The sequence below is a fragment of the Adelges cooleyi genome, unplaced genomic scaffold (genome assembly GCF_023614345.1).
Source record: "Adelges cooleyi isolate 19-005CV unplaced genomic scaffold, UGA_ACOO_1.1 ACOO_flye_CR_arks_rails_tigmint_CR_PRNA_672, whole genome shotgun sequence".
Classification (NCBI taxonomy): Eukaryota; Metazoa; Arthropoda; class Insecta; order Hemiptera; family Adelgidae; genus Adelges; species Adelges cooleyi.
This window is the reverse complement of record NW_026096374.1, coordinates 8,459-80,547: the sequence shown is the minus strand read 5'-3', so window position 1 is coordinate 80,547 and position 72,089 is coordinate 8,459. Positions and strand designations below refer to the sequence as shown.

Here is a 72,089-nt window from a genome sequence, read left to right as displayed (position 1 = left end):
CATCAAAAATCCACACATCCATCTTCACAAATTTCCTTTAAATGAGGAATTGAGAAAAAAATGGGAATTGAGAATTCAGTCATAAACCTATTAATGTAGATAAAGGTAACAAATATTAAATATTTAGTTTTTCTCGAGATAAAAGGAGTTGGTGTTGTTGTAGCTTTTGTATGTTCATTACATTTCAATGCTAATGACATTGTTCAGAAACCCCCCCCCCCTCTGCTTGTTAATATACTATATCATTATCTATAATTCCACAACTACTCTAAATTTATTCGGTATTTCAACGAGACATGAAAATGCTCTTTCGTGGTTGCAGACTCAGCTGAAAAACTTTTCGGTTATTTATATTGTTTTTGTACAATGTGAATTCAATTGTTCACATTTTTGTTTTTACCCCTCACATTTAAAGAGGTAGTCTTATATTTATATTATAACTCTAATATGGGTTAGACCGTTGGACACATTAAAACGATTTTTTCTTAAACAAGTGTTTTGCGCTATAATTATATATTATTTATAAAAGTTCACACTGTATGCATTGGTGTTTGTTGTTTTATTGTTCTGAATCACACAAAAACATGTTAATGCAAAGTTACTGTTTTTGCAAAAACATACGTTCCTATTTAAAAACCCAAATGCGATACTTGTTTTTCATATAAGGGTTGAAGATAAAAAATATTCTAAATATTGAAAAATATAGAAAAATATGTACCTACAAGTATAAGAAAAAAAATAATTTTTTTAAGTATCTGAAAGTGTTAATTAAAAATAAATTTCAAATATAACGCAAATCCTAATCCTAATAATACCGGATAAAATTAATGCAATCAATTGTCTGACTTAAAATTATTTTAATTGATGAGCAACCCTTTGAATAGCGTAAATCAATTATAACATATTGGAATTTGTGTGCTGTCTGGGTAATTATGAGTTAAATTCACAGATACAAAGTAAATTTAATTTTAGGCAAATTTTTTTTTTGCTCTTAACTGAACGTAGTCGTAATTTTACATAAAAAAAAAATGTTTTGTAGTTTCTTACTGCTTTGCTTATGTAAATATGTTCATCCATACCACATATACTCTAAATAAACATTGTACTGGTGATCCATCTTATGTAAGACACTCTGTTTCTCAAAATATAATGAATATTTTGAAAATTATTTTTTTCTTCACTTCTAGGTGCTTATATATTTGTCTATTGTTTAAACACTGAGAGAAATTTTACTTATATCACTTATACGTATAAGAAGTATGGACGTTTTTTCCGAATGAGAACTTATGGTTTTTATTCAATAGTAGACAAAAAATGTAAAAATATTTCAGCGTTTTAATTTTTAACTTCCATCTTATTGTTAATTTCCTGTTCTTTGAAGTCATATTTCACTTAGCAAAGATATTACATTACTCCTTATAACTGTCATATGTCTTCAGTTTTCCAAAATCCAGTAGACCATCAACCTCATGGTTGTGTATGCATTGTCTCATAGACGAGAAAAACGGGTAATCAGGCACAATGAAATGTTTTGAAATAGTTATGAAAGTTACTGTTTTTTTTTAATATAATAGGAAATGTAATATATTTACAAAGTCATAGTAAATGAACAGGTTGATAAAAAAAATGATTATGCTAACATTTGTGTACATTTTTTGTCTACATAAACTAACAACATAATAATATGTTCCTATTTGGAAAAAAAAGTCCAGACTTGTTTTACGTATAAGGTATAACGGTAAAAGAGTCCATGCATTGGAAAATATACTGAAATATTATGTACATGCACGTATGAGAAAAATATAATTTTCAATATTTTTTTATTTTCCAAGAAAATGAGTGTTTGAAACCATATGGATTGACCTGTAACATATTATAATACAGTAGATTAATAGTAAGTCTAATAAGCGGATCCTAATGATGTACTACTAGTGGACTAAAACCAAAACCGCTTTACTGCGTTCGCATATTCGGTACTTGAAATGATAATCTTGATTTGACCTACATTTGATAAATTTGTACAGAATCTATTATTATACTACTATTATTTTTACAGTATTTACTATTATCATTGATTCTTAAAACTTTAAGCTTTTTGTAATTTACATATTTTGTTATTTTAAAATTTGGACCAAAAAGAACCTATAGTCCAACGTGAGAAAATAAATATATCCTACTAAAAAGTAACCTAAATATCAAGGTGATTCATACCTAATACTCACCGTGCCTAATATGCCCTCCCCCGCCTTTACTCTGGCGTTTGTTTTGTGGTTTTAAAGATCAAAACACATGGTTTTTGTAAAATCAATAACAGGTTAGTAAAACGTTTAAACTCTGCTTAGGAATAATGTAAATATGTTAGTCAAAACGAAAATGACTATATTGCTTATGTTAATAAATTAGCAAATACAAATTTGAAAAACATATTTACATTGCATTGTTTCGGTCGACAAAACAGATTTTGTTCGACAAGTTGTAAGAAAACCATTGAAACAGTCGGTTCAACTATCATTGCAGTTGTTTAAGTAAGTAATACTACAAAAACTTCAAAAGTTGTAAGTACCTTTCAAAAGAGATGGATGCATTTTAAAGATATTTTAAAACTAAACACCATTTTCTAAAAATCAAATCCTTCGAGGGAGTGCAGAATTCTTAAAATTTGGATTATTTTTTTATGTATAGGGGCATGCTTGATAAACATTTTCTTACAATTTTGACTCAATTCGACAGTTTTCCGCTATGTTATAGAAAGTTAACGTTGAAAGTTGAAAAACTGACAATTTTTTTGTAGGTTATTTCGGTTCTGGGGTTCACAAAGTTGACTTTTTCTACTTTTGACCCACCAAAGTAACTCATTCTTGTACAAAATTTCGGATACCTAAAGTAAATCGAATCGTAGGAAAATATTATAACGTGTTTGCAGTTACAACAAAAAAAACAGACATCATCGGAACACTTATACCTTTTCATCTCCGCATTAATGTTAAAAAACAGTTATGAAAATAAATTAACAACGTTGCGCTGCAAAATGCGTTTTTGTTCTATGGTTTTCCGGAATATAGCTCATAGAAAATACATAAATAAACCCATTCAAAACACGTCGGTTGACATTTTTTAATAGAATTAATAATTGCCACAAAAAATTTTGAGTACGATGGTAATCAAAAATTAGATAAATATAAACCTAATGCACCTTAATTTTAAATACGTGTTCATGGTGCCTAATTTAAATTTTTGATTTGGTGTTTTTTAAACACATTTTTAGTTCAAGTTTTTTTGTATCTCGCATTTTTACTTTATGAAATAAAAAATATTCGTATGGCGTATTGACAGTGATTAGGCCCTATAGCTTTACTTTATTAAATATAAATAACATTTTTGAAAAATTATCGGTTATATGCAGAAGTTTATATGCATTATATGCAAGGTATATACATTTTTTCGAAACAAATTTAGACTAAATATAAAAATGTAAGCATATGCCAATGTTGATTTTTTTTTTTAGTTTCAATTATTTTTTATTTATAAAACATAAGTCTAAAAAAAACTTATCAAAATTGACCATGTATCGAAGAAAAACAATACCGGTTTACGCTCTTACGCAGCTATATTAAAAAGCTAAAAGCTATCGTGTGAACAAATTTAAACAGACATTATTATATTTTAGACCAAGCTATATTTTTTTTAGACAAACACAGCGTGCATTAACAATATTTTTGAGCAAAACTGATACTTAAATATTTTTTAATAAATTTTGCTACGAGTATTACAATATATACTTAGCCCAAGATGAGGGTTTTATAGCAAAATAATCTTTTATATAATCAAAACACGACTTTATGTTTTACAATTTATTTACTCGATTTATCCCTCGAAAAATATGGCAGGTCTACTTGATATACGACAGTTATGTCTAGTCGAAAAACATAAAATAAAATGTAAAACCAAAACCTCCTCATCTCGACCACTCCGGAGGCGGCTGAGCATCTTATAAATTGCATTTATGTTTATTAAATTTTCCAGATAAAAATGAAAATTTCCTGTATTTTATTATCATTAATCTGCGTAAATGTTTTGGCAGATATAAGTATAAGTATATATTTTCATACTTCCACACAACGTAGTTAAAAATCTAAAATAAAATAATATTTAACTTTTTTTACAGCAGAATATATAAAGACCGTTGAAAATACAAGTAAGTAATATTTTTTAAAATCATCCAGACTAACCTATTTTTTTCATTTTACTATACTTATATATACCTATTTTTTAAAAATATTTTCTACAGACTTGCAAATACAGGAAGCTTCTGACTATAACGATGATTCTATAGGAAGTAAGATAATAATTTATATTATACTAACATATAATTATTGTTGTTCAGTGTTTGCCAAATTGTCAAACTATTTTTAAATCAAAATTTAATTTATTTTTATATCTAAGAGAACGCCGCACATGTAATTCAACAGTATAAAAACACGATTTAACTTTCTTGATATAGCGGCTATAAAAGTTGTCTAACAGGAAAGTTACCTATATCACCTGAAAATTAAGAACTTTATCTGTGTCTTTAAGTTAAAATTTTGTAAACATTTTAAACCCCAACTTTTAATAAATGGTATCCTCTTAAAGTGGTAGTTTTGACATGGATATGTCTTATGACTGGGGGTCATTTTGAAAATAAAGTTAAGAGTATCCTCACTTCATGCAGATACATCAAGTTTAAGGATGTATAAAGATATAAAAATATATAACGATAGTCAAATAAACTTGTTAGGTAGGCACTTATTTACTGGCGAATCATAGAAATTGGTTTATGAGAAATGAGTATTATTAAATGTTGACAGTAAATCGATTAAGACCACATAGTAAAAAACTACTAAAAAACATATGACCAGAACATATAATTAAGACTATCATCATAAATCGCAAGGAGATTATAGATGGGAAATAATCATATAATTATCAGGACATATCCATGTTTTGATGTATCTGCATGAAGTGTAGATAATCTTACCTGTATTATATATTCGATTGGATATTATGCATTATAGCACATATGCCCGAGGCGTCATTGAAAATTACTATAGTTTACTATGAGCACATTTGACTCTAGGAATCGACTACTTACCACCCCCTCTCCACGACAGGGGAGTTGCTTGATGTATGGTGTATTTTTTTCTAATGATTTTCATGTTAATTTTGATTTTATTTGGAACTTTTCTAAAGGCCAAACCTTTATTTGTTTATTCTAGATGGATTGGAGCATTTAATTACAGTCATGATACATGAAGATCGCTATAATATAAGTAATAATAATTATGTGATAACAAAAAAAAAAAAAAGTAATGTATGGACATTTTTCCGCATTGACAAGATTCCGCAAATTTTTTCCGAAAAAAAAAAAACAAGAAATTCTATTCTGATATCACTTATAAATTATTTTGTATTTTTGTACAATGTAATTTACAGTAATAAGTAGATATTATGAACCAAGTTTCTCAAATATTAGACTTGTGTGCCCCCCTTAAGCATGTTCCTCATATGATTCAACGATTCGCCGTAGTCGACGACCAACCACTTCTGTTGAAGTGCAGCTTTCGCCTATTAGTTTCCATTCTTAGTTTAACACATGTTAAATTCACATTAGTTTTAGATAAAAATTCGGCAATAACGCTCTCTGATAAGCCTGCTCTTTCTGCAACTCTGTCAATAATGAATACAAGTCCGGATGTGCTTTTCCGACGACAATATTGAACCCATTATGCCATCCCTCGCTTAGATTTTTGGTTTTGTGATCTCCAATTAGCGCGTCGTCGTACTAATTCTACAGTACTGGTAAATAGTGATTCTGCCTCTCGTGGTTCGACCGAAACGTAAGTTTCACCAAAATATTGAAGAATTGGCAGCAAATCATCGTCAACTTCATCTTCTAGAATGCGGAAAACCCCAGAAACTTGCTCCACTGGAATAAAAGCCAATGCTGCTATCATATGTGTCTGCAGACGATTGGTTTCAACATTAGCGTCGTTATATTGAATTTGAAGGCCCTTTTCCTTAATTTTTCGGTAAAGTGATTGCTTCAGGTGGAAGAAATAGCAAGTCATCTGAACACCAGGAAAACCCGCTTCACAAGCATTCAATATGGCTAACTCAAAATCGGATATAATTTTCGAGGCCCGAAATTGTTAATTCCATATTCTTTGATCGGCTTCACACTCATTGTAATTTGGTAGATGTTCATGCGGAGACTTATCGACACCTTTAAAAAATTATTATTTCGGCACCTGGAATTGATCGTTGCACTCCTTCGAACGCACTCTTCGACACCAGCAATCACGCAGCACCATAATATCGCGAGTGATTGTAAACGTATCCATCAAGAAATTGGGTTTTCGGAAAAATGTCCAGCGGAAAAATGTACCCCAATTCTTATTTTATCTTATTCTACTCCCCCATATGATTCAATACAGCCCATGTCATTTCATAAGGTTTCAAACTTATTTAATATAATAGAGCTAGCCATTTTTTATTTCGAATTTCTAACACACAAATATATTTTTTTTAACGTTTCTACTCTAGACTATACTAATAAGCTAGAAACTAGAAAATTAAATTCAATATCATTAATTTATGTATTTCTAATTCCAGAAGATATGAATCTCATGTTCACTGTACCGGGTAATAATTATAATCGCATTTTTTGGAAATATTTCCACAGTCGTTTGATAATCAATAAGTATACATACAAAGTTTTTGCTTTAATTTCAGAACTTGCAGAAACTCATAACTTTGACTATCTACATGGTAATCAATTCTCATTTTTATATAATTCAAATTTTATATTTATACTGATTCACACAGAATTATATGTATAATATTGGTTTCTATTACAAGAAAATATTTACATACAAGTTTATTTTATTTTAAAATTTAGATTCCATAACGACACAAACATGTATTTTGCAACGGACAATATTTCTGACAATAGGTGAATACAATTTTTTTATTATTTTAGTACACAATTTTTAAAGGTCAATAAGCACCATGAAACGTGAGTATGAACAAACTACAAAAATATCAGGTAATTACATTTATTAGGTATTTCAAACAAATGTTTAAACAATTTCAAACAATACGGAATATAATTAGGTTCATCAAGGAATAATAGCTTACAAGAACTTTTGTGGAATACAAAGGACAATATAAATTAACATAAAGAATTAGATTATTTTAAAATTTAGTGTGAAGAAAGATTTCATTTAAAGTCTGCATTGATTAGTCGGTCAAAGAAATCTGATTTTTCGAGTGACTGTTATGGATAATTATAATAACTGGGTTTAAAAAACTATTTAATCGTTTTATATTTATGTTACAGGTATTCCTATGCCTGCTGATACAACCAAAAGTAATTACAAAGTTAGAAGTATATTTAACTCATGTCTTGTTTGAAAGATATAGTTTGCTTTATGTATTCTTTTGTTCATTTAATAATTACAGTAAAGTAAACTTTTAGTTGAGGAGACATAATAACTTATCTTCGTATTTAGTAATCAAAACCCTAAGATTGGTTTTACAGCATTCTTTCATACTCATACCTCATTGCATCGTTCTTTCGAACATATATCTTTCGCAGCTGTTGCTGCCCTTACAAAGTTATTCGTTAGTTATAAATAGAGCTTATAGCTTGATTGAACAATACAATTTTCTTTATATATTATTTTGTTTACACAATATTAACAATAAAGTAAAATTTTAAAACACTTAAATGTGATAGCCAATTAAATACAAAAAACAAAATAAATAAACATAAAAAATTAGATTATTATAAAATTCAGTGTAATGAAGGTATTAATTCAAACATTGATAGAGAATAATGTTATGTTAATAATAAATTTAGCTTCGATTAGTTAGTCAAAGTAATCAAGTGACTGTTATGGATAAATACAACAACTGGGTTCAAATAACTGAAAGATAGATTTGAAAGATACAATTTGCTTTATATATTCTTTTTTTCACACAATTATTATAATAAAGTAAACTTTTAGTTTGGGAGATATTATAATACATAACGACTTTTATACTTACGGTAATATTTTGAACAGCGTTTTTTAACAATACATTATTCTCATGAATTGCTTTCTGATTCTTTCTACTTACTGAACCTAATTTTTTTCTTTATTTGGCTCATCTCTATGGTCTATCACTGTATGTAGAAAAATGTCAATTTTTTTATATTTTCTAGAGACCATAATCCGCTCTTGCCCGATTACGTTCTTCGTGGTATTCCACTCCATCGAATTTATATTACTAAAGATGACTTAAATACAGTAGCTTACAGGGCCTGTATGTTAATACTTGATTTTGCATTAACTTACTTGTCAAATTAATCTAATTTTTAAAGTTATTTTTATGGATAAATATAACATTCGGGTTTGATTAACTTTGTGTGTATAATTGTTTTTATATTTTTGTTACAGGTATTCCAGCGCATGATGATAGATATAAACAAATTTACAGAGCTACTCGTTAGTAGTAAATAGAACTTATGGCTTGTTTAAAGATACGATTTGCTTTGTATATTTTTTATTGTCCACCCAACAATTGAGTTGGGGGAGATTTCTTTTAAGGGTTCTAGAATCGAGTAGTCATTTAGCTCCCTTACCAAACAATGGACTACATAATAATTGAACGAATACATAATATATTTTGAGCCTATGCACTTTTGACTAAAATCTGATCTCTGTTTTATTTGTTCACCCCTTCTGTGCTCCTTATATAATAATTACCATAACTTTTTGTGTTCCTTTCCACTCTGTTTGTACTTATTACGGTGTTTAATTTAAAAATATCGAAATACATACGTGTATATTAATAAATATCATATTTTCAAACCAGCTCTTTGTACACTTATGCAGGTACTGAAACTTTAAAATTGACCGAACTTGGAAAGGCGAGAAGACTTCTTACTGGAAATGCTATAATAAAAGTACTAACTCAAAAATTAGGTGATTATAAATAGATTTAATGTTATTTATTTTTTAATACTATCTATTTTTTATAGCATGATTTATTATAAATAACACGATCAATTTATTTTTAACGAATTTTAATTTGTAGTTTTTATTTTTCGAAACACGTTGGTTTAAAATTTAACCAACATACATATTATATAAAATTGTATTATTTGTTTTATTTACGTTTAAAAATTGTGCACAAAAAAAAAATAGCGACTAATAAGCTAAATTTATCAAATTATAACAACTATTTTTTTTTTTTTTTAGCTGAAATCGTCCCGGTTGACAAATACATCTTGTCTTTTTCTAGAATTTGTAGTTTGATAGCAATGTGGATGAGTTTAAAAACTTCTTCAAAAACGTATTATAGTATACATCAGTTTGTTTGTGTAGTTTATGATAAAGCCCTTAATGCTGTAAAATACGTAGAATTTGAGAGCAAGTATTGGCAAGTGAATGTCAATAAAATTAGTAGTAAAATAAAAGAATTAAATGTACAGCTACTCGACGATTCCCTAATTCCACGATTTGAGAAATTCAAAGATTGACATTTTAGGCTAGTAATCAAATGTATATTTCTTGAAAATTATAAACAAATAAATAAATCATTTTTGCCTATTGCACTAACATCTGGATTGTCAATTAATAATATAATGTTTTTTCTTAAATAAACAGTTTTTATTATAATCGTTATATACACATATTTTGATGCTTAAAAATTATTATTATTATTGCGTACCTATGGTTTTATTTTGACCGGATTAGGTTTTATGGCTTGAATTATCAACAGACCAATATTCAATTTTATAAGAACCTTAAAAAACAAATAGAAACATGGTTTTAGCCATGTTCGACAAAAAAATATTTTCAATTTCAATCTAAGAAAATGAGTGTCCTACACCAGATGGATCACACTGTAAAAAATATTATAATACAGTATATTAACCGTGAATCCAAAAAGCAGATTCCACTGTGCTAAATGTTGTTGGCCTAATACAAGTGGTGTGTGACAATTATCATATTTTAATATATTTAGCTTCTAATTGAATTGATTGTAGTAAATGAGTTGTGTTACTTGTATTGGCGCCGTCTTAGAATATTCATTTTAACTCTAACAAGGTTAGCAGTTCATCGCGGTCATCGTCGCGTACACTACCTTTCTCAATTCTCGCGACGGATTTTATTCTAGTTCTTCTAGTTATTTTAGTTCTTGGAAATGCATTCACGCTTTTGTGTAAAGTTTTCATTTCAATCATACGAAAGTTACTATCTTAAAACTGCTAAAAATTGTCAAAATAAATTGGTTCACACAATTATCAAGTGTTCGGCTCCAGGCACTGCACGACCTTTGTGACCTCTGGAACGGTAGACTAGATAAAGCCGCAATGCCACCTAAGAATAAACCTCTTATCGACAATCAGTCCTCCACACACAACATAATACAAAAATCGCCATAACGAAAAACACGCAGAACACAACTGACGAAACTAGATGGATAATCAAAACCGGATCTAGATTTAAAGAAAATAAAAAAGACAAAACCAATTTCTCATTTACCACTCCCAACCGTTATGACTCACTCAACACATCCGTCTGATGTAAGACACTATTTTACTTTCCTATTTACTTTACTATAATCCCTTATACGCAAAGGAAGTATTGACATATTTTTTTTATATGGAAACATAAATTCCATAAAATATATGTAGACAAACATTTTTAAAAAGTGTTAGCGTTTTAATTTCCATCGATCTGTTCATTTACAATAATTTTTCAAATAAATTACATTTCCAACTTATTAAGTTCCATTTCGCAAACATGAAGTCCAAACTTATTTAACGTACAAAAGATGAAATTTAAAACTGTCCTAATATTGAAAAATATATTAAACGGGTCATAATCTATTTTTTTTTCGTAATAAATCAACTAATTAAAAAAAAAGTCCAATACCTTCATGGGATTATCCACTTAAAACATTTTACTTAAATGATTTTATATTTATGCAGCAAGTCGCTTATTTGATCAAAAGTGGTATTCGTCTTGGTAATCGCTTATTGTCCATTCTTTGGAGTATGATTTTTGTCATTATTTTACACGCCAGCGATAATAGCCTAATCGTTTTGTTCCCTTTGTATACATACATCGAAGTATAATTGAAAGAGTTCAATACATTTCAAATATATTGCAAATCTAAATCGAGAATAAAATAATACCGGATAAAATTAATGCAAAACAATTGTCAGACTTCAGATTAATTTAATTGCTGAATAACACTTTGAAAAGCGTAAATCAGTGATGGTTTATTGAAAAGTTTTAATTTTTGTGCTTTCTGGGTAATTTATTATGAGTTAAATTTTCAGATAGAAGTTATTCAGTTTTTTTTTGTTTTAGCTGTGGACTGAACGTAGTCGTTTTTTACAAAAATATTCGTAGTTTATTGCTGCTTTATTTATAAGTCCATACTTATTTGAGGTATAAGGGATAAAGAAAAAAAATAGTCAATGTATTGAAAAATATAGTAAAATATGTACATGCAAGTATGAGAAAAAATAATTTTTAAAAATTTAATATTTTTCAAGAAAATAAGTGTTTAAACGAGATGGATCAACCTGTAAATATTATTATAATACTGTAGATTAACGGTGAGTCCAAAAAGCGGAGTCTACTGTGCTAAATGTTTATGTATATTTAAATATATTCAGCTTCGGTTTGAATTGATTTTTAGCATTGTAGTGTATAACTTGTAGCACTTGTTGTGGCGTAGTCTTAGAATATACATATATTTTAACTCTAACATGGTTGGAACACTGAACACATAATATATGTTAATGCAAAGTTCCCTAATATATACAGGGTATAATATAAAGTTCTACCGAGCTTGAAATGAGACATTGAGTACAATAAATGGTAGTCATTTTTTTTTTATTTAAAAATTAATTAAAATAGAACTCGCATCTCATTAAAAAAATAGTCATACGAAAAAAATTTTTTCGGATTTTATTATTTTGGTACCTGGCCACATTTGCGTCCACCGAGTGGCCACTGAGTGGCCACTGAGTGGCCGGCATGTGACCGAAACCAACATATGGCAAGTGACACATCATTATCAGTTTGAATTTTATTCTCAATTCAGAGGCTTCCTTAGAATTATTTTATATTAAATTATCTGCCGCATGTGCCATATGTTGGTTTACGTCACATGGCGGCCACTCAGTGGCCACCCTGTGGACGTATGTGTGGCCAGATACCAAAAAGTCACGTTACATATTAATTCAACAAGATTTTTGCTACCGATTTCAAACCTAAAATAATTTTTTTGTAAGACAATTTTTTAATGAGATACGAGTTTTATTTTAAACATTTAATTTTAAAATACAAAAAAAATGAATACCATTTATTGTACCATAGAGCATCCTGAATGTCTCATTTGAAGCTCGGTAGAACTTTACATTACACCCTGTATATATATTTTATATACATATTTCCAATAGATAGCGATGAACAATATACGTATGTATATAAATATATATATATATATGTATAGTATTGTTTTTTACCCGAGAAACCTATAAATCAAATAACACGTTTATAAAAAATATGTACTGAAAATAAAGTGATTCATATATTCTAATACTCACCGTGTGTAATATGCCTCATCGCCTCTACGATTGCTGTTGTTTTTGTAAATTCAATAGCAGGCTAGTAAAAATTTAAACTCCTCTAAATAATGTAAATATGTTAGTTATCAAAATAAGAATATGCTGCTTATGTTAATAAATTCGCATAAACAGTTTTGAAAAACATATTTACATTGCACTGTATTGCTCGACATAACAGATTCTATTCGAAAAGTCGTTACCAAAACCTTAAAGCAGTCGGGTTTAACTATCGTTGATATTGTTTAAGTAAGGAATATTCTCAAAACTTCAAAAGTAGTAAAATTGTACACTTTCAAAATATTTTTCTAATTTTCTAATTTTTTACGCATATAGACATTCAATTACATATAATCCACTTGTCCTATTTCATTATACATCAAGATCATAAGTAAGTAATACTATCAGACTTCAAAAGTTGTAAGTACGCTTTTAAACAAATATGGGTGAACTTTAAATACGTTTATCTAAGAATAATTTAAAAACAATATTCTATATTTAGTATACTAAACATTTGCATCCATGTTTCTTTATAATGTTTTCATCAATTTAAAACCAAATACCATTTTTTTAAATTTAATCCTTCGGAAAGTGAAAAATAATTGAAATTTGGATTTGAGGATATTTGTGAGTACAAGCATGCCAGAAAAACATTATATTACAATTTTGACTCAATTCGATAGCTTTTCGCTATGTTATAGAAAGTTAAAAATTGACTGACAATATATTTTTTAGGGATTTTGTGGTTCTGGGGGTGAAGATGTTGACTTTTTCAACTTTTGACCCACTAAAGTCACCGAATCACATTCGATTTCTATCCATCTAAGAATATCTAAAGTAAACCAGGTCATAGTCAAACATGGTACCGTGTTTGCAGATACAAAAAAAAACACACACCATAGGAATACTAGCTCGGCATCGATGCTAAAAACAGATTTGTATATAAACTAACAAGTTTATTTTTCTGTATTGCCGAAATATGGACAAACATAATGTTTTTGAAATTTAAATGACTATTTATGATGAAACATTTTTTTTAATTGTATCTTTAAAATACACCTCAAGTTTAAGCTATTTTTCATCTTGTACTTTTACTAATTTAAAATATAAATTTTCTAATAACGTTTCATCCAAATCATTATTCTTTTTCGATTATATCATAAAAATGTTTGCTATAAAAGCCACATGGACTGAGAGTAACAAGCATTTTGCTTTGTCATGTTTTGCAATGGGAAATTTAGTGTAAAACGTAGTCTTAAAAGATAACTATAAAAAAAAAAAACAACACATCTAAAACAATTTTAAAACCAAAACATTCTCATCTCGACCACTCCGAAAGACCCGATTTTTATATACACAATACATCTTACAAATGAAATGTTTGCAATTTGCAAGGCTCTATTAAAGGTTTTCACATAGGTATTACATATCATATTTTAACAGTTTGCCAAATTGCCCCAACACCACGGGACACATTTTTAATTCTCGTTCCGCGTACGCCTTGATATCACTTGAAATTGTTTTCGTTGCTAACCCAAAATAAACACTTAGTTTTTAACAATGATAGCCACGGTACTCGAAAGGTAGCTGATGATTATTTTATGTTGTAGCCAAAGGTTTTTTAGTCGTTTTTTAGTGATTGGCCTTAATCGATTTATTGGCAAAACATTCACTTGGTTATTTTGAATCAATTTAACCATTCATTCAAGCTTGTTCGTTGTGAAAACAATACATAATTTAAAAAAATGAACATCCCCGCCACCATTCCCAGCCCCATCCCTATCCTCATCCCTATCCCCACCCTCATAAGAAGGATATATAAGGTTATAGAAGGATATATCTGTAACAACTGTGAATAAGTGTGCAAGTCGATTTCAGTGATTTTAAAAGGAAGCAATTTTAAACTTTGACCAGCTGCCATAAATTGCTACTTAACCAATAACTCACATCTCTCTCAAGGTTTATTTGATGGTCCATCGAATTAGACATTTATTCAAGGTGTGCTAACGCCTCGGACTACATCCTAATGTACATAGTAAATTTTGACCAACATTCAACTTACACATTTATTCACAGTCGTTACAGATATATAAAGATACATTTTCGATGTCGGTGTCGATTTTTCCGGTTAGTTGTGTTCCAAAGTAAAAATAAATACTATACATTACAATACGGGACAGTCAATAATAAGAAATCGCGACAAAAGTATGCCCCCTTAAATCATAGTGGTTGCCTATACATCTTAGACCGGGCGCTAACAAAATAGTAAATATTATGATAACACATTTTGATAATTATCAAATACAATTATACAAATTACAAACGTATTACTAAATATTATGTCGATGATCAAATATTATACATTACACGTTATAAGTTATATTAGTTTCTATGATTTTGTGTTTTTAAATTATTTTATAGTGTGTTTCAGAAATACATTTGTAAATTAATAACTGTATATAAACTTTATTATAAACTCATTATTTTTTTTAACTTTTTGTTTTTTACAGTCTTAAATCGTAGATGATTATTCCATTTTTTTATTAAAGAATTTATAGTGATATTTAATTTCTTATCTATAAATAAGAATTTACAATTTATACAAATATTAGGAATTATAAGTATGTAACGATTAAGTAACTCAATCATTTTAGTTTTAATGTTACATTTATTTTCTAATAATAAATTCTACCTTTAGAGTCCTTTGTAAAAAAAAAATTTTAAAACCAAAACTTTCTCATCTCGACTACTACGGAAGACCCGAGCCTTATATAAATTGCATTTAAATTTATTAATTTTTCTAGATAAAAATGAAAATTTCCTATGTTTTAATATCATTAATCTGCGTAAATGTTTTGGCAGATATAAGTATAAGTAAGTATTTTATTTATACTTAAGCACACAATGTAGATGAAAATCTAAAAAAAATGAATATTTAACTATTCTTTACAGTGAACTTTATAGAGATGGTTGAAATTTCAAGTGAGTTATATTTTATAATCATATAGACTAACTTTAAGAGTTTTTAAATTTCACTAATTTTATACATACCTATTTTTTTAAAACATTTACTACAGACATACAAATCAAGAAAGCTTCTGAATATAAAGATGATCATATAGAAAGTAAGATAATAATCAATGTACTAATATATAATTGTATTACAATGATTGCCTAGGTGTCAAATTACTTGTAAAAAAAATATAAATTAATTTTTATATTTAAGAGGATGCCGCCCATGCAAATTTATGTTATAATAATACGAGTTTGGCTTTCACGATACAGCGCCTCCAAATATTGTCTTACAAATGAGTTACCTTTATTACCTAAAAGTTATGAAACTTAAAATTGTCTTTAATTTAATATTTTGTAAAAAATTGTCAGCACAAAACTTCTTAATACGTGGGGGGAGTGGCATCTTCAAAATGTGGTAGTTTTATATTTTTCATTGGATCTGTGCACTGTCGCATGTGGGCACGAGCTTTTACTAATAGTTACTATAATTTACTATGAGCACACTTGACTCTAAAAATTGACTATTTACCCTAACAGGGGTAGTTGCCTAATGCATGGTGTAATTGTTTCTAATGATTTTTTTTTATTAATTTTGATTTTATTTGGAACTTTTCTAAACGTCAAACTTGTATTTGTTTGTTCTAGATGGATTGGAGCATGTACTTACAGTCATGATAGATAAAGATCACTATGCAATGAGTAATAATAATTATGTGATATTAAAAATCTTGGTTATAGAAGAAATGTACCTACAGAAAAAACAACAAAAATATATCTTTGACCCTTTCACTGCCACTGTGTTTTACACACTGCTACATGTCACAACTATCGCCATACTGAAAAAGGTTTCGTAATTAATTGATTGTAGCAAAGTAGCACGTCTAAGACAGTGAAAGGGTTAAGGCTAATGTTCAGTGATAATAATCTTATTTCGTCTTATTCTATTCCCTCATGTGATTCAATACTGCCATTGTCATTTCATAAGGTTTCAAACTTATTTAATATTATAGAGCTAGCCATTTTATTTCGAATTTCAACGCACATATTATTTTTTCTTAGCTTTTCTACTCTAGATTATGATAAAATAGAGTATTAAATTCAATACTAACAATTTTTTTATTGCTATTTTCAGTATATTTAAATCAAATGTTCACTGTACCGGGTAATACTTTATTAACATATTTTCACACAGTCGCTTGATAATCAATAAGTAAATACATTTTTCGCTTTAATTTCAGAACATGCAGAAACTCACAATTTTGACGTCCTACAACGTAAATAATTAACACTTTAATATAATACAAAGAATTATATATTGTAAAATATTGGTTTTATTTTCAAATTTAGATTCCATAATGACAGAAGAAGATAGATTGCAATGGGAAATTTTTGAGATAATAGGTGAATATAAAATTATCAGTTTTTTAATAAACAACATTCTAAGGCCAATAATCCTCTTAAAACGTAAATGTAAGCAAACTACAAAAATATTAGATTATTACATATCTTAGGTTTTTCAAACACATTTTTAAACAATTTCGAAGTGTACTGAATATAATTAGGTTCATCAAGGAATAATAGGTCACCAAAAATGTTGTGGAAGACAGAATTAATACAGATAACAAATTTGATTATTATTAAATTCATTGTGAAGTAAGTATTATTTCAAACGTTACTACTTGCTAGAGATAAATTTTATGATAATAAAATATTTTGCATTGACTTATGGATAAATACATCAAACTGAGTTTGAATAACTAAATTATTTTTACAGGTATTCCGGCGGCTGATGATGAAAACCAAAGTAATTACAAAGTTATTCATTAGTAGTAAAAAGAACTTATGATTTGTTTGAACGATCAAATTTTCTTTATACATTAATTTGTGTTTTCTAAAAAACTTAGTATATTAGGTAAATATAAAAATACAAATTGAAAGATAATAATTATTACAGGATAATTCTATATGGTTAACACAATCAATTTATTTTTAGAGAAATTAAATTTTTTTTTGTTTTATTAATTGAAACTGTTATGAATAAATACAACAAACCGGGTTTCATTAACTATATACCTGATTTGCTTTTTTGTTATAGATTGTACACCGCAAGATTATGAAAACAATAATATTTACAAAGATATTCGTTAGTAGTATAAAAGGCGTATTACTTGCTTGATTGATAAAATTTTCTTTTTATATTTTTTGTTTACACAATATTGACCATAAAAGTAATTTTTAAAACACTTAAATTTGGTAGCTAACTAAAAAGAATAGACAAAATAATAAACATAAAAAGATAGATAATTATAAAATTTAGAGTGATGAAGGTATTCATTCAAACGTTGTTAGAGAGTTATTTTATATTATTAATAAGTTTAGCTTCGATTAGTTCGTTTAACTTAGTTTTTTTTTAGAGTGACTGTTGTGGATAAATTCATCAAACCGGGTTTAATTACCTAATAAACTTTTTTTTTCTTAATTTACAGGTATTCCGGCGGCTGATGATGATAACCTAGGTATTTACAAAGTTATTAATTAGTAGTAAAAAGAACTTATGAATTGATTGAACGATCAAATTTTCTTTATACATTATTTTTTTTACACATTATTGACAATTATGTATATTTTAAAAACACATAATTTACTGTTTGGTCAAAGTTATCTCATTTTAATTGAAACTGTTATGGATAAATACAGCAAACCGAGTTCGAATAACTAAATTATTTTTTAAATTATTTTTACAGGTACTCCTATGCCTGCTGATACAACCAAAAGTAATTACAAAGTTAATTACAAACAATTTAGTAAAGTTTAGTTGGGGAGACTTACTGTTATAATAATTTTAACAACTATTATATTTAGAGTAATTTTTGGAACAGCGTTTATCAATTTTTAACATTTTACCACAAAATACCATTTTAACGTAATAGATTGTTGACGTTTTATGTTAACAAATACTAATGACTCGACAGACATAATACGATACTAGTTCTTGTTGTTTGATATACTATCAAGAGCTGGTTGAGTCATAGCACTCATAGCACTAATAACGCTTCATTTATCATTGTACTCTACGCTAATAATTGACATTGGAAACCCCTCACATCTTACCTTTCCGATAGGAAACAATGCACTAAAGCGAACAGAGCGGTTTCTGAACCTTCTACTATCTCCTCAAGCGTCTATCAATGGGACCACCTTAGTCCTCTTTATTTCGTTAGCTCATTAGAGGGACTTTTGCAAACACAAGAAGTTCTTTTTTTTTGTAGACGACATGTTATATATTTTCATTAGTATTGCTTTTTCTGCGGATTATTGAAACCTACAAGCTGAAGTTATTTGATTTCTTGACTGTGCTCATCTCCTTGTTTATTATGGAATTTTTCAGGAGCTATAATTCTCTTCTACATGGTTTATGTACTTCGTAGTATTCCACTGAAACGAGTTTTTTCTATTAAAGATCTTGGCCTCCGCTATATTTTGTGTATACATGGGGTAGCTATCAGGATCTTAAGAGCCATCGGCTTAATGCTAATACTATACTTTGAATTAATTGATTGGTCAAATTAATCTGATTTTTAGAGTGACTGTTATGGATAAATAAAACAAACGGATTAGATTATCTGTATAATTATTTTATATTTTTGTTACAGTTATTCTTAATGACAAAGTCGTTCGTTAGTTATAAACTATAGAAGTTATGACTTGATTGAATGATATAGTTTTCTTTATATAAATTTTTGTTCATCGTGTAAGATATTATTGTTTGACTGACTATTGCACTTGTATATTGTTCTTTGTATGAGATACTTTTGTACATTTGTGAAGAAAATGCGTATTAGTGATTTAAATGTCAAAATAAAACATACATATTATTAAATACTGTATTATAAACCAGTTTATATATAAATTTATGCAGGTAATGGAATTTCGAAAAGGACAACATTTAATAAGGCATTTATATGTCTTAAAAAAAAACTTGGAAAATTTTGTAAATATAAATATACAATTTTAAAGTATTACTTTTTACATAACAGTTTATTTGTACTATATTGATAATTTGTGGGTTTTTTTTAGAGATAATTAAATTTTTTTGTGTAACAGTATTACACATATATTTTAACTTATTTCTTGAGCGGAGGGGGGAATGGGCCTTATCGACTTAAAATCAACACTATATTTGGCATTGATTAATTGAAACTGAGATGAATAAATACAATAGACCGGGTTTAGTTAACTAAAAAATGTTTTACTATTTATTTTACAGGTACTCCTGCGCATGCTGATGAAAACAATAGCATTTACAAAGATGGTAGTAAATATATAATATTGCTTGTTTGAAAGATACAATTTGCTTATCAAATTCTTTTGTTCACACAATAATAACTAAAAAGTTAAATTTTAGTTGGGGAGCCTTAATAACATTTTACCACTATTATATTTAGGGTATTATTTTGATCGGCGTGTATCAATTTTTATGAATACACTTATGCTCAAGAAGCGGTTTCTGATCCTTGTATTACGACATAAACATTTTTTTAGTATTACCTTATCAGTGGATGGTTGCCTACTACATATTAAACTTAGGTTTTTTCTGTATTTGGCTCATCTCCATGGTCTGGCACTGTATGTTGAAAAATGTCATATTTTGTCATTTTCCTGGAACCGTATTCCGCTGCTGCACGATTTCTTTCTTCATGGTCTTCAACTCCATCGAGTTTTTTCTATTAATGATCTTAACACCCTATGTACGCCTTCTCTACATTTTAGAGATCACTTAAACGCGGTAGCTAAAAAGGCTTTAAAAGTCATAGGTTTTGTGTTAATATTATACTTTGCATTCATTAATTGGTCAAATGATTCTCATTTTTAGAGTTACTGCTATGGATACATACAACATCACGGTTTGACTAACTATATAATTTATTTGTTATAGGAAATTATGTTACAGGTAGTACTGTGCATGATGATGAATACAATCGAATTTACAAAGCTACTAGTTAGTAGTAATCAGAACTTATGGCTTATTTGAAAGATAAAATTTACTTTATATTTTATTATGTTGTTCCCATAACAATTTACTATAAGTTGGGGAGACTTGTTTTAAGGGTTCTAGAATGAAATAGTAATTTTTGCAACCTTACCAAACTTAGAACCAGATAAAAATGGAACGAATACATAATACATTTTCAACATACGCGCCTTTTTAATAAAATCTTATCTCTATTTTATTTGTTCACCCCTTCTAGGCTCCATCAATTTTAGGCTTCATCCTGATATTCCAGTTATCAAATTGTTGTTCGTTCCTTTCCTCTGATTGTACTAATTAGGGCATTAAATTTTAAAAATAAAACAAATAATTACGAAACTATTAATCTTTTCAAACCAGTTTTTCATATAAATATTTATGCAGGTACCGAAACTAATAATTACCATAATTTTTTGCGTTCCTTCCCACTCTGATTGTACTTATTAGGGTGTTAAATTAAAAAAATCAAAATACATACGATTATATTAATAAATATTATATTTTCAAATCAGCTATTTATACACTTATGCAGATACTGAAACTTTAAAATTGACCGAACTTGGAAAGGCGAGAAGAGGTCTTACTGGAGATGCTATTATAAATGTGCTTACCAAAAAATTAGGTGATTATAAATAAAAAGATTTTATATTATTTATTATTTAATAACATTTATTTTTACAGCATGATTCATTTTAAATAACACAGTATTTTATAGACTACTTAACACAACTTAAAAAAATTTAATTTTTTGTTTTTTTTATAATTTCTACAAATATACTCAATATTTATTATAAAATTTGAAATTTCAGCTCTTTTTTTTTCTTATCGTGTTTATAGTGACCCCTGTTTGAAATTTTCATATGTAAAATTTTTCAGCTTTCTAAAAAAAAATTTTAATAATTTTAAAATTTTGGACAACACAAAAAATTTACCTTTATAAATTACCAACTCATTTTTAATAACTATTAATACAAAAAAAAGTATATTTTTTTTTTAATTCTGAGATTTTTTACATTTATACATGTTTTATATAATTGTATTACTTATTTCATTTACGTTTAATAATTGTGTCAAATTAATTAGCATCAATTGCACAAATAAGAAAAATAGTGGCTAATAATTGTTAATTTTGGCAATTTTTAACAACTGTATTGTGTTTTTTTAGCTTATATCACCTCGGTTGACAAGAAGTATCCTGATTACACATTAAATGTACAATTTTTCAGCTTTCTAAAGAAAATTCTTAAATTTTGGGCAACAAAAAAAAACATATTTATAAATTATAAGCTCATTTTTATTGACTGTAAAAACTTATAATTTTTTCAGAAAGCTGAGATTTTTACTATTATACATAGTAAATATATTTGTTTAACTTGTTGTATTTACGTTTAGTAATTATGTCTTACACTGAAAGGAATGCAGTGGCTTATAGGTTTAATTTGGTTATTTTTAACAACTGTTTTTTGATTTTTTAGCTGAAAACACCTCGATTGATGAAGTTGACAAGGAGCATTCTGTTCATAGGATTTGTATTTTGATAGCAATGTGGGTTAGTCTAAAAATGTCTTCAAACACGTATTATTATTTAGAACACAATGATGATGTATGTGTAGTAGTACTAAAAGAGGGTAAAGACGAACTTGTTGTAAAATACAGATCGTTTCAAGGCGAATATTGGCAAGTAAATGCCTTTGACATTGATATTACAAAAAAAGAACTAAATGTACAACTACGTGAAGATATCAGTACTCCGCTTGAGTTAAGTAGCCAAAATTAATAGAAATCAAACGTTTATATCTTTTAAAATTATATATATATATAAATAATTAATGTTTGCTTATTGCACTAAATTAGTTTATTTGATATATATTTATTTATTGTTATTATTATGTAGTATTGATGTTTCACTATTATTAGTATTGCCATTGTTATCATTATAATTATCAGTCGATTGTTATATGCAAAATAAAATAAATAAATTATAAAATAAACGCTTTTGTTCACGATTTTAAACACATTTGTTGCGAATTATTATTGATATTATGGCGATCAACCTTATCGTGTCTACCCTAATACAACAAAATAATTTTTAAGCACATAATTGTCATTAGGTACAATGTTTTTGTTGATATTTGTATATTGACATATGTATTTTTTATCTGTGAACATCCGTTATTTTTCTCTAAAACATAAAAATCAAATCTAAATGAACGTTTTTTTAATAATGTACTCTATAAGGTATTGATGTAAGAGGACCAATCTAATGAAATACTACTACTAGGTAATACTCACTCACATATAATACTTTCTTACTGTGTTTGGACTATACTGGTTTGACCCTACTATCCACAGATTCACATTGTAGTGTTTATGTTATTCTATCAATTGAATATCGTACACATATTATATTTTGTAAGTCTTCGTTTTTTTTTCATAACCTAAATATAAAATCTAAATTAACGTTTAGTAAATTTTTGATATTATGCTCAAAATGTAATTGATATTAGCGGACAAATTTAATGAAATTTTTTTGTTTTTAATGACAATGATTTAACAATGACATTAATTCTACAATTCATCAAACTATGATATTTTTAAACTTTCTTAAACATAAGCCCGAAAATTTATTTAAAAATAAATGGTTGAACTTTAAATACTTTAATTGATGGGTAGCCCTTTGAGTAGTGAAAATCGATTATAATATATTCAGGAGTTTTGAATTTTTTTGTTGTCTGGGTAATTATGATTTAAATTTATAGATACAAAACAATATTCACTTTAGGAAATTCATTTTAAAACTAAGTTATTGATTGTTCAGACTTTTCTATGGATAGAATGGTTGCGGCCAATGGAGGGTGTGAGAGCAAGAACTTAGAATAGGATATTAGTATTAAATGAGTAGGAAGAAACGCGAAAAGATTTTGTACAAATTATATAGTTAAAGCAGTTTGTTATATTTATCCATTACAGTTCCAATTAATTAATGCTAAAATTTTAATACCTGCATAAATATAAGTATCAAAAACTGGTTTAAAAATATAACATTTATTAATATGTTCGTATTTTTTTTTATACTTTAAAATGTAACGCCCTAATGAGTACAAGTAGAGTGGGAGGAAACGTGAAAAGATATGGTGATTAAAATATCAGGGGCATTAATAGAACCTATAATTTATATATAACCTGGTTATTAAATAAAAGTGTTAATATATTTGTATTTATGTTTTATTTTGAAAATATCGCATACAAAGTACAATATATGAAGTACAATAAAATAGGAAGTATGATAAGTTAGTAGTATATAGAACTTTTGGCTTTTTTAAATGATAAAATTTGCTTTATATATACTTTTGTTCTCTCAAAAATTTTAATTAAGTAAACTTGAAGTTGGGAAGAATTCTTTTAAGAGTTCTCGATTATGAAATAGTCATTTGGCACCCTTTTCAAACAAACGTCCATATAAGAATTGAGTAAATACAGAATACACTTTTAGTACTTTTGTCATAAAAATACAGCAGCCTCTTTACGAATACAATGCTTCCCGCATTTTCCTTAACTTCTTACCTTGACTGATCTTTAGACCAACGCAGATCTCTATTCTATTTAAACACCCCTTTTAGGCTCTATCAATGAACCTGATATTCTAATAACTATATCTTTTTACGTTTCTTCCCACTCTGTTAGTACTCATTGAGGCGTTAAATTTTAAAATGACAAAATAAATACGAATATATTAATAAATATTATATTTTCAAACCAGTTATTCATAAACAAATCTATGCAGGTGATGAAATTGAAAGTTTGACCCAACTTGGACAGGCGAGAAGAGAACTTACTGGAAAAGCTATTATAAATGTACTTACCCAAAAATTGGTGATTATAATAAATATAGTTTTAATATTTTTTCTCTTTTAATAACATACAATTTTTAAAAGGTTATTCATTATAAATAACAAGATCAATTTTTTTTAAACTATTAGAAAATTTGCGTTTTTTTTGTGACGCGTTATGAAACTATTAAAAATTTACTTACCCAAAAATTAGGTGATTATAATCACCTAAAACATAGAGTTGAACATTAAAATATAGAGTTTTAATGTTATTTATGATTTAGTAAAATCAATTTTTACAGGGTTATTCTTTATAAGCAACACGATCAATTTTTTTTAAATTAATTTAAAATTAAAAAAATTATTGAAACTTGAGTGGGGCATTATATATATACTATTTACATTTAATTTAAAATTTGTTTTTTTTAGATACGTTAATTTTGTTTATTTTACAATATTCCACATTTAAAATTTCTTCTCAAGCTCTAGAAACAATTTACAATAATTAATTATTAATTAACAAATTAGAAATAAATAATTTTCTGAAAATGTTGAATGGTTGACAACTAGTTTTGGATAATTACTTTTTTAGTTGTTTTACTGAAGTTTAAAATTTAGGAAGGGAGGTGGGTAGGAATGCCGTAGAGTAATGCTTGTAGATTACATTAATAATCTAGGTCATTTGTTATAAATAACACAATCAATTTGTTTTGAACTAATAGAAAATATGTAGATTTGATTTTTTACAATAATTTATACTTAAATTTTCTTTTAGATCTATAGCAACAAGAATACATTTTTGGAAATGTTAACTGGTCTAGATTTGGATAATAAGTTTTGAATTAATTTTTGCTCCCTTCTGTTCTGGGACATAATAATTATCCTCAAATAGTTATCGACCACTCAAAATTATCTTATTTTTACTCATAATTATTTCAACTTTTTTGATTACTGGGACCCCGGTTTAATATTTACACATCATATATAAAAATGTTCAGCTTTCTAAAATTGTTTTTTTAAGAAATCTTAAATTTTGGAGAACACGTAAAAATACCTTTATGAATTATAAAATCAATTTTAATGTCTGTTACACAAAAAAAATCATAATTTTTTTCAAAAAGCTGATATTTTATGTAAATTAAAAATAATTGTATAACTTGTTTTATTTACGTTTAGTAATTGAGTCTTGCACTATAAAGCAAAATAGTGACTATTAAGCTATATGTAGCAATTTTTAACAACTATTTTCTTTTTTTTTTAGCTGAAGTCGTTCCAGTTGATAAATACATCTTGTCTGTTCGTAAAATTTGTACTTTGATAGCAATGTGGATTAGTTTAAAAACAACTGTATTAACGATTACCAATGGTGTAGGTTAGGTTAGGTTAGGTTACATAACATTTATTTTAAAATAGCTATATTACAGAGTGATTAACTTAGTGAAACAATCGAATTTTTTTTTTCCATAAAGTTTTCTTATCACAATGTGATCTCTAATTCTTCCAATTTTTTTTTTTTAATTTAGCACTCTTCTAAACTTAAACGGCGATGCATAAAGTTCATTAACTGTTTTAATTGTGAATAATGTACTAAAAATGTGGAACTGGTCGATAACCAGTTTTGGAGATAATCTATGTGCCTAAAACCGAAGAGTAATTGCAGCAATTTTTTAGTGTCCAAATTTTGATTTGTATTCCAACTACCAATATGTTTCTAAAATATAATTCTTTTATTTATTGTGTAATTATTAATTGCAACTATAATATTAACTTGAAATCAGAATAAATACAGTATAAGTGTTCGCTATAACTTTTGTAAAGTAGAGTTCTACTTTGCATGCTTGTTTGTTGAAACATATAAAAAAAATAATAAAAAAAATAATCGTTTCAAAAAACAACTTGATATCTGAGAAAATATAAAAACAGTGAAAAAAAACCTCCAATCGCATCTATGACTCATAGGCTATGAAGCATGCGTTATTGAAATTCAGGTCAGAGTCTCAACGGAAAATAATGTTATAGGTATTCAATAAAAATGTAAATACATTTTAAAAATATAATATTGCTACTGACCCCATAAATGTTTTATTGGATAAGGTGAATGATATAAGGTGCTGATATTTTTAATGTTTTTTCATCTTTATTTTTTAAGTATACCTACTGTTTTTAAGGTTGAATCATTATAGACTAATACAGTTTGTAAAGTAAACGTTACTTTTTTACAGTAAAATTCATAAACATTCGTTAAATTATAAAAGTGTACGATGCATTAAGTTGTTTGTCATTTAATTACATTGCAGTAGTCATTGTAGAAAACAACATGTTCTAAATAAAAAACTAACAACATATAACTGTACAAATTGTGGGAAAATATTGTATTTAGTTTTACAAATGTATCATTAACTTTTGTGTAATTAAGACATTTTAGCTGAAAAAGTTGAATATGTTATCATTTGTGTATGTTTGAACTATACATGTTCTTGCATTGTAGAACCCTGATGTTAGAAAAGTTATTATAGACGAATATTTAAATTTGTATTTCATACATATTATAAATGACGAACCCTACTAATACAATTTTTTTAAAAAATATAGAAATAATAAAAATTAATTAAGGGCATTACGTGGTGCATAGGACAATTAGGCTTTCAGGCGGCACAGGAGAATAGCTGTTGTGTCCGTTAGACAAGCGTTATTTTGAAATTATTTTTATCACTTAAACAATGATATGGAGTGTTTCATTACAGGAGTGTCACAACATTACTACGTTAAATAATTACAGCTGTAATACAATTTTAAATGCGTTAACCTAATTTGAGTTTAATAGATTTAGTAGAATATTAGATATAAATTAATAGATTATAGTAGATTTAGGTATATTGTCCCTAAAGTGTTATAACATGTTTGGTAGGAAATGTAGCCAATTTCTTTTTTTACTTTTTTGGAGTCAGCATGATGTAAATCATGTTCTTAAGTCGTGAGTGAGGCTAGTTTTACTGTCTAGGACGACAATACAAATTGTTTTTGTAAAACCTCGAAGATTCTTATAATATTCAAAGTTTGTAAAACCTACAGGAACTTAGCTATCATTTGTTTACATTACAACAGTCGTTGTGGAAAACAGCTTGGTTATGATAAAAAACAATAATACAATATTGGATTAGAATTTACACGATAAATGATTTTACAAAACTCCTTGAAATAAGTTATAATTATAAAACATTTTTGATTTAGGAAAATGCCATAAATTAACTGTACGTAAATTTAAAAAAAAATAACTTTCTACAAAGCATTTAAACACAAGCATCAAAACAAAATTTGTTACAAAAAATAGTTCGTATTTTCATTTGTTTACACTGCCTTAATCGAAGCAGATAACAATTTATTTTCAATTAAAAATGACTATAATATAGCAATACACATACTTTTGTAAAAATTGACAATTCTTATCACATTAAAATATAAAAGATTTTAATAAACACCAAGTAAATAAATGCTATAATAATTGTATCACTAGATACATCTAAATTTACAATACAAATAAAGTTAAATAGAAAATATAAAAAATATTTTGTTTTATCATTTTTGTACCTAAATGTTTATACCACTTATTTTCTCGCATTTTAGAACCCTGATGTTTTTCGTTTCTAAAATAGGTATTACACAAAGTGACAAGCTATAGTGTGCCCGAGTGCTTTATATATCAATCCATGGATGACACTAATTTATAACATTTTGATATCAATTAAAAACCATTAATTATTGTATTTTTGAACTTTTCTATACAACTATTATAGTATTTTCCCGAAAGTTGAAAAAGTGACTTATTATTTTGTTTTATTTTAGTTATTTTAAAGAAATATCCGTTTTTACTTAATTATATGAAAACGTTTGTGATATAAGGATTAAAAAAATAAAAATCGTACTACGTTTTAAAATAAAACTTGTATTAACTTGTTTTGTAATTGCTTAAATAAACATATAAATCTAGACATGAGGAATAAAATTCCTTATTTATCAAATTATTGCATGTGAATATCTGTTGACACATTTATTTGTATTAGTGTGCACATTCGTTTGCTATCCAATTTTTTTAATTTTAATTACACCTAATTTATTCAGTTATAAGATTTAAACTGGGTGTTTACGATTTTTGTAACAATTTACTTTCTGACAATTTGGCTGCAGTAACAGGCAGACTTTAGTATTTACTTTTTTACTAATAAAATGTTTTTTTGTATTTGTTTGTATTGTTCTACGTATATTACATATTTAAGTTTTTATTATTGTAAATTAAGCTCCTCTGTATGAATTTATGCAAAATCAGAAAAAATTCAAATCAAATACATCAGTATAATAAATACAAACAACTGCAAAACAAAATGTGCTAAGAAAAACACCTCGTTTTCGATAAATAAAAAATAATAAAACCATACAAATTGTTTTTGTAAAACCTCGAAGATTCTTAAAATATTCAAAGTTTGCAAAACCTACAGGAACTTAGCTAACATTTGTTGGAATTACAACAGTCGTTGTGGAAAACAGCTTGCTTTTGATAAACAAATACAATAACAATAACACTGCCTCAATCGAAAAAGACAATAACTTACTTTAAATTAAAAAACCTAAATAAAACAATACAAATTTGTTGTAAAAATTGACAATTCTTATTATGTTAAAACTTAAACAAATTTAACACAAACCAAATAAACAAATGCTCTAATAAATGTATATCAAGACTTTGTACAGGATTGTAAAAGACGTTATGATTGATATTAAAAATGTACAATACAAATAAAGTGAAATACAAAATATTCAAAATATTTGATTTTATTATTTATATACCTTAATGTTTATACAATTATTTTTCTCGCATTTTAGAACCTTGATGGTACAATAATTAAAAATATGTTATTAAATTTGCATTTATTACTTATTACAAATACGAACATGATACTACTACTTTTTCCTAAACATCTTGAAAAAATAAACAAAAAATTACAAATAAAATCTTTACTGATTTATGATACATGAATTTCCTGAAACATTGATTTTAAATTAGTAGGATCTGATTATTATATTTTGTGCTGTAGCCACTAATTACAGTAGGCATAGTGGGGATGGGGAGGTCACAGGTTTACTGGAATTATTATATTTGAGAAAGCTAAAATCACTTTCGAATAAACGCTTCGATGCGAATCAGTAACTAGTATTTTCAAGCCAGTAAAGTCCAAACAAAGTACATTGTAAACCAGCAAAGTTAGAAAGTATTAAAATGAGGTGCTGTATTTGCAAATAAGCATTTTGTTGACTTGTGACCTCTCTGTGCTATCTATGGTTTGATTCCATTATGCCTATACTCCACAGTACTAGTCCTCCAGGATAAAATCACTTTAAAATTAATGAATCGATGCTTATAAAACGTTTATAAAAAAAATGTATTGAAAGTAAAGGATTTGTACCTCATAAAGTCCGTGTCTAATATGCCCCACCGCCTCTACGACGGATTTTGTTTTTGTGAATTCAATAACTGGTTAGTATACATCAAATCCATAGGTAATTAGTACTACAAGACTTCAAACGTTGTTGGTATGCTTTAAATCAGAGATAGATGAATTTTAAATATGTTTGTCTAAGAATAATGAATAAAACCATATTTTATATTTGGTATATTAATTTTATGAATCCATGTTTCATTATATTTTAAATACCATTTTTAAGAAAATAAATCCTGTGGGGGAGTGTAGAATTATTGAAATTTTGATTTGAGGATATTGGTGTATGGGGATATGCCTGCTAAACATTCTATTACAGTTTTGACTTAATTCGACAGTTTTTTATTGAGTTATAGAAAGTTAAAGTTGAAAGTTGCAAAACCGCCAATTCTTTTTGTAGGTTATTTCGGTTCTGGGGTTCAAGAAGTTGACTTTTTTTACTTTTGAACCACCAAAGTTACAAAATCACATATAATTTTGTAGATAAAAATAAACACACATCATAGGAATACCAGTTCGGTATCGATGCTAAAAAACAGCTTTGTAAATAAACTAACAACGTTGCTATAACGCTGAATGTATCCTTGGGCAAAATATCACCTAAAAATTATTCACAGAAAATTGAAACACAGAAAAAATTAACCCCACAAATACCGTCCCCGAGCTCCTAAAATGATTACTTAAGTATTACTGACAAAGTGATCAACTCACAGATATTGAAAATATTGTCATCATATTGTTAATTACCATACATGGGTGTCTATCGAATCTAACCTAATATTAAAAAATAATTTTCAATCAAATAATAATTGTCATTAGTTACAAAGATTTTATCGATACTTGTATATGTATCTGTAAACACTGGACCTTATTTCTCTCTATTTTTGCCTTACTTTATCAAATGATGATATTCTTAACCTTTCTTACACATCAGCCCAAAATTAATTTTTTAATAAAAATTATATATAGATGTTTTAATTTTTGTTGTGGTTTGGTTAAACTTAAAATTTACTACCGCCAAAATTAGTTTTCAGATTTTTTTCCCCTTAAGGAAAAAAGTTTGACCAAAGTCAAATAATGTCCAATTCAGGGTAATGATTTCATCGTGAACCACTGAATATTTCATAGGGTTTAATAAGAATGTGATCTCAACTGTTCATATTATTGTTTTTTACCCCTCACACTTAAAAAGTCAGTCTTAGGTTTACACTTTAATTTTAATAAGGGTTAAACGTTGTATACATAAAAACGATTTGTTTGTTAAACAAGTGTTTTGTGCTATAATCATATATTATATATAACAATTCACACCGTATGCATAGGTACTTGTTGTGTTATTATTCTGAATCACATAAAAACATGTTGTTGCAAACTCAATAGTATCACCATACATTTTTCAGTACTCATATAATTTATATATATACATAAGTTATATTCCGCTTCAGATTAATGTAAACAAAATGAATCCCAGAAATAACGTCACCGAGCTACTAAAATGGTTACTTAAGTATTACTGACAAAGTGATTCACACTGTATGCATTGGTGCTTGTTGGTTTATTATTCTGAGTCACACAAAAACATGTTGATGCAAACTCAGTTATATTCCGCTTTAGATTAATGTAAATATCGAATGTTGCTTGTGTAAATAAATTCGCATAAACAATTTTGAAAAACATTTCTAGATTTTATTTTTTTGGACGACATAATAAAGACCATTCGGCAAGTCGTAAGTAAACCTTTGCAGCAGCCGGTTTGACTATCGTTGCAGTTCTTTAAGTAAGTAATACTACCAAAATGTCAAAAATGGTAAAACTGTAAACTTTTAATATGTTTTAATAAATTTTAATTATTTTTCCGCATTAGACCTTCGATAACATTTAATCATCTATTCCAAGTAATACTATCAGACTTCAAAAGCTGTAAGTACGCTTTCAAACAGAAATAGATGAATTTTAAACACGTTTATCTAATAATAATATACAAAATTATAATTTATTCTTGTTATATTAAACATATAAATCCAAATTTCTTTAAATTTTTTTATTTTAAATCAGTTTTAAAACTAAATACCATTTTTTTAAAAATTAAATCCTGCAGGGAGTGCAGAATTATTTAAATTTGGATTTAAGGATATCTGAGAATAGGGACATGCCTGATAAACATTCTATTAAAATGTTGTCCTAATTCGATAGTTTTCTGCTATTTTATAGAAAGCTAATGTCAAAAGTTGAAAAACTAATAATTTTTTTTTTAGATTTTTATCGATTCTGTGCGTAATTAAGTAAATTTTTTCTACTATTGAACCAATCACATATAATTTCGAGTATCTTATAAAAATCGGGCCATAGAATAACATATTATCGTGATTACAGTTAAAAAAACACACACCATAGGAATACTAGCTCGGCATCGGTGCTAAAAAACTGTTTTGTAAATTAATTAACAACATTGCGCTGCAATATATGTTTTTATTTTACTGCATTGCCGAAATATGGCTAAACAAAATGTACTTAGAAGTTGAATATAGTTGTAATTTTAAATTAAAAAAACTATTTTTTCGTAGTTTTTTGATAGTTAGTTTATGATAAATTGTTTGAATAGATATAATAATTGTCGTTTAAATACAAACATAATATGTATCTATATTTTAAATTTGTGTCCATGATGCAAAATTTATGATTTTATATTTTTAAAATACATTTCAAAGTTCAAGCTTTATTTTTACCTCATATTTTTAATTTATTATAAGGTTTACTTGTTGGTCCAACGAGGTAGACATTTATCCGAGGTGTGCTAAACGTCTCACCTAACCACTACGATTTCGTGGGGCTATGTCGCGATTTCTTATCATTGACTGTCCCGTATTGTAATGTATAGTAATTGGTAAAAACATATCGCTAATATCTTATTTCTTATCTCTCCTATCTAATCGGATAAATCAGCTGATTTTTTCGTTATGATAACCGGAGTCGATTGTAAATGGTGTCGATTTTTCCGTGTATATGCTAAGACAAAAAAATGTCAATATCCCACTCAAGTAATTGAAATTAACTCAAATAATCCTAAAAGACATGAATTAGATAAATAAAAAAAAACTATTTTTCGGTTAGGTTAAGTTATCTCTAGTCAAAAATCATAAAATATGTATAAAACAAATTTTAAAACCAAAACTTTCTCATCTCGACTACTCCGGAAGACCCGAGCCTTATATAAATTGCATTTATATTTATTAATTTTTCTAGATAAAAATGAAAATTTCCTATGTTTTAATATCATTAATCTGCGTAAATGTTTTGGCAGATACAAGTATAAGTAAGTATTTTTTTTATACTTAAGCACACAATGTAGATGAAAATCTAAAAAAAATTAATATTTAACTATTCTTTACAGTGGAATATATAGAGACGGTTGAAATTTCAAGTGAGTTATATTTTATAATCATATAGACTAACTTTGAGAGTTTTTAAATTTCACTAACTTTACACATACCTATTTTTTTAAAAACATTTACTACAGACATACAAATCAAGAAAGCTTCTGACTATAAAGATGATCATATAAAAAGTAAGATAATAATCAATGTACTAATATATAATTGTATTACAATGATTGCCTAGGTGTCAAATTACTTGTAAATAAAATATAAATTTATTTTTATATTTAAGAGGATGCCGCCCATGCAATTTTTTGTTATAATAAAACGAGTTTGGCTTTCATGATACAGCGCCTCCAAAAATTGTCGTAAAAAAAAGTTACCTTTATCACCTGAAAGTTATGAAACTTAACATTGTCTTTAATTTAAGATTTTGTAAAAAATTGCCAGCACAAAACTTTTTAATACATGGGCGGAGTGGCATCTTCAAAATGTGGTAGTTTTATATTTTTGATTGGATCTGTGCACTGTCGCATGGTGGCACGAGCCTTTACTAAAAATTACTATAATTTACTAAGAGCACACTTGACTCTAAAAATTGATTATTTACTTAACAGGGGTAATTTTTTCTAATGATTTTTTTTTTATTAATTTTAATTTTATTTGGAACTTTTCTAAAGGTCGAACTTGTATTTGATTGTTTTAGATGGATTGGAGCATGTACTTACAGTCATGATAGATAAAGATTACTATGGAACGCGTAATAATAATTATGTGATATTAAAATTCTTGTTTAAAGAAGAAATGTACCTATAGAAATGTGTACAGTTAACAACAAAAATATATCTTTGACCCTTTCACTGCCATTGTGCTTTACCCACTGCTACATGTCACAACTATCGCCATACTGAAAAAGGTTTCGTAATTAATTGATTGATTGTAGAATAGTAGCACGTCTAGGACAGTGAAAGGGTTAAGGCTAATGTTCAGTGATAATAGTCTTATTCTACTCCCCCCATGTGATTCAATACCGCCATTGTCATTTCATAAGATTTCAAACTAACTTAATATTATAGAGCTAGCCATTTTATTTAGAATTTCTAACACACATATTATTTTTTCTTAGCTTTTCTACCCTAGATTATGATAGAATAGAGTATTAAATTCATTACAACAATTTTTTTATTGCTTTTTTCAGAATATTTAAATCAAATGTTCATTGTACCGGGTAATACTTTTTTTAACATATTTTCACACAGTCGCTTGATAATCAAAAAGTATATACATTTTTCGCTTTAATTTCAGAACATGCAGATACTAAAACCTATGACTCTCTAGAACGTAATCAATTAACACTTTAATATAATACAAAGAATTATATATTGTAAAATATTGGTTTTATTTTCAAATTTAGATTCCATAATGACAGAAAAATATAAATTGCAACAGGATATTTTTAGCATAATAGGTGATTATAAAATTATCAGTTTTTTAATAAACAACTTTCTAAGGCCAATAAGCCCCTTAAAACGTAAATGTAAACAAAAACTACAAAAATATTAGATTGTTACATATCTTAGGTTTTTCAAACACATCTTTAACGATTTCGAAGTGTACTGAATATAATTAGGTTCATCAAGGAATAATAGGTCACAAGAAATTTTGTAAAAGAGAGAATTAATACACATAACAAATTTGATTATTATTAAATTCATTGTGAAGAAAGTATTATTTCAAACGTTACTACTTGCTAGAGATTAATTTTATGATAATAAAACATTTTGCATTGACTTATTAGTCAAAGTAATTTTATTTTTCGAATGACTGTTATAAATTAATATAACAACTGGGTTTACGTAGCTGTATTATATTCTTGTTTCAGGTATCCGTGCCGATAAACCCAAAAGTAATTACAAAGTTATTCAACAGTTATTTAATATTAATACTATGTTTAGCATTGATTAATTGAAACTGTTATGGATAAATAAACAAACCGAGTTTAAATAACTAAATTATTTTTACAGGTATTCCGGCGGCTAATGATGAAAAACAAAGTATTTACAAAGTTATTCATTAGTAGTATAAAGAACTTATGATTTGATTGAACGATCAAATTTTCTTTCCACATTATTTTTTTACACATTATTGACAATTATGTAAATTTTAAAAGCACATAATTTATTGTTTGGTCAAAGTTATCTCCTTTTTTAGTAACTGTTATGGATCAATGTAATAAAAGGGTTTAAAACGGTATTTTTTTAAAATGTATGTTACAGAAATTCCTATGCCTGCTGATACAACTAAAAGTAATTACAAAGTTAATTACAAAAAATTTAGTAAAGTTTAGTTGGGGAGACTTACTGTTATAATAATTTTAACAACTATTATATTTAGAGTAATTTTTGGAACAGCGTTTATCAATTTTTAACATTTTGCCACAAAATACCATTTTTAACGTAATAGATTGTTGACGTTTTATGTTAGCAAATACTTATGACTCGACAGACAAATTACGATACTAGTTCTTGTTGTTTGATATACTACCAAGAGCTGGTTGAATCATAGTACTCATAGCACTAATAACGCTTCATTTATCATTGTACTCTACGCTAATAATTGACATTGGAAACCCCTCACATCTTACCTTTCCGATAGGAAAGAATGCACTAAAGCGAACAGAGCGGTTTCTGAACCTTCTACTATCTCCTCAAGCGTCTATCAATGGGACCACCTTAGTCCTCTTTATTTTGTTAGCTCATTAGAGGGACTTTTGCAAAAACAAGAAGTTCTTTTTTTTTGCAGACGACATGATATATATTTTCATTAGTATTGCTTTTTCCGCGGATTATTGAAACCTACAAGCTGAAGTTATTTGATTTCTTGACTGGGCTCATCTCCTTGGTTATTATGAAAATTTTTAGGAGCTATAATTCTCTTCTACGTGGTTTATGTGCTTCGTAGTACATACCTTCGCTATATTTTGTGTATAAATGCTGTAGCTATCAGGACCTTAAGAGCCATCGGCTTAATGCTAATACTATAATTTGAACTATACTGTATAGTTTTTTGTTCATTGTTTAAGATATTATTGTTTGACTGATTATTGCACTTCTATATTGTACTTTGTATGCGATATTTTTGTACATTTGTGAAAAAAATGCGTATTAGTGATTTAAATATCAAAATAAAACATAAATACGATTATATTATTAAATACTGTATTATAAACCAGTTTATATATAAATTTGTGCAGGTGATGGAATTTCGAAATGTACCACATTTAATAATGCGAGAAAAATTGTTACGAGAAAAATTTGTTGTAAATATAAACATACAATTTTAAAGTATTACTTTTTACATAATCAATTTATTTGTACTATATTGATAATTTGTGGGTTTTTTTTAGAGATAATTAAATTTTTTTGTGTAACAGTAATACACGTATATTTTAATTTATTTCTTGAGCGGAGGGGGCCTTATCGACTTAATATCAACACTATATTTGGCATTGATTAATTGAACCTGAGATGAATAAATACAATAGACCGGGTTTAGTTAACTAAAAAATGTTTTAATATTTGTTTTACAGGTACTCCTGCGCATGCTGATGAAAACAAAAGCATTTACAAAGATGATAGTAAATATATAGTATTGCTTGTTTAAAAGATACAATTTGCTTATCAATTTCTTTTGTTCACACAATAATAACTAAAAAGTTAAATTTTAGTTGGGAGCCTTAATAACCTTTTACCACTATTATATTTCGGGTATTATTTTGAACGGCGTGTATCAATTTCTAAGAATACACTTATGCTCAAGAAGCGGTTTCTGATCCTTCTATTACGACATCAACATTTTTTTAGTATTGTATCAGTGGATGGTTGCCTACTACATATTGAACTTAGGTTTTTTCTGTATTTGGCTCATCTCCATGGTCTGACACTGTATGTTGAAAAATGTCATATTTTGTCATTTTCCTGGAACCGTATTCCGCTACTGCACGACTTCTTTCTTCATGGTATTCAACTCCATCGAGTTTTTTCTATTAATGATCTTAACACCTTATGTACGCTTTCTCTACATTTTAGAGATCACTTAAACGCGGTAGCTAAAAAGGCTTTAAAAGACATAGGTTTTGTGTTAATATTATATTTTGCATTCATTAATTGGTCAAATGATTCTCATTTTTAGAGTTACTGCTATGGATACATACAACATCACGGTTTGACTAACTATATAATTTATTTGTTACAGAAAATGATGTTACAGGTAGTACTATGCATGATGATGAATACAAGCGAATTTACTATGCTACTAGTTAGTATTAATCAGAACTTATGACTTATTTGAAAGATAAAATTTGCTTTATATATTATTATATTGTTCACATAACAATTTACTATAAGTTGGGGAGACTTGTTTTAAGGGTTCTAGAATGAAATAGTAATTTTTGCAACCTTACCAAACTTAGAACCAGATAAAAATTGAAAGAATACATAATACATTTTGAGCATACGCGCCTTTTTGCTAAAATCTTATCTCTATTTTATTTGTTCACCCCTTCTAGGTTCCATCAATTTTAGGCTTCATCCTGATATTCCAGTTATCAAATTTTTGTTCGTTCCTTCCCTCTGTTTGTACTTATTAGGACATTAAATATTAAAAATAAAACACATAATTATGAATATATTAATCTTTTTGAACCAGTTATTAATATAAACATTTATGTAGGTGCCGAAACTAATAATTACCATAATTGTTTGCGTTCCTTCCCACTCTGTTTTTACTTATTAGGGTGTTAAATTAAAAAAATCAAAATACATACGAATATATTAATAAATATTATATTTTCAAACCAGTTATTTATACACTTATGCAGATACTGAAACTATAAAATTGACCGAACTTGGAAAGGCGAGAAGAGGTCTTACTGGAGATGCTATTATAAATGTGCTTACCAAAAAATTAGGTGATTATAAATTAAAGATTTAATATTATTTATTTTTTTAATAACATTTATTTTTACAGCATGATTCATTTTCAATAACACAGTATTTTATAGACTACTTAACACAACTTAAACAAAATTTAATATTTTGTTTCTTTATAATTTTTACAAATATACTTAATATTTATTATACAATTTTTAATTTCAGCTCTTTTTTTTCTAATCGTGTTTATAGTGACCCCTGTTTAAAATGTTCACATGTAAAACTTAGGAATATAGTGGCTTATAAGTTAAATTTGGTTATTTTTAACAACTGCTTTTTGATTTTTTAGCTGAAATCAACAAGATGAAACTTGACAAGGAGAAATCTGCTAATAGGATTTGTACTTTGATAGCAATGTGGGTTAGTCTTAAAATTTCTTCAAACACGTATTATTCTATAAATCCATATGATGATGTATGTAATGTAGTAATAAAAAGGGGTCAAGACAGACCTGTTGTAAAATACAGATCACTTGAAGGCGAATATTGGCAAGTAAATGCCTCTAAACAAAAAAAACTAAATGTACAACTACGCGAGGATATCAGTACTCCGCTTGAGTTAAGTAGCGAATAATACTAGATATCAATCGTTTATTTATTTTAAAATTATATTTAAATAAATAAATAAAGTTTGCATATTGCACTAAATTAGTTTATTTGATATATGCTTATTTATTGTTATTATTATGTAGTTTCATTATCATTAGTATTCCCATTATTATCATTATAATTATCAGCCGATTGTCATATGTAAAATAAAATAAATAAATTATAAAATAAACGCGTTTGTTCACGATTTTAAACACATTTGTTGCGAATTATTATTGATATTATGGCGATCAACCTGATCGTGTCTACCCTAATACAACAAAATATTTTTAAGCACATAATTGTCATTAGGTACAATGTTTTTGTTGATATTTGTATATTGACATATGTATTTTTAGCTTCGATGCAAAGCGAGAAGGTATTGGTTTTACTCTGATGTGTGTTTTTTTTTTATCCGTATACACTGTAACTTTTGTAATACTGGACCAATTCCTTCGAGTAGCAACTCTATAAATCTCAAATTTCATCTAGTTGGTACTTGAGGGGGGGGGGGGGGGTAAAAGTTGAAAAAGTTAAATTCTTCACAGACGAAAGTTGAAAAAACAAAAAAAAAACCGTACGAGTTTTTTAGTTAGAACTTTTACTGGCTATAATTTCGAGAAAAAGAGTCGGATCGAGTTGAAATGTATAAGAAATAATTATTTGGTATGCCCGCACACGTCAATTGTGTCAAACTTAAACTATACCCATTTCCCACCCGCCTAGGGGGGGTACAATTTTTTTTGTTTTTCCGGGTTTTTAGCGGTAATTTTGAAACTTTTGGGTTGAATATTTGCCAGTAGTTGGAACTCATATGTACCCATAACATATTAAACGGGAAAAAATTCGGCACTACAGTTTTTTTTCAATTGCCGGGAAACTGTGTTTTCGCAGATTTCGTATATTTTAACAAAAACACCTAAAATCTTTAAAAAAAATTGATCAAATCATTAAAACAATTTTATTTATATCCATGCAGAATGATACTATTAGGTTTTGTGCTCAAGTACCACTTTTGACTTAATGTTTACACAAAGTTCATTTTTTTTTTTTTTTTTAACTAAAAACCCAGTGTACCATATGTGAGAAACGAACTGACACTAAAAACAGTTGGTAACGTCTATCCGTGTTAGATTAGGTTAAGGCCCAATGATCGGTATCATAACATAGTGTTTATTACATGATATCACAGGCGACTAAATCATGTAACTGATTATAGTAGACACTCGATTTATTGGGGAAAAAACCTGTCCGTGTACTTATTAAGACACTTAATGATTCTGATACGACAAAACCACTGTCGTTGTCTCGTAATTTTATAGCCTGCGTTATATAACCTTACCGAAGGTTATCTATGAGTAAATAATGTCCAACTACCTGCAAATAATGAAGAGGACTGTTGTTTTTTGGATTCAGATTAAGTGTTAGTTTTTATGCAGTATACCGCCTCAAAATGTTTTTTTTATTACACAATTTTTTTAAAGGAAAACTAATGTTTTGTACATTGTTATACTGTTATTAATTTAAAGAGATTCACGCTTGATTGTTTAAATTGTCTAATATTAGATAATCTGCTTCGTGCTTATTTTAATTTTTTAGTTTATCAACTTGTAGCTCTAATTTTGTAAAAAATATTTCATTATTTTATTAGTATGTACTATTACTATTAAGATAAATTTTAATAATAATTAAGTCATAAATGATAATACTTTATTTTATGACTTGATCAAATCTCGTGATCATTTAACATCATAATACTGCTCCTATGCTATTATTAAAAAAACACAATTTTTAAAATCTCCATAAAAGGTTATTGTTAAATAACAGGCAACAGCCGACTGCTAGTACACGTTAGTGATATTTAACTTATAAGTAATATATGTAGGTAAAATTTATTGTTTTCTCCATCATAGTACAAGTATACGATTTATTTTAATTTAAATGTAAGAAAATCGATTTTTCTTTCGAAAATAACAAGAAATTAATATACATATGAGGCAGTAAAACGGCGATTTTCTAATGTATTTAAATGGTAAAACCCGTTTCACTAACCCACCCTTTACATTTTAAGGATCGATGAAAAGGTTTTTTTAGTTGCATTTTATTTTGTACATTGTCAATCTAGTAAAATAGAAGTATAATATAGCTTTGAAAAAATATAATCTGTGAAGTATAAATAGTTTGTGTGAGATTGCTTTAATGGAAGTATATAATACATAAATATTAATTTTATTAAGAATAAGCGATTATAATTTAAACTATGGAGTACAAACGATTGAAACATGAATCGTCGATCATTCCAACAAAATATAACAAGACATTGTATATGTGTTATTTGGTCCACTAAGTTTTTGCAAAAAAAAAAAAACCTGTACAGTGGGGTCGGTGCATAGTGGGGACGGAGCATAGTTGGGTCCGGGCATATTGGGGACGGGGAGGTCACAGGTTTACAGGAATTTTTAAATCTGAAAGTGATAAAATCACTTTCAAAAAAACGCTTCGATGCAAATCGGTAGTTAGTATTTTCAAGCCAGTACAGTCCAAACCAAGCACAGTATAAACCAGCAAAGTTAGAAAGTTTTAAATGAAGGTTCTGTATTTACAAATGAGCATCAAACCGTTTATTTGAAAGCGATTTTATTCAATTTTATCACTTTTATTTATAATAATTCTTGTAGACCTGTGACCTCTCCGTTTCCTCATTGCTTTGATTACATTATGCCATTACTCTATTGTACTAGTCCTCTCAGATTTAAAAATTCCTGTAAACCTGTGACCTCCCCGTCCCCAATATGCCCCGACCCAACTATGCTCCGTCCCCACTATGCACCGACCCCACTGTACTGGTTTTTTATCTGTGAATATCCGTTATTCTTCTCTAAAACCTAAAAATAAAATCTAAATGAACGTTTTTTTAATAATGTACTCTATAAGGTATTGATGTATGACCAATCTAATGAAATACTACTACTAGGTAATACTCACTCACATATAATACTTTCTTATTGTGTTTGGACTATACTGGTTTGACCCTACTATCCACAGATTCACATTGTAGCGTTTATGTTATTCTATCAATTATACTTTGTAAGTCTTCGTGTTTTTTCTCTATAACATAAATATAAAATCTAAACTAACGTGTATTAAATTTTTGATATTATGCTCAAAATGTAATTGATATTAGCGGACAAATCTAATGAAATTTTTTTGTTTTTAATGACAATGATTTAACAATGACTTAAATTCCACAATTCATCAAACTATGATATTTTTAAACTTTCTTAAACATAAGCCCAAAAATGTATTTTAAAATAAACGGTTGAACTGTAAAAGTACCGATGTTTCCTTAGGACCATTCGATTGAACACAAAAAGTCACACATTATTTCCAAATTTGTGACGAACAAACTATATTTAATAAAAAAAAAAATGAATTTTGTCAAGTGTTGATACTTTAGAGATTATGGCTTTGCATGGTTTTGCAGTAGTTTTTGTATTTGAATGTTTGACCTATTTTATTTCTTAGATCGACAACATCATAATGTTTCTATAATCATCTATATATATTATTTTTAAAGATTTGAGTAATCGAATAGTTGTATAATAATATACATTTCGAATTAGATTGTAATTTCTACTTTTATCTTGATCCAATTTAAGGAAAATAACCTAAAGATAGAAAATAAAGTTATAGAAATAGTAGGAAAAAAAATTGTAAATTATCATGTAGGAAAACAAATCGTTAACAATTTGTATTAACATAAGGTTAAAATGAACTTTATAACGCAAGTTGAATGCATATTATATTAATATTTAAAGTTATAAGGGTTCTGCATGCATTTGTATGACTAAAAGGGTGAAATAACATTATTTATATTGTTATGTTATGTGATAATACAGGGGTGATTAACTTATCTTACTAAGTTAAATAAGAAATTATATTTATTCTTTACGTAGTGTTTTTATGCAATGGGGTCTAAATTTTTCCTTACTTTTTTTTTGTTTTAACCCCCTTCCAGCTCACGTTTTTCTGACAGCATCTTTTAAAATTTAACGCATATATTTCATAAACTTTTCAAATTGAGAATAATGTACTAAAAATTTTCTGAAGTTCAATTTTTTGTGGATTATTTTTAGGTGTATCTTTCCCGGGGATACATTCAGCGTTATAGCAACGTTGTTCGTTTGTTTACAAAGCTGTTTTTTAGCATCGACGCCGAGCTAGTATTCCCATAATGTTTGTTTTTTTTGTATCTACAAAAACGATCACATGTTTTACTATGGCCCGATGTACTTTAGGTATCCAAAATTATATGTGATTGGTAACTCAAAAAAGGAAATAGCCAACTTCTTCACCCCAGAACCACAAAAAACCTAAAAATAAATTGTCGGTCAATATTTAACTTTCTGTAAAATAGCGAAAAACTATCGAATTGAGTCAAAACTGTAATAGAATGATTAGCAGGCATATCCCTATACACCAATATCCTCAAATCAGCGCTCACCACAAATATACCAAATATAAAATATAGTTTTATTCATTATTCTTAGACAAACATATTCAAAATTCATAGTTATATCCAAAAATAGACAAAATATAAATTACAATTCATTTTAACTGGTTCTTATAGACAATATTACTGTGAATAGTGACTACAGCACAGAATATTATAACCGGATCCTACTAACTTTGAATCACTGTTTGAGAAAATACATATTTCCTAAATCAGTACAGATTTTATTTGTAATTTTTTGTTAATTATTTCAAGGTGATTTAAAAAATGTGGTAGTATTATGTTCGGTAGTTATAATAAGTACCTATACAATTTAAATGAAAAAAACAGTACAGTGAGGTCGGGGCATAGTGGGGACGGAGCATAGTTGGGTAGGGGAATTGTGGGGACGGGGAGGTTACAGTTTTACAAGAATTTTTAAATCTGAAAGTGATAAAATCACATTCGAAAAAACGTTTCGATGCAAATCGGTAGTTAGTAACTTCAAGCCAGTACAGAATAAACCAGAAAAGTTAGAAAGTTTTAAATTAAGTTTCTGTATTTACAAATGAGCATCAAAGCGTTTATTTGAAAGTGATTTTATTCAATTTTATCACTTTTATTTATAATGATTCCTGTAAACCTGTGACCTCTCCGTTCTTAAAACTACATTTTATATTTGGTATATTAATTATATGAATCCATGTTTCATTATTTTTTTTGAAATCAATTTAAAAATCAAATACCATTTTTAAGAAAATAAATCCTGTGAGGTAGTGTAGAATTATTGAAATTTTGATTTAAGGATATTGGTGTATAGGGATGTGCCTGCTAAACATTCTATTACAGTTTTGACTTAATTCGACAGTTTTTTATTGAGTTATAGAAAGTTAAAGTTGAAAGTTGCAAAACCACCAATTCTTTTTGTAGGTTATTTCGGTTCTGGGGTTCAAGAAGTTGACTTTTTTTACTTTTGAACCACCAAAGTTACAAAATCACGTATAATATTGTAGATAAAAAAAAACAAACATTATAGGAATACCAGTTCGGTATCGATGCTAAAAAACAGCTTTGTAAATAAACTAACAACGTTGCTATAACGCTGAATGTATCCTTGGGCAAAATATCACCTAAAAATTATTCACAGAAAATTGAAACTCAGAAAAAATTAACCCCACAAATAACGTCCCCGAGCTCCTAAAATGATTACTTAAGTATTACTGACAAAGTGATCAACTCACAGATATTGAAAATATTGTCATCATATTGTTAATTACCATACATGGGTGTCTATCGAATCCAACCTAATATTAAAAAATAATTTTCAATCAAATAATAATTGTCATTAGTTACAAAGATTTTATCGATACTTGTATATGTATCTGTAAACACTGGACCTTATTTCTCTCTATTTTTGCCTTACTTTATCAAATGATGATATTCTTAACCTTTCTTACACATCAGCCCAAAATTAATTTTTTAATAAAAATTATATATAGATGTTTTAATTTTTGTTGTGGTTTGGTTAAACTTAAAATTTACTACCGCCAAAATTAATTTTCAGATTTTTTTCCCCTTAAGGAAAAAAGTTTGACCAAAGTCAAATAATGTCCAATTCAGGGTAATGATTTCATCGTGAACCACTGAATATCTCATAGGGTTTAATAAGAATGTGATCTCAACTGTTCATATTATTGTTTTTTACCCCTCACACTTAAAGAGTCAGTTTTAGGTTTATACTTTAATTTTAATAAGGGTTAAACGTTGTATACATAAAAACGATTTGTTTGTTAAACAAGTGTTTTGTGCTATAATTATATATTATATATAACAATTCACACCGTATGCATAGGTACTTGTTGTGTTATTATTCTGAATCACATAAAAACATGTTGTTGCAAACTCAATAGTATCACCATACATTTTTCAGTACTCATATACTTTATATATATACATAAGCTATATTCCGCTTCAGATTAATGTAAACAAAATGAATCCCAGAAATAACGTCACCGAGCTACTAAAATGGTTACTTAAGTATTACTGACAAAGTGATTTACACTGTATGCATTGGTGCTTGTTGGTTTATTATTCTGAGTCACACAAAAACATGTTGATGCAAAGTTACTGTTGATGCGAACTTAGTTATATTCCGCTTTAGATTAATGTAAATATCGAATGTTGCTTGTGTAAATAAATTCGCATAAACAATTTTGAAAAAAACAATAATTCTAATTACCATACATGGGTGTCTATCGAATCCAACCTAATATTAAAAAATAATTTTCAATCAAATAATAATTGTCATTGGTTACAAAGATTTTATCGATACTTGTATATGTATCTGTAAACACTGGACCTTATTTCTCTCTATTTTTGCCTTACTTTATCAAATTATGATATTCTAAACCTTTCTTACACATCAGCCCGAAATTAATTTTTTTATAAAAACTATATATAGATGTTTTAATTTTTGTTGTGGTTTTGTAGTGCCTGTTAAGCAGGTACTTAACATTCTATTACAGTTTTGACTCAATTCGATAGTTTTTCGCTATGTTACAGAAAGTTAATTATTGACCGACAATTTATTTTTAGGTTTTTTGTGGTTCTGGGGGTGAAAAAGTTGGCTTTTTCCTTTTTTGAGTTACCAATCACATATAATTTTGGATACCTATAGTACATCGGGCCATAGTAAAACATGTGATCGTTTTTGTAGATACAAAAAAAACAAACATTATGGGAATACTAGCTCGGCGTCGATGCTAAAAAACAGCTTTGTAAACAAACGAACAACGTTGCTATAACGCTGAATGTATCCCCGGGAAAAATACACCTAAAAATAATCCACAAAAAATTGAACTTCAGAAAAATTTTAGTACATTATTCACAATTTGAAAAGTTTATGAAATATATGCGTTAAATTTTATAAGTTGTTATCAGAAAAACGTGAGCTGGAAGGGGGTTAAAACAAAAAAAAAAGTAAGGACAAATTGAGACCCCAATGCATAAAAACATTATGTAAAGAAAAAATATAATTTCTTATTAAACCCAGTAATATATTGAGTGGTTTAAGATAAGCTAATCACCCCTGTACTATCACATAACATAACAGTGTAAATAATGTTATTTCACCCTTTTAGTCATACAAATGCATGCAGAACACTTATAACTTGTATTATTAATATAATATGCGTTCAATTTGCGTTATAAAGTTTATTTCAACCTTAAGTTATTACAAATTGCTAACGATTTGTTGTTCTACATTATAATATACAATTCCTACTATTTCTATAATTTTATTTTCTACCTTTAGGTTATTTTCCATAAATTGGATCAGGATAAAAGTAGAAATTACAATCTAATTCGAAATGTATATTATTATACAACTATTCGATTACTCAAATCTTTAAAAATAATATATATAGCTGATTATAATAACTTTATGATGTTGTCGATCTACTGTGTAAGAAATAAAATAGGTCAAACATTCAAATACAAAAACAACTTCAAAACAAAATATGTTAAGAAAAACACCTCGTTTTCGATAAAAAAATAAATAATAAAACAACACAAATTGTTTTTGTAAAATCTCGAAGATTCTTTTAATATTCAAAGTTTGCAAAACCTACAGGAACTTAGCTAACATTTGTTGGAATTACAACAGTCGTTGTGGAAAACAGCTTGCTTTTGATAAAAAAATACAATAACAATAACACTGCCTCAATCGAAAAAGACAATATCTTACTTTAAATAAAAAAACCTAAATAAAACAATACAAATTTGTTGTAAAATTTGACAATTCTTATTATGTTAAAACTTAAAGAAATTTAACACAAACCAAATAAACAAATGCTCTAATAAATGTATCTCTAGACTTTGTGCGGAATTGTAAAAGATGTTATGATTGAAATTAAAAATGTACAATACAAATAAAGTAAAATACAAAATATTCAATATATTTGGTTTTATTATTTATATACCTAAATGTTTATACAATTATTTTTCTCGCATTTTAGAACCTTGATAGTACAATAATTAAAAATATGTTATTAAATTTGCATTTATTACTTATTAGAAATACGAACATAATACTACTACTTTTTCATAAACATCTTGAAATAATAAACAAAAAAATACAAATAAAATCTTTACTGATTTAGGATATATGAATTTCCTGAAACATTGATTTTAAATTAGTAGGATCTGATTATTATATTTTGTGCTGTAGTCATTAATTACAGTAATGTTGTCCATAAAAACCAAAGCCACCATTCTAAAATATAACAACTCCCAGTTGTATTTTAAAATCAATTAAAATTCATATTTTGTCCATTATTTGATATATCTATAGAAGTGTTAGCAGCGGCATTGTGGGGGGGGGGAGGTCACAGGTTTACTGGAATTATTATATTTGAGAAAGCTAAAATCACTTTCGCATAAACGCTTCGATGCGAATCAGTAATTAGTATTTTCAAGCCAGTAAAGACCAAACCAAGAACATTGTAAACCAGCAAAGTTAGAAAGTATTAAAATGAGGTGCTGTATTTGCAAATAAGCATCAAAGCAATCTGTTGACTTGTGACCTCTCTGTGCTATCTATGGTTTGATTCCATTATGCCTATACTCCACAGTACTAGTCCTCTAGGATAAAATCACTTCAAAATTAACGCTTATAAAACGTGTATTTAAAAAATGTATTGAAAATTAGGATTAGTACCTCATAAACCCCGTGTCTAATATGCCCCACCGCCTCTACGACAGATTTTGTTTTTGTGAATTAAATAACTGGTTAGTATACATCAAATCCATAAGTAATTAATACTACAAAACTTCAAACGTTGTTGGTATGCTTTCAAACAGAGATAGATGAATTTTAAATATGTTTGTCTAAGAATAATGAATAAAACTATATTTTATATTTGGTATAATAATTATATGAATCCATGTTGCATTATATTTTAAATACCATTTTTAAGAAAATAAATCCTGTGGGGGAGTGTAGAATTATTGAAATTTTGATTTGAGGATATTGGTGTATGGGGATATGCCTGCTAAACATTCTATTACAGTTTTGACTTAATTCGACAGTTCTTATTAAGTTATAGAAAGTTAAAGTTGAAAGTTGCAAAACCGCCAATTCTTTTTGTAGGTTATTTCGGTTCTGGGGTTCAAGAAGTTGACTTTTTTTACTTTTGAACCACCAAAGTTACAAAATCACATATCGTTTTGTAGATAAAAAAAAACACACATCATAGGAATACCAGTTCGGTATCGATGCTAAAAAACAGCTTTGTAAATAAACTAACAACGTTGCTATAACGCTGAATGTATCCTTGGGCAAAATATCACCTAAAAATTATCCACAGAAAATTGAAACTCATAAAAATGAACCCCACAAATCGGTCCATAGTAAAACATGTAATCGTTTTTGTAGATACAAAAAAAAAACAAAAATTATGGGAGTACTAGCTCGGCGTCGATGCTAAAAAACAGCTTTGTAAATAAACGTACAACGTTGCTATAAAGCTGAATGTATCCCCGGGGAAAATACACCTAAAAATAATCCACAAAAAATTGAACTTCAGAAAAATGTTAGTACATTATTCTCAATTTGAAAAGTTTATGAAATATAAGCGTTAAATTTTAAAAGTTGTTATCAGAAAAACGTGAGCTGGAAGGGGGTTAAAACAAAAAAAAAGTAAGGATAAATTGAGACCCCATTGCATAAAAACACTACGTAAAGAATAAATAAAATTTCTTATTTAACTCACAAGGGGAGGTCACAGTGATGGCGTGACGGATTTTCTTCAAATTGCAAATGAATGTTATTTATGAGAAATAAAAAGACCCCGTATTCGAGCGTTTGTGCCAATGCGTCCTAATTCCAGAGATAATCAACTTTGAAATTTACATATTTTTTTGGTATATCTTAAATTGACCTATTTTACAGCCGCCGGTAAAAACTAAATGTGGGGCAGTCGAGCATGATCGGTGCTCCGGAGCGCGCGGTACCGGGTTCAACTCTGGCTACCGCCGCAGCACTTTTTGCATTTTTTTACAACTTTTTTTTAACTTTTATGGTAATTTATATTACAAGAAGTCTAAAAACTTATAAAATATTTATATTTTATTACTACAGAATACATTTTTACCCTTAAAAGTACTTGATAACCTATATTCCATTCGGTTTTTCGTCATTTATTATACCACTCGTACTGATGATTGAATAACAATTTTTTTTGTATAATTGCACTATTGTATAGTGCAATTTAACCTGTAAAGTTGTAAGACTAAAAAAATAATTTTTTTCCATTTTTCTATAATAGTTATTGGTTATTAATTAATAATTTTTTTACAACCAAAAAAATACATTTATACTCTGTTAAGCAATGTAGTGTATTAATGTTGATGGTGATATTATAATTTATCTTCATTGGGGAAATTACGACCCGGGTGGGATGTAATAACCAATAACTATTATAGAAAAATGGAAAAAAATTATTTTTTTAGTCTTACAACTTTACAGGTTAAATTGCACTATACAATAGTGCAATTATACAAAAAAAATTGTTATTCAATCATCAGTACGAGAGGTATAATAAATTACGTCATCATATTGTTAATTACCATACATGGGTGTCTATCGAATCCAACCTAATATTAAAAAATAATTTTCAATCAAATAATAATTGTCATTAGTTACAAAGATTTTATCGATACTTGTATATGTATCTGTAAACACTGGACCTTAATTCTCTCTATTTTTGCCTTACTTTATCAAATGATGATATTCTTAACCTTTCTTACACATCAGCCCGAAATTAATTTTTAATAAAAATTATTATAGATGTTTTAATTTTTGTTGTGGTTTGGTTAAACTTAAAATTTACTACCGTCAAAATTAATTTTCAGATTTTTTTCCCCTTAAGGAAAAAAGTTTGACCAATGTCAAATAATGTCCAATTCAGGGTAATGATTTCAACATGAACCACTGAATATTTCATAGGGTTTAATAAGAATGTGATCTCAACTGTTCATATTATTGTTTTTTACCCCTCACACTTAAAGAGTCAGTTTTAGGTTTATACTTTAATTTTAATAAGGGTTAAACGTTGTATACATAAAAACGATTTGTTTGTTAAACAAGTGTTTTGTGCTATAATTATATATTATATATAACAATTCACACCGTATGCATAGGTACTTGTTGTGTTATTATTCTGAATCACATAAAAACATGTTGTTGCAAACTCAATAGTATCACCATACATTTTTCAGTACTCATATACTTTATATATATACGTAAGTTATATTCCGCTTCAGATTAATGTAAACAAAATGAATCCCAGAAATAACGTCACCGAGCTACTAAAATGGTTACTTAAGTATTACTGACAATGTGATTCACACTGTATGCATTGGTGCTTGTTGGTTTATTATTCTGAGTCATACAAAAACATGTTGATGCAAAGTTACTGTTGATGCAAACTTAGTTATATTCCGCTCTAGATTAATGTAAATATCGAATGTTGCTTGTGTAAATAAATTCGCATAAACAATTTTGAAAAACATTTCTAGATTTTATTTTTTTGGACGACATAATAAAGGTCATTCGGCAAGTCGTAAGTAAACCTTTGCAGCAGCCGGTTTGACTATCGTTGCAGTTTTTTAAGTAAGTAATATTACCAAAATGTCAAATATGGTAAAACTGTAAACTTTTAATATGTTTTAATAAATTTTAATTATTTTTCGGTATTAGACCTTCGATAACATTTAATCAACTATTCCAAGTAATACTATCAGACTTCAAAAGCTGTAAGTACGCTTTCAAACAGAAATAGATGAATTTTAAACACGTTTATCTAATAATAATACACAAAATTATAATTTATTCTTGTTATATTAAACATATAAATCCAAATTTCTTTAAATTTTTTTATTTTAAATCAGTTTTAAAACTAAATACCATTTTTTTAAAAAATCAATCCTGCAGGGAGTGCAGAATTATTTAAATTTGGATTTAAGGATACCTGAGAATAGGGACATGCCTGATAAACATTTTATTAAAATTTTGTCTTAATTCGATAGTTTTCCGCTATTTTATAGAAAGCTAACGTCAAAAGTTGAAAAACTAATAATTTTTTTTTTAGATTTTTATCGATGCTGTTTGTGATTTAGTAGACTTTTTCTACTATTGAACCAATCACATATAATTTCGAGTATCTTATAAAAATCGGACCATAGAATAACATATTATCGTGTTTACAGTTAAAAAAACACACACCCTAGGAATACTAGCTCGGCATCGGTGCTAAAAAACTGTTTTTTAAATAAATTAACAACATTGCGCTGCAATATATGTTTTTATTTTACTGCATTGCCGAAATATGTCTAAACAAAATGTACTTAGAAGTTGAATATAGTTGTAATTTTAAATAAAAAAAAACATTTTTTCGTAGTTGCTTAGTTTATGATAAATTGTTTGAATAGATATAATAATTGTCATTTAAATACAAACATAATATGTATCTATATTTTAAATTTGTGTCCATGATGCAAAATTTTTGATTTTATATTTTTAAAATTTATTTCAAAGTTCAAGCTTTATTTTTACCTCATATTTTTAATTTATTAAAATATAAGTATAAATTTTGAAAAATAATAATATCAGAACAAATTACCTTTGGTTTGCATTTTTTCGAATAAATTTAGACTAAAATTAAATATATAAGCACAAGCCAATGTTCATATTCTGTGGTATCAATTATATGATAACACTAGTTAAAATTAGAATTAAAAAATAAATAATTACCATTATCAAAGTTATTAGAGTATCAAATAAAAGCCAGATCGTTAGATTTTTTATACTTTTGACCCAATCACATATAATTTCGAGTATCTAATGAAAATCAGGCCATAGAAAAACATAGTATCGTGTTTGCAGGTACAAAAAAAAACACACCATAGGAATACTAGCTTGGCGTCGGTGCTAAAAAACTGTTTTGTAAATAAACTAACAAAGATGCAATGCAAAATATGTTTTTATTTTACTGTATTGCCAATATATGGATAAACAAAATGTACTTAGAACGTAGTTGTAATTTTAAAAAATTTACCATTTTTCGTAGTTTCTTGTTGCTTTGTTTATGGTAAAAGTTTTCATCCATACCGGGTAATCCATCTTATGTGAGATACATGTTATGTAGTTATTTATTTAAAACCATATTAAATTATTATAACAATTCTCTATGTGTTGAAAACTATAGTAGAATATATAAGCACCTAAAAATATAGGAAACATTTTTCATCCAAGTCTGCAATCACGAAAGAGTATCTTCATATCTCGTTGAAGTACCAAATATAATTTTATTAAAAATATAAGTACAAATTTTGAAAAATAATAATATCAGAACAAATTATCGACTGGTTTGCATTTTTTCGAATAAATGTAGACTAAAAGTAAATATATAAGCACAAGCCAATGTTGATATTCTGTGGTATCAATTATATATTAACACAAGTTAAAATTAGTATAAAAAAAAAAAAAATGATTACCATTATGAAAATTGTTAGTGTATCAAATAAAAGCCGGTTCGTTAGATTTTTTGTACTTTTGACCCAATCACATATAATTTCGAGTATCTAATGAAAATCGGGCCATAGTCACACATGGTATCGTGTTTGCAGATACAAAAAAAAAACACACACCATAAGAATACTAGCTCGGCATCGATGTTAAAAACAGATTTGTAAATAAACTAACAACGTTGCGCTGCAAAATAATGTTTTTATTTTACTGTATTGCCGAAATATAGACAAACATAATGTTTTTGAAATTTAAATGAGCATTTATGATGAAACATTTTTTTAAAATTGTATCTTTAAAATACACCTCAAGTTTAAGCTATTTTTCATCTTGTACTTTTATTAATTTAAAATATAAATTTTCTAAGAACGTTTCATCCAAATATATTATTCTTTTTCGATTATATCATAAAAATGTTTGCTATAAAAGCATGGATTGAGAGTAACAAGCATTTTGCTTAGTCACGTTTTGCAATGGGAAATTTAGTGCAAAACGTATTCTTAAAAGATAACTATAAAAAAAAAAACCATACATCTAAAATAATTTTAAAACCAAAACGAGAATGTTAATAATTGGCCTTAATCGGCAAAACATTCATTTGGTTTTTTTGAATCTATTTTACTATTTATTAAAGTTTGTTCGTTGTGAAAACAACACATAATTTAAAAAATTAACATCCCGCCACCATTGCCAGCCACATCCCAATCCCCATCCCCACCCTCATTAGAAGGATATATAAGGCTATAGAAGGATATATGTGTAACAACTGTGAATAAGTGTGTAAGTCGATTTCAGTGATTTTACAGGGAAGCGATTTTAAACTTTGACCAGCTGCCATAAATCGCTACTTAATCAATAACTCACATCTCTCTTAAGGTTTACTTGTTGGTCCAACGAGGTAGACATTTATCCGAGGTGTGCTAAACGTCTCACCTAACCACTACGTTTTTTTCGTTATGATAACCGGAGTCGATTGTAAATGGTGTCGATTTTTCCGTGTATATGCTAAGACAAAAAAATGTCAATATCCCACTCAAGTAATTGAAATTAACTCAAATAATCCTAAAAGACATGAATTAGATAAATAACAAAAAACTATTTTTCGGTTAGGTTAAGTTATCTCTAGTCAAAAATCATAAAAAATGTATAAAACAAATTTTAAAACCAAAACTTTCTCATCACGACTACTACGGAAGACCCGAGCCTTATATCAATTGCTTTAAATTTATTAATTTTTCTAGATAAAAATGAAAATTTCCTATGTTTTAATATCACTAATCTGCGTAAATGTTTTGGCAGATATAAGTATAAGTAAGTATTTTATTTATACTTAAGCACACAACGTAGATTAAAATCTAAAAAAAAATAATATTTAACTATTCTTTACAGTGGAATATATAGAGATGGTTGAAATTTCAAGTGAGTTATATTTTATAATCATATAGACTAACTTTGAGAGTTTTTAAATTTCACTAATTTTACACATACCTATTTTTTTTAAAACATTTACTACAGACATACAAATCAAGAAAGCTTCTGACTATAAAGATGATCATATAAAAAGTAAGATAACAATCAATGTACTAATATATAATTGTATTACAATGATTGCCTAGGTGTCAAATTACTTGTAAATAAAATATAAATTTATTTTTATATTTAAGAGGATGCCGCCCATGCAATTTTTTGTTATAATAATACGAGTTTGGCTTTCATGATACAGCGCCTCCAAAAATTGTCGTAAAAAAAAGTTACCTTTATCACCTGAAAGTTATGAAACTTAACATTGTCTTTAATTTAAGATTTTGTAAAAAATTGCCAGCACAAAACTTTTTAATACATGGGCGGAGTGGCATCTTCAAAATGTGGTAGTTTTATATTTTTGATTGGATCTGTGCACTGTCGCATGGGGCACGAGCCTTTACTAAAAGTTACTATAATTTACTAAGAGCACACTTGACTCTAAAAATTGATTATTTACTTAACAGGGTAATTTTTTCTAATGATTTTTTTTTATTAATTTTAATTTTATTTGGAACTTTTCTAAAGGTCGAACTTGTATTTGATTGTTTTAGATGGATTGGAGCATGTACTTACAGTCATGATAGATAAAGATTACTATGGAACGCGTAATAATAATTATGTGATATTAAAATTCTTGTTTAAAGAAGAAATGTACCTATAGAAATGTGTACAGTTAACAACAAAAATATATCTTTGACCCTTTCACTGCCATTGTGCTTTACACACTGCTACATGTCACAACTATCGCCATACTGAAAAAGGTTTCGTAATTAATTGATTGATTGTAGAATAGTAGCACGTCTAGGACAGTGAAAGGGTTAAGGCTAATGTTCAGTGATAATAGTCTTATTCTACTCCCCCCATGTGATTCAATACCGCCATTGTCATTTCATAAGATTTCAAACTAACTTAATATTATAGAGCTAGCCATTTTATTTCGAATTTCTAACACACATATTATTTTTTCTTAGCTTTTCTACCCTAGATTATGATAGAATAGAGTATTAAATTCATTACAACAATTTTTTTATTGCTTTTTTCAGAATATTTAAATCAAATGTTCATTGTACCGGGTAATACTTTTTTTAACATATTTTCACACAGTCGCTTGATAATCAAAAAGTATATACATTTTTCGCTTTAATTTCAGAACATGCAGATACTAAAACCTATGACTCTCTAGAACGTAATCAATTAACACTTTAATATAATACAAATAATTATATATTGTAAAATATTGGTTTTATTTTCAAATTTAGATTCCATAATGACAGAAAAATATAAAATGCAACAGGATATTTTTAACATAATAGGTGATTATAAAATTATCAGTTTTTTAATAAACAACTTTCTAAGGCCAATAAGCCCCTTAAAACGTAAATGTAAACAAAAACTACAAAAATATTAGATTGTTACATATCTTAGGTTTTTCAAACACATCTTTAACGATTTCGAAGTGTACTGAATATAATTAGGTTCATCAAGGAATAATAGGTCACAAGAAATTTTGTAAAAGAGAGAATTAATACACATAACAAATTTGATTATTATTAAATTCATTGTGAAGAAAGTATTATTTCAAACGTTACTACTTGCTAGAGATTAATTTTATGATAATAAAACATTTTGCATTGACTTATTAGTCAAAGTAATTTTATTTTTCGAATGACTGTTATAAATTAATATAACAACTGGGTTTACGTAGCTGTATTATATTCTTGTTTCAGGTATCCGTGCTGATAAACCCAAAAGTAATTACAAAGTTATTCAACAGTTATTTAATATTAATACTATGTTTAGCATTAATTAATTGAAACTGTTATGGATAAATAAACAAACCGAGTTTAAATAACTAAATTATTTTTAAAATTATTTTTACAGGTATTCCGGCGGCTAATGATGAAAAACAAAGTATTTACAAAGTTATTCATTAGTAGTATAAAGAACTTATGATTTGATTGAACGATCAAATTTTCTTTCCACATTATTTTTTTACACATTATTGACAATTATGTAAATTTTAAAAGCACATAATTTATTGTTTGGTCAAAGTTATCTCCTTTTTTAGTAACTGTTATGGATCAATGTAATAAAAGGGTTTAAAACGGTATTTTTTTAAAATGTATGTTACAGAAATTCCTATGCCTGCTGATACAACTAAAAGTAATTACAAAGTTAATTACAAAAAATTTAGTAAAGTTTAGTTGGGGAGACTTACTGTTATAATAATTTTAACAACTATTATATTTAGAGTAATTTTTGGAACAGCGTTTATCAATTTTTAACATTTTGCCACAAAATACCATTTTTAACGTAATAGATTGTTGACGTTTTATGTTAGCAAATACTTATGACTCGACAGACAAAATACGATACTAGTTCTTGTTGTTTGATATACTACCAAGAGCTGGTTGAATCATAGTACTCATAGCACTAATAACGCTTCATTTATCATTGTACTCTACGCTAATAATTGACATTGGAAACCCCTCACATTTTACCTTTCCGATAGGAAAGAATGCACTAAAGCGAACAGAGCGGTTTCTGAACCTTCTACTATCTCCTCAAGCGTCTATCAATAGGACCACCTTAGTCCTCTTTATTTTGTTAGCTCATTAGAGGGACTTTTGCAAAAACAAGAAGTTCTTTTTTTTTTGCAGACGACATGATATATATTTTCATTAGTATTGCTTTTTCCGCGGATTATTGAAACCTACAAGCTGAAGTTATTTGATTTCTTGACTGGGCTCATCTCCTTGGTTATTATGAAAATTTTTAGGAGCTATAATTCTCTTCTACGTGGTTTATGTGCTTCGTAGTACATACCTTCGCTATATTTTGTGTATAAATGCTGTAGCTATCAGGACCTTAAGAGCCATCGGCTTAATGCTAATACTATAATTTGAACTATACTGTATAGTTTTTTGTTCATTGTTTAAGATATTATTGTTTGACTGATTATTGCACTTCTATATTATACTTTGTATGCGATATTTTTGTACATTTGTGAAAAAAATGCGTATTAGTGATTTAAATATCAAAATAAAACATAAATACGATTATATTATTAAATACTGTATTATAAACCAGTTTATATATAAATTTGTGCAGGTGATGGAATTTCGAAATGTACCACATTTAATAATGCGAGAAAAATTGTTACGAGCAAACTTTGTTGTAAATATAAACATACAATTTTAAAGTATTACTTTTTACATAATCAATTTATTTGTACTATATTGATAATTTGTGGGTTTTTTTTAGAGATAATTAAATTTTTTTGTGTAACAGTAATACACGTATATTTTAATTTATTTCTTGAGCGGAGGGGGCCTTATCGACTTAAAATCAACACTATATTTGGCATTGATTAATTGAAACTGAGATGAATAAATACAATAGACCGGGTTTAGTTAACTAAAAAATGTTTTAATATTTGTTTTACAGGTACTCCTGCGCATGCTGATGAAAACAAAAGCATTTACAAAGATGATAGTAAATATATAGTATTGCTTGTTTGAAAGATACAATTTGCTTATCAATTTCTTTTGTTCACACAATAATAACTAAAAAGTTAAATTTTAGTTGGGGAGCCTTAATAACCTTTTACCACTATTATATTTCGGGTATTATTTTGAACGGCGTGTATCAATTTTTAAGAATACACTTATGCTCAAGAAGCGGTTTCTGATCCTTCTATTACGACATCAACATTTTTTTAGTATTGTATCAGTGGATGGTTGCCTACTACATATTGAACTTAGGTTTTTTCTGTATTTGGCTCATCTCCACGGTCTGACACTGTATGTTGAAAAATGTCATATTTTGTCATTTTCCTGGAACCGTATTCCGCTACTGCACGACTTCTTTCTTCATGGTATTCAACTCCATCGAGTTTTTTCTATTAATGATCTTAACACCTTATGTACGCCTTCTCTATATTTTAGAGATCACTTAAACGCGGTAGCTAAAAAGGCTTTAAAAGACATAGGTTTTGTGTTAATATTATATTTTGCATTCATTAATTGGCCAAATGATTCTCATTTTTAGAGTTACTGCTATGGATACATACAACATCACGGTTTGACTAACTATATAATTTATTTGTTACAGAAAATGATGTTACAGGTAGTACTATGCATGATGACGAATACAAGAGAATTTACTATGCTACTAGTTAGTATTAATCAGAACTTATGACTTATTTGAAAGATAAAATTTGCTTTATATATTATTATATTGTTCACATAACAATTTACTATAAGTTGGGGAGACTTGTTTTAAGGGTTCTAGAATGAAATAGTAATTTTTGCAACCTTACCAAACTTAGAACCAGATAAAAATTGAAAGAATACATAATACATTTTGAGCATACGCGCCTTTTTGCTAAAATCTTATCTCTATTTTATTTGTTCACCCCTTCTAGGTTCCATCAATTTTAGGCTTCATCCTGATATTCCAGTTATCAAATTTTTGTTCGTTCCTTCCCTCTGTTTGTACTTATTAGGGCATTAAATATTAAAAATAAAACACATAATTATGAATACTATTAATCTTTTTGAACCAGTTATTAATATAAACATTTATGTAGGTGCCGAAACTAATAATTACCATAATTGTTTGCGTTCCTTCCCACTCTGTTTTTACTTATTAGGGTGTTAAATTAAAAAAATCAAAATACATACGAATATATTATTAAAAATTATATTTTCAAACCAGCTTTTTATACACTTATGCAGATACTGAAACTTCAAAATTGACCGAACTTGGAAAGGCGAGAAGAGGTCTTACTGGAAATGCTATTATAAATGTGCTTACCAAAAAATTAGGTGATTATAAATAAAAAGATTTAATATTATTTATTTTTTTGATAACATTTATTTTTACAGCATGATTTTAAACTCATTTTAAATAACTATTAATACAAAAAAAAAAGCATATATTTTTTTTTAATACTGAGATTTTTTACAATTATACATGTTTTATATAATTGTATTACCTATTTCATTTACGTTTAATAATTTTGTCAAATTAATTAACATCAATTGCACAAATAAAAAAAATAGTGGCTAATAATTGTTAATTTTGGCAATTTTTAGCAACTGTATTCTGTTTTTTTAGCTGATATTATCTCGGTTGACAAGAAGTATTCTGTTTACACATTTAATGTACAATTTTTCAGCTTTCTAAAGAAAATTCTTAAATTTTGGGCAACAAAAAAAACATATTTATAAATTATAAACTCATTTTTATTGAGAGTAAATAATAAACAAAAAAAAATTATAATTTTTTTCAGAAAGCTGAGATTTTTACTATTATACATACTAAATATGTTTGTATAACTTGTTTTATTTACGTTTAGTAATTGTGTCTTGCACTGAAAGGAATATAGTGGCTTATAAGTTAAATTTGGTTATTTTTAACAACTGCTTTTTGATTTTTTAGCTGAAATCAACAAGGAGAAACTAGACAAGGAGAAATCTGCTAATAGGATTTGTACTTTGATAGCAATGTGGGTTAGTCTTAAAACTTCTTCAAACACGTCTTATTTTTTAAAGTCATATGATGATGAATGTATGGTAGTACTAAAAGGGGGTGTTGTAAAATACAAACCATCTAGATTTTTTGGCGTATATATGCAAGTAAATGCCTCTAAACAAAAAAAACTAAATGTACAACTACGCGAGGATATCAGTACTCCGCTTGAGTTAAGTATCGAATAATACTAGATATCAATCGTTTATTTATTTTAAAATTATATTTAAATAAATAAATAAAGTTTGCATATTGCACTAAATTAGTTTATTTGAGATATGCTTATTTATTGTTATTATTATGTAGTTTCATTATCATTAGTATTCCCATTATTATCATTATAATTATCAGCCGATTGTCATATGTAAAATAAAATAAATAAATGATAAAATAAACGCGTTTGTTCACGATTTTAAACACATTTGTTGCGAATTATTATTGATATTATGGCGATCAACCTTATCGTGTCTACCCTAATACAACAAAATATTTTTAAGCACATAATTGTCATTAGGTACAATGTTTTTGTTGATATTTGTATATTGACATATGTATTTTTAGCTTCGATGCAAAGCGAGAAGGTATTGGTTTTACTTTGATGTGTTTTTTTTTATCTGTATACACTGTAACTTTTTTAATACTGAACCAATTCCTGCGTGTAGCAACTCTATAAATCGCAAATTTCATCTAGTTGGTACTTTGGGGGGGGGGATAAAAGTTGAAAAAGTTAAATTCTTCACAGACGAAAGTTGAAAAAACAAAAAAAAAACCGTACGAGTTTTTTAGTTAGAACTTTTACTGGCTATAATTTCGAGAAAAAGAGTCGGATCGAGTTGAAATGTATAAGAAATAATTATTTGGTATGCCAGCACACGTCAATTGTGTCAAACTTAAACTATACCCATTTCCCACCCCCCTAAGGGGGGTACAATTTTTTTTGTTTTTCCGGATTTTTAGCGGTAATTTTGAAACTTTTGGGTTTAAAATTTGCCAGTAGTTGGAACTCATATGTACCCATAACATATTAAACGGGAAAAAAATTCGGCACTACAGTTTTTTTTCAATTGCCGGGAAACTGTGTTTTCGCAGATTTCGTATATTTTAACAAAAACACCTAAAATCTTTAAAAAAAATTGATCAAATCATTAAAACAATTTTATTTATATCCATGCAGAATGATACTATTAGGTTTTGTGCTCAAGTACCACTTTTGACTTAATGTTTACACAAAGTTCATTTTTTTTTTTTTTTTAACTAAAAACCCGGTGTACCAGATGTGAGAAACTAACAGACACTAAAAACTATCAGTTGGTAACGTCTATCCGTGTTAGATTAGGTTAGGGCCCAATGATCGGTATCATAATATTGTGTTTATTACATGATATCACAGGCGACAAAAATCGTGTAACTGCTTATAGTAGACACTCGATTTATTGGGGAAAAAACCTGTCCGTGTACTTATTAAGACACTTAATGATTCTGATACGACAAAACCACTGTCGTTATCTCGTTATTTTATAGCCTGCGTTATATAACCTTACCGAAGGTCAACTATGAGTATATAAGGTCCATCTACCTGCAAATAATGAAGAGGACTGTTGTTAGTAGAGTATAATGGTTCGTTGAAAATACATTAAAGTCCTCACTTTCACTTCCCCTCTACCTCTCCCGGTCTATATCTAGTCCTCCGTAGTCCTCACTATCACTCGTCTCCTCCCCCCGGTCCTATAGCTAGTCCTCAGTGGTTCCCCCAGCCGCTATTGGTCTCGTGAAAAAGTAAAAGTAATCGAAACTCTATGTCGAGTGAAAGTTTTACCGGTCTCACACGATGGTTTTGCTTTTAACCAGCCTGTACATTTATAGTTTTTACTAAAAAATATAAATAAAAACGCAGATATTTTTGTAAAAAAACTTTTATTTTAGAGCATATATTTAAAACATAAGATTCTAATGAATAATACAATAATACAAATTATTAAGTTAAAATCTTCTAAAAAAATTAATAAATATAAGTAATACAAGCATTTATAATTTACGTACATCCCCCGTAAACGGATTATAATTAGCAATTTGATCATGTAAGATAAGACAATATGCTGATGTTTTTTCTGGAATGGCAGACGTTGTTTCAAATTCAATACGGATATCAACGTTTGATAATTTAATATTATCATCTTGTCTGCTCATATCGATCACCACAACAGGAGTCTTATTCATAAAGTCATGTTTGCTCATTAGTGGAGATGACCAATCTCTTTCATAGTAAGATTTTTGAAAACTACAATATGCATTGTATAGTAAAGCAACCTTACTATTTGTGAAATCTGCTTGAAAATCTTCATATGGGTACGCTTCAGTATTGAGGTATACTTTAAGATTTTTCAGATTACAGTGATCGAACATAGATAACGATTTACTATAGCTGTTCTTACGATCAGTCTGGAACCCGATAATAGCATATCGTGGACGTTCAATGTTTGAACAGCTACGGACGCTCCACGAATGTGAGGTGTTAGTCGGTAAAACAGGATATTCACATAGTTGCCAATTGCGGTAAGCCAGAGATAATGGCTTTTGGCTATCTACTACTTTTAAAAGTTTCAGTTTTTCCTCATCCGATACTTTAACCAATGGCATTTTCCATACAATTTTGGTAATTTCCAATTTAGAACCTTCATGTTTTTTCAACTGTTCTTCATTACCACCTCCATGTGCTACTAAACTGTCGAAATCAATAGATGCTCGGTTTAAGATCAGTTGTTGTGATGTGTTTATTAAGATTTTTTTATAGTCTTCGCAGAAGCCGAATAAATGTTTCAGTGGGATACATCCAGAAAAAAATCCTTTTTCTACAAACTCATCACAATTATCCCCCGTTATATCCCATGCAGCATTGAAGAGAGCATTTTTATCAGATTCTGTATATGAACATAACCCCTTTAGTGTAGATGTTATTCCAGGGTTTCGAACTGATTGAATTTCTGTGTTGTTTATCTCATAACGACATTCTGAAAACAGATGCGCCAGACCGTTGTTGATGAATCGTATCTCACCTAAAGACCCTGATCCTTTGGTTATTTTCCCTTCAATGTTCAAAAAAGAATGAGAAGGGAGGGTATACGATCCAGACTCGGAAATAGAAAAGCGAATTTCATCATTTCTTGACAATGCCGTTGTTGAGAATGGTAAAAACGAATGATATTCTATTTGAGTAATTTTCGACTCATCTACATAACGTTCCGTTACATCCAAAAACAAGTTGTCCATTATTATTATTATTATTGTATAAGTAGAAGTATTATTATTTTTATAGTTATTCAAATAGCCTTTAATGAACGAAGAAAGTCCAAACTACTTTTTGAGAGACTATCTGATTTTCTTTTTAGCACAGAAGTCGACTTTTTTTTCCTTGATTTTTTATTCTTTTTTTTAGTTTTATTTTGTCCTGCGAACGGTTTTTTAGTTATCGTAGTGGTACTTCTGCTGCTGCTAGCGGTGTTGGTTGGTTCACTAAGACTTTTCGAACGACTGCCGATAATTTTCCTATACGCAGCACTATTTATATCAACAAACTTGAGCCCCATGATTTACGGACGTTTACGGATATGTAATCGTATTGTGATAGGTTCTTGACGAAGATTTATCAAATTACCGTCTTGATCTCTCAGATCGATTCGCAAATGACTTAATGAATACGTGTTGAGTGGATAGTATACTGGATATTTAGGTACTTGAATTAGTTTATATCCACTCGGTACATCTGGGTAAAATTCATAAATTGAATGCGTGGGGTGACCATCTGTAAATGACCCTAAAATATGTGAGCAACTTATATTTATAGAATTTATTTTCATGATTTGCACTACATTATCAGACACGTGCCACTTATTGGCAAGGTATTTATTTTTTTTATCAAAACCCAATATACTCGATATACTATCATCCATACTCAAATCGATTTCTAAACTACATTTCATTTCGCACTTTAACGTGTTGCTGTTTCCAACGAGACTGAAGCTAACCTGGACATCTGAAAATAGGTTCCTAATTGCGGCTTCCAAATTTGTCAATTCATACGCGCCCGTAGGTATTTGTCGCACGATTAAACCATTAGGACTGTATATACCGAATTTGTTACATCCTTCATCTATGTTGGGCAATGAATTATATGTATGTAAACTCAGGAGACATATTTCAGATCCGTGTTCCAGCTCTAAAGCTGGGAAAAAATCACATTCCAACACCGATGAGTTACCGTTTAAAGTTATTGTACTTGGTTTTGTCACAGCACTCATCACGCTTTCCATAAAAACTTTAAACAAAGCTGTCCGCAAATTGAAGTATTAAATTTTTGATATTTATCGTAATTATATTTTACATTATATCCGTTGAAATATTTTTGTAGCTCATTAGGTGGAGGTAAATTTCCGAAACTGTCAAAATATTTTACTTGTGATCCGTTTTTCTTATAACCAACCCAGTGTGTACCATTAGAGTGCGATGAGCCAAGGTTGACTATGGCAGATTCTTTAAGTTTACAACGAACAGGCATGCGATCTTTACTGAACACACCACGAAAGTGAGGTATTTTCAACAATTTTGCATACTTTATTAGTTCATAGTCATACAATGGACGACTTCTGGGCAGTTCTGCTATTAGTTTTTTGACTTTTTACATCGAGTTTTCTTATTTTTTAATTTTCTCCGAGTAGTGATTTTTCTAGATTTCGGGTAGAGTCCTTTTTCTATTTTATACCTTCCACCTTTGTACGGATGTAAATAAAGACCCTTACCTATATGAACAGGTGAGTTTCTACTCGTTTTAAAGTCATTAATAGTCTTGACCACATTAGCAGCCCCTCCAGCCAAAGCTCCTAAAGCTGAAAGTCCAGCAAACAGAGGTACAAGCGGTATAATACCTCCAGATTGTTTAGGTATCGGTAATATTCTAGGCGTTTTGTTCTTTAACGACCCCAATTTACTTTTAGATTTTCTCTTCGACACCACCTTTTTTGCTGCAGCCAAAGCTGTTTTTACCAACTGCATTAGGTTTTTCTTTCCACTACAGTCAGTGTTCATATTTTGAATCGACTTTTTGGCTGCGCTTACTACTCCACCTAGTCCACAACCCATCCCCATTTTTCGTTTACCACGCATAGCTGTCACCGTTGTCCAAGCAGCTAACTTTTCTTTAAGCCCCGTATCTTTCGACTTGAAAATCGCCCACGCCTTTTCCTGTAATATTCTGTCGGCCTCGTGACGATCACTGAACACGTCACTTTTATCGTAAGCAATATCGTGTTCTCTACAAGCGTTATCCAATCGATTGATACCCCGTTGACCGGCGGCCAGCCTTTGACGTAGACGAGTCCCGGGTCCACAAAACTGATAACCAGGATAATGCAACTCTACCGGTAATCTATTTATAATAGAGTTTAAAAGACCCGAACCTTTGTTGCTCTTTAGCTTTCGAGACGAAGACATCATATGTTCATTTCTTTCAATCGACAGTCATATTTATACCATGCGATTTGTTGAACAAGATCATAAACTCCCTATTGTCAATGCAGATACAATAGACGTCAATAGTGTGGTATCAAAACACGGTCCTCTTCTATCAAACACTATTCGCGCCCTAATAGCTGGGCCATCGTCCTGTGGTAAAACCCAATTGATCTTTACACTGTTGACTGCAGACAATGGATTAAAATTCGAAAACGTATACATTTATTCCAAGACTTTGGGTCAGGAAAAATATAAATTACTCGAGCAAATTATTCGTCAAGTCGATGGTGTAAACTTGTACACGTTTTATGAAAATGAAACAATAATGGTTCCGGAGAAAGCAAAGGAAAATAGTATTTTTATTTTTGATGACGTAATTTCTCAAAACCAACATATTATCCGTGAATACTTCTCACGTGGGAGACACAATAAAATAGATGTTTTCTATTTAGGTCAAAGTTATTCGAAAATTCCAAAGCTTTTAATTCGTGATAATTCAAATCTAATTGTACTTTTCAAGCAGGATGAATTAAATTTAAAACATGCTTACGACGACCACTGTAGTTCAGATATGACTTTTTCCGAGTTTAAAGACTTTTGTAGAGCATGTTGGAATCGAGATAAATATGGATTTGCAGTGATATGTAAGGATTTTATTAGAGATCAAGGAAGATATCGAAGCAAATTTGATACATTTGCTTTAATATAAAAGACCATGCTCGCAATTTATAGTTATCATTTGCACTGCAGTTACCATGACGGAAAAAAACAAAAATTTGTTATCAGCGTTAACGCAGGCCAAGGAAAGTATTAAGAGAAAGTATATAGCTCTGAAACAAGGTGAAGCAGATACAGAATCGTTAGTTACACAGAGTTTTAAACCAATTATTGATCCACTGACGAAAATAGCAAATAAAAACACGAACAATGGTGGTGATGACTACCAAAGTTTTGAAAATCGCGATCAGGTGTTTGATGACCCTGTATTTCAGTCACAACAAGCATCGAAAGAAGTATCAACCGCCATAACGTCGAAAAAAACGGATCATACTGTGAGCGTTGGTATGATATTAGATAACTGGTTAATTTCACCACAAAGAGATAAAATATATGGACCCAAACCGGTTGATAATAAAGGTAAAATAAATTTCGGTCATTCTGAAATGGAATTCGATAGAAATTCATTACAAATTTCACTTGATGGTAGACCATATCCCATGACCGTGGGAATACTACAATTATTGTTTTCTAAAAACCCAAATAAGTATACAAAAATCGATACGAGAAATTATAAAAAAATGCTAGAACAATCATCAGCTCACTTAACTGTAGATGGTAGTCGGCTTAAAAGAACCGGTTCCAAGTATAATAAGATCATTTCAAAGATATTCCCCTCAGGCAGTGGTCTTTCCATGTCGCTGAATAATAAGAAAACAAATTACGTATATTGGAATCAGCCTGAAGAATTAATTACCAGATTACGTTTATTACATGCAGCGAGAACTGCAGGCAACTCAGGGGTCAATAATGAAATAGTTTCTATTTATGAAGAACTTTATGAGCAGGGTATTATAAAAACGATTCCACACGATGATACCGATAACTACTACTAAAGAAAGTATTGCTTCAGAACTGCATCGACCAGCTCGTAAAAATTTCACTAGGCGGAGAGTTATTTTGAAGGGGAAAGGTGATCTTTTGCAAGCCGATATTGTTGAAATGACCAGTCATTCAGTGAAAAATCGGAAATTCAAATATATTCTTACCGTCATTGACTGTTTTACGAAAAAAGCTTGGTGTTTTCCTCTGAAGACAAAAACTGGAGTCGAAGTCACTGCAGCCATGGAGAAAGTACTCATCCCCCACCCAACAACTCACCTTATGACTGATTCCGGGAAAGAGTTCTATAATAAGCATTTCATGGCTTTGATGAAAAAATACAATGTTAACTTATACTCGACATATTCCGCTCTCAAAGCTAGTATAATTGAGAGATTTAATCGCACAATTAAATCAAAAATGTACAAACAATTTACAGCTCAAGGTTCATATGAATGGGTTTCTATCTTGGATAGCCTCGTAGATACGTATAATAATACAAAACATAGCACTATTAGAATGACACCGAATCAGGCCGAGGCTAACCCGTCTTCGGTTGTAATACATGGTCGTAAGATACCTGAGCAGAAATTTCGCTTTAAAGTTGGCGACAGAGTAAGAATTTCTATGTACAAAACCATCTTTACTAAGGGTTATCTTCCTAGCTGGAGTAGTGAAATTTTCAAAGTAGTAAAAGCTAATCCTACATCTCCTCCTACTTACTACATAGAAGACTATACCGGTAAACCCATAGCAGGTAGTTTCTACAATGAAGAATTAAGCAAAACTCTATATCCTGATGACTATCTGGTGGAAAAGGTCTTACAAAAAAAAGGATCAAAAGTTCTAGTAAAATGGTTAGGATTTGATTCAACACATAACTCATGGATAGATAAAAACGATCTCAAACTATGATGAATTAATTATTCATAATGAAAAATAATTTCAATGATGAAATTAATCGATATTGTTAAAAATCGCATTATATAAAATATATTAAATAATGTATTAGTACATAATGTTCTCACTAGTTGAAAGTCTGTCGACTATATTTCCAAACAGTCATCATTTAGACCAATATGATGCAGTATCGCTCTCACGGTGGACTGACGATGTCTACATCCTATTCCAACGACTCCGGACCCAATTAAATATTAAATATATATGAATGTTTGAACATCGTTTGGATCGATACGAATTGGAGTCAGTACATCGCATGTCGCAGACGCAACCAGATGAACTAGAATGGGTAATTACCAATCGTTGATCTATTTTTACCGGGACGTTCAACCGCATTTGTGCAAAGCGTGTAAGTTTGAAGATGCTGAATGTTTTGTCAGTAAGTCCACATTGCCGTGTTACGGTTTGTATTTGACCGACCTGGATGATGATGTTGAACCGGACAGTCAATCGATGTTCGAAGTGATAAAATATAAGAGACAAGTATGCACAGCTTTGAACGCGCCGTCGAGAAAATCGTATCTGTCACTCGTGCCATGGCGTCCATGTCAGTTGCCGAGCCACATGCTGGGCAAAATTGTATATTCTAAAAAAATAGTCGGGTACGTGTCAATGAAAGCTACCGATTTTAACGATATTTTACATAAAGTTAAAATGACAAAGGATATTTTCTTGTCAACGTGTGAAAATTCATACGGTGTAAATTTTAAACCACTGAAAGAATATTCACCGTTTGCCCGGCTGTTCACTGCGTACGATGATGACGACTGGAATATCTTTTTCGTGGACAATACCGGACCGATGTCGTGGAAAAGAAGATATAATACAAACGGACGGGAATATATTTTGGATGCTCTTACATAGTCAAGATGGTAATCATCGATGAGTTAGGATAATTTTAATATTAACACAGTGTATTAGTATAAAATAGTGATTAGTATATCGACAACCATGGACGTGTTTGGTGGTTCATTAGAAGGCAAAAAGAATAAATCAATCGGAAATCTCCAAGTTGGATTGCAGATGCTTCAAAATGAGGTAGACGTACACAATATTCTTTTCCGTACTCATCGAGCGGATATAACAAAATGTAGTGATACAATTACTGATATTCGAACTGCCGTACAAAAAATCGAATCTTACATTCAACTAATGGCAGCAAATATAAAATTTGATTCACCTATTTTAGTATATGATCAATACAGACTACAAACTGAAATAACTATTAGCGTTGAGGACAGGTCAGACGATTTAGTAGATAAGATTCAGGAATAAGAAGAGTTAGTAATATATTGTATTTAATCATGAAAAGTCGTGTTCTGTGTTGCTTGCTTATATAATATAACAACATAATTTATAATACAAGAATGGGTCGCTTGATACTTGATATGCAGTGTGTACTAGGATCTGATGGAAAATATCTAATAAAGGAATTATCGGCTATCGATACCGAGAGCTGTGCAGTCCAACACTGGATATTCAAATACTCAACAACCATGTTTCAAAATGCCAAGTCTCGTTCTATTAATAATTGGTTAGAGCGTCATTTCCATAAAATGAGTCTCACATACGGTGATGTAGAATGCGAGGAAATTGGAAGAATATTAAATTCATTACAAGCTCGAAACATTTACGTGAAGGGGGAACAAAAGAAACAACTTCTTTTGGAATATTTACCTGGTATAACTATTATAAATATGGAATTAATGGGCTGTCCAAGAATAGATGAACTCTATCCTAATGAAGAATTCGCTTGTTGTCTCTTTCATAAAGAACTGAATCCCAAGCTATGTACATTTTACAAAGTTTTTACTTTGAGAAAATGGTTTTTGGAAAATGTGTAAATAATATACTTTTTTAGTTTTTGTAAAAGATAATATTAAAATATTTATATATATATATATATTGTAGAAAAATAATTGTTTACATTGTAATATATATTATATGATGTATACTTATATAATAAGAAATCTTTTTTATATGTATAAATAATAAATCGAATATTTTTTTTCTTTTAAAAAATTGTTGTTGCATTCTTATAATCCGCCTGCCTCTTGAAGTTCTCTAGAATAATAATAATAATATGAATGAACATTTTTTTTAACTATCATTATTATATATTTTATTTACTTGATTTTATAATGACCAATCGCTAAAGTGTGAATTCTGTCATGAAGTATGATCCTCTTATCATCATTTCGGTTTAGTGCTAATTTCATTGTTTTGATGGTACAAATTTGATGTTTGAATGATCGTATAGATATATTCTCTCTGTATGGAGTATAATCGTAGCGATAGGATGTACTACCCGCTGTATTTAAGTCATGGTGAGCATACTCTACGGTCTTAAGAGCACAATTATGAGCAATCATTTTGGCTTCTGCTTTATTTAAACCGTAAATGTCCAAATCATCATCACTGTCATCATCGAAAAGACATCTTTTAAAGTCGTCAAGAACCATGTGTTTTTGAGTTACATAAGTTCTTATACCTACAAAAGAAAATAATTGTTTTCCATATAACCGGTATTTTATACATAGATATTATACTAATACAACAAGGTCAGAAAATAAAGAAAGTGGTCCTCAAACAGTATACGCACGTGTATACCATAGGTTATGTAACGCATGAAAGTTTTTAATTTTTAATGAGATATTATAAAAAAATGTTGTGAATCTTAACAGCTTTAGTAAACCAAAGCAATCAGCATAGGAATTATTTCGATTAAATCATATATTATTAGAAATCGTTTATATTATATTATTATATTTAAACACTATCATATACTTATCTACCTGTTTTGAAAAACTGACGCCTTAACCCACTAAGCCATTAAGATTCACAAATTGTATAATGTATTTTATACCATTTAAATAGTAAACTTTTTATTTTATTTTTAATAATTTATAATACCTTTAGCTTTTATTTTTTCTTCTGTATTCCATTCTGTTTCCAGAGACTTATAAATGTTTTCTTTGCTGAACCCGTACAATTTTGATCGCAATGCAATTATCTCATGCATCGTAAGACCGGCTAATTCATCAGTGAATGTCCCCGGAACTTTTTTGCGTTCTACTGAGTAACATGGATGATCAGGTGGTAAATTTGACGTATCCATCCGATTTAAAAGTTCTGGTTTTTTTCTGACATCTTCATAAAAGTCTTTGGTCTTTATTAAATATATAAGTGAGTCTAAGGGGAACAATTTATCATTTTATTTATAACTAAATACAGCTATTCTTTATTATTATTCATATTTAAAAAAAAAAGGTACCTGTATCACCATAAATGAATTCAATAGCATCTTTAAAATGCTTGCGCATAACGTTGTAATGGTAATCGTACATCAAAACTTTGCTTAGTTCCAGCACCGCAAAACCTACGTATACTGGCTTACAAAAATTTATTATCTTATTCTCCAAAGAAATAGCTGCAAGGTTATCGTTGTATGTAGTGCAGTGCTTAAAGGTGGGTTTGTTTATTAATTTTTGAATTCTCCGAGGATTGGAAACAAGTTCAATCTTGACACGCTTTCGCATCGATTCCATCGTTTTACCTACAATATACACACAACGTTGGATGTATCGTAATATTAACTATATATATTTTTTTTAAATAAATTTATATATATTCAAACCAAATACAGCGTTGTTCATCAACTTGAAAAAGTTTTTTTCAAAATCATTTAATGCGCATTTTCGCTTTTGAGTGTTTAGATCAATATAGGAAGCAAGCCAAGGTGATTGGCGGAACTGTAAAACTCTATGTACCTGTATTATTCATAATATAGGGTTAATTATTTTAAATTATTTTTTTTTAAGTATAGAAAGTAGGTGTTTACCTTCTCAACCGTCAGACCATTCGCAATCGCTTGTTTTAAATTCATATAATGAATTA

At 28.5% G+C, this 72,089-nt stretch overlaps 3 protein-coding genes and 2 long non-coding RNA genes across 5 annotated transcripts in view; 3 read left to right on the top strand and 2 right to left on the bottom strand.

Moving 5' to 3' along the window:
- Nucleotides 1-15,512: 15,512 nt before the first annotated feature.
- LOC126845118 (uncharacterized) lies at nt 15,513-22,220 on the top strand. The gene is made up of 16 exons (XM_050583676.1): nt 15,513-15,547; nt 15,626-15,655; nt 15,751-15,798; nt 16,334-16,387; nt 16,821-16,850; nt 16,927-16,962; nt 17,036-17,089; nt 17,463-17,492; nt 17,784-17,831; nt 18,175-18,204; nt 18,433-18,462; nt 19,608-19,679; nt 19,956-20,000; nt 20,625-20,687; nt 21,230-21,339; nt 22,193-22,220. Coding segments are annotated over exons 1-15 (606 nt in total). The 5' UTR covers nt 15,513-15,546; the 3' UTR covers nt 21,265-21,339; nt 22,193-22,220.
- An 11,230-nt stretch (nt 22,221-33,450) lies between these two features.
- Nucleotides 33,451-34,754, top strand: LOC126845120 (uncharacterized). Its single transcript, XR_007686714.1, has 5 exons — nt 33,451-33,460; nt 33,557-33,604; nt 34,120-34,173; nt 34,612-34,641; nt 34,719-34,754. It is a non-coding gene; the product is annotated as an uncharacterized LOC126845120 (long non-coding RNA).
- Nucleotides 34,755-55,144: 20,390 nt separating this feature from the next.
- Nucleotides 55,145-55,867, top strand: LOC126845119 (uncharacterized). The gene is made up of 4 exons (XR_007686713.1): nt 55,145-55,198; nt 55,637-55,666; nt 55,744-55,779; nt 55,853-55,867. It is a non-coding gene; the product is annotated as an uncharacterized LOC126845119 (long non-coding RNA).
- Nucleotides 55,868-62,153: 6,286 nt separating this feature from the next.
- LOC126845123 (uncharacterized) lies at nt 62,154-63,395 on the bottom strand. Its single transcript, XM_050583680.1, has one exon. The coding sequence runs from the start codon at nt 63,393-63,395 to the stop codon at nt 62,154-62,156; it is 1,242 nt and encodes a 413-aa protein (XP_050439637.1).
- Nucleotides 63,396-70,219: 6,824 nt separating this feature from the next.
- The window catches only part of LOC126845116 (uncharacterized), a 3,073-nt gene continuing 1,203 nt past the window's right edge, over nt 70,220-72,089 (bottom strand). Inside the window, exons 1-6 of the mRNA XM_050583674.1 lie at nt 72,034-72,089; nt 71,830-71,962; nt 71,467-71,748; nt 71,106-71,384; nt 70,323-70,683; nt 70,220-70,256 (exon numbers count right to left, since the gene is read on the bottom strand). The exon at nt 72,034-72,089 is cut by the window's right edge and continues 1,203 nt beyond it. Of these exons, the coding sequence (XP_050439631.1) occupies nt 70,229-70,256; nt 70,323-70,683; nt 71,106-71,384; nt 71,467-71,748; nt 71,830-71,962; nt 72,034-72,089 (1,139 nt within the window). The 3' untranslated portion in view covers nt 70,220-70,228. The remainder of the gene's footprint in view (nt 70,257-70,322; nt 70,684-71,105; nt 71,385-71,466; nt 71,749-71,829; nt 71,963-72,033) is intronic.

Bases quoted from the DNA above. Each gene is read 5' to 3' on its own strand.
- LOC126845118 (XM_050583676.1), top strand. The intron at 15,656-15,750 runs GTGAGTTATATT...CATTTACTACAG, and splicing joins AGAGATGGTTGAAATTTCAA to ACATACAAATCAAGAAAGCT. The intron at 20,688-21,229 runs GTTAGTAGTAAT...TTTTCAAATCAG, and splicing joins TCGAATTTACAAAGCTACTA to CTATTTATACACTTATGCAG.
- LOC126845123 (XM_050583680.1), bottom strand. From the start codon at position 63,395: ATGGACAACTTGTTTTTGGATGTAACGGAACGTTATGTAGATGAGTCG.